Genomic DNA, 69,557 nt, shown 5'->3' on the forward strand with positions numbered 1-69,557 from the left:
CATTCATGTTTCCTTGTTTAAGTGTATAGGCTTGTATGATGAGGTCAATAATTTTGGCCTTGTCATTCCTTTTTGAATGACTCCGATGAACAGCTTCCCATAGTGTTTTTGCAGTTCCATATGATGAATATTTAACCAACTGTTCTGCAGCAATTGAATCCAACATCCACCCAAACACATACTCCTCTTCGACTACCCATCTTGGATAATTCGGATGAGTATCAGGTGGACACACCTCAGTAAGATGATGTACCAGCTTCCTGGGCTTTAAAGCAGATTGAATTGTCCTCTCTCAAAATAATATGTTTTTGTCATTGAAAATATTGCATTTTCTCATAACTAGAAGTGTGGTTATCCATCTATCGATAAGAATCATCTGATTCCCCGATGATGGCATTACTCTTTCAGACGAAATCTTGGCCATGTCCTCTGCCATGACTTTTGTAGATGATCAATAAGAAAAAATGGCTAACCTTTAGAATGAAATTAGTCCTCCCGTGGGATGACCTTGATGCAGAAAATCTTCAGAAATCACTTGCAAGGCTCTGATACCATGACAAGATGCTGAGGATCGTTGAAGTGCAGATTGAGAAAAGAAGGAAAATTTTTATTTCATTCAAAAAGGGTACATAAGAGAGCCTTTTCATCAGTATTTATAGTTTTAACTAGCCGTTAGCTTTTTGCGGTGGGCCCCACTGTCTCCTAGTGGGCCCGATCAGGTAGTATTTCGATTTGGGCCTTTTTCTCTGGGCTTGGGCTTATTTCTCTGGGCTTGTAACACATATTTCTCAACAGGAAGGATACTAGATAATGACATCTAAATATCCAATTAGAATAACACTATCTAGTTTCACTCATACCATGAGTATAGCCGATCCCTTGGCCATTAGTGTGGATACATTAATGATAGACAATGGGTGCTCTTTGGAGAAAGAGTTCACTGAACTAATCCTCATGAAGCCTTAAATTATATTACATATGTTGTCAATCAGGTGGATTCGTGTCACAACTACGTTGTGGTCCTTAGACCTAAGATATCAAAGATGTCTTGTGGATGGACAGTTGTGTTTTGATTGTGACTTATGAGTCTACTTAAATTGTCCTAGCTTGTTTGTAGCAAAAAGTCCACGAAGGTGATTATGTTGTCAAGATGGGATTGGTATTGAAGAAGATTGACTAATGGAAGATGATATTGTTAAATCCCTAGGTAGGTAGTGGAAATATCAGAGAATCCGTTCTCCAATGATTTTTTCAAGCATCAGTACTAACTAGGAATCATCTATTATCAAGGGGATGAAGAATTATACATACAAGGTAATTGATAATGATAAAGGTTTCATAAGAGAGTTGAAATATTCATTTGTGTCTTCTAGGGCATGAGGTATAGCTTGGCACCCCACTGACCAAAAATATGATCAATAGATTGGGTTAAGTCACCCCATGATTAATTAATCTACATGTGATATTTTTAATAAATAAGGTAATCCAAATAAAGATTATTAAGCCATTGAAGTTATTAACTCGACTAATGCAGTGGCCTAGAGGGTCACAAGCACAAGGTTCTTGGACATTGGTGGATGTATACAAGTTTGGGGACTTTTAATCACTATTCCTGAGGATAATGGCTTTTAAGAAATTATCTCTGAATAATATTAATCAAGGGGGCACCCTACTTTGATACCAATGGAACTTAGTTTGTGTGCCCCCCTCTTTTCTCTTCCTCTTCGCTGAATCTTGCTTCTAGTGGGGACTAGATGGAGAGTAAATTAGATTTACAAGAGTAGAATTCATGGAAAGTAGAAGAGATCCAACACTCTAAAGATTGTGTGGATATATCTAGAGGCCAAAAATATGAATGACTTGAAGATGCTCACTTGAGGAGCCAAGAAATTATGGATTGGATCCACACAAATGTGTTTTCTTATGTTCTTGGTTTTCAGATCCAATTTTGATTCGATATTCTATTACACAATAAATTTCAGATCCTTGTTGATCAAAGCCTCCTAATTTCCAACTCAGAGAACAAGAGGGAGAAAGGGAGTGAGTGAGAGGGGGAGAGATTGAGAGGGTGAGTGATAGTGAGATTGAGAGCGTGTGAGAGGGTGAGAGTGAGAGAGGAGAGAGCCAGAGAATGAGAGCGAGAGAGGGTGAGAGTGAGAGAGGGAGAGAATGAGAGCGAGAGAGGGTGAGAGTGAGAGAGGGAGAGAGGGAGATAATGAAATCGAGAGAGGGTGAGAGGGTGAGAGTGAGAGAGGGAGAGAGGGAGATAATGAAATCGAGAGAGGGTGAGAGTGAGAGAGGGAGAGAGGGAGAAGGGGAGAGAGTGAGATGGCGAGACCGAGAGGGAGGGATTGTGAGAGAGAGAAAATGAAATGAGAGACGGTGAGAGTGAGAGAGGGAGAGAGGGATAGAATGAGATTGACATAGGGAGAGAGTGAGAGAGTGAAATATTTAATTCTATTTAATATTATATATTTAATTTACGTGAACGGTCTTCAGACTGGTTAGATGTGCACACCAGAACCAGATTGAATATTTTGGTCAGCATGAAAAATACTGACCAATTTTCCAGTTTGGACTGGTCTGATCAAAGTTTGATCAGACCATGTCCTCCCCTACATGTGGGATGTGAAGGGAACTTTCATTGTGACATAACATACTTCTATCCTGGCAGGGAATTAAAAAAAGAAAAAACATTGATTTTTTAATATTAATTAACAATATAATATGGGATAGTTATTTGTCAGATGTCATTTAAATTTATTTTGAATAGTTTATATTTAATATTAGATATCTTTTTTCCACATTTTATTTTTTCCAAAATTTTAGATTATTTATCCTACTTGTATTCATATTAGATCTGTAAAATAATTAGTGACCCAAAGAGAAATGTTTTTTGCATTCCAAATCTAAATTTATGCAGAAAATTCATAAACATAAATATCAAAGAGAAATATTAAATTATCCAAAAAATATTAAGATGATGTTTACGTATCTGTGGAATTAGAAACTTATATGAGCAACAGAAAACATAAAGGTATTACCAATATTTTTTAATTAGAATTGTTTCACAATATTAAGATATAGTGTTTAAGGAATTAATATGATGTCTTAGAATTTACGGCAAAATTATTTTACTTTCAACTTGATATATATTATTCAAAGGAAAAACCTTGCGCACATTCACTAACCAATTTAAACCTTCCTAGATTTATTTGGTGTTGACGACGTTATTGATTTTTTTAGAAATATACTAAATTTACTATCATTTTATTAAGTCTGGTTTTCTCTTTATACACACTTTTGAATCCATCCATTAATCATAGTTATTAATAGATATTATGTGGTTGGCAAGCTAATCACACTTATATATCATATATACTTGTTTATTAAAAAAATGTTATTAATAGATATCATGTGGTCTGTAAGCTAATCATACTTATATATCATATTTAATATATCATCAGATTTCGTATACATGATTATTCTCATGTGATTTTTATAATCAAGCGCTTAAATATATACAATGATTTAGTGCTTTTTATTGGATCATAATATAATGATCACTAGTTTTGAAACATGTGTTCTAGATATTATTATTCGAAGGATACTCAAGATAGACATCAAACTATCTAGAAAGAGTAATAACACCAGTTCCAATTCGATAAGTATGGCTGATGTCATTGCCATTATTTTAGAGACACTATGGACCAATGGTAGATGCTATTGAGGGAAAAAGTTCACTAAATTGGTTCGTATGAAATCCTGAATAGTGATGACGCACGCCATCAAAGATCATCGACGACGTCGTCCACGTCGCCTGCCACCGTCGTCGCAGAATGGGTGAAATTGCTCACTTTATCATGTTTTGTCTCCTTTGTTATTTCTTGTGTTTTGTGCTTTCCTTGTCTCATCGTTGTGTTTTCGTTCATCCGCGATGCGCCCCTACGTCCTTCGTCGTCATCACAAGGAGGGATCCTTAGAAAATTTGTAACCCCTCCCTTTTTATCTCTTTATTTCCCCCTTTTATTTTGTAATGAGGGGGGCCATTATATAAGGGCCCCCTTAATGGACCCTTTCTTCTCTCCCCTTTGACCCACTAAGGGGGGGGGGGGGGCATTGTTTGACCTCTTCCCCCATTATAAGGGAAGAGGGGGATGCCCTAGCCCCTCAGACCAGGAAAAAGAAAAGAGAATATCGTGTTTGTTCTATCTTGGTCTCCCTTCCTCGCTCAAGAGAAGAACATAGAGGAAGGAGGAAGAGAGACGGAAGGGATAATGGGAAATTAAGGAGGCGAAGGGTCGATTTTCTCCTTTCTAGCTTCTATTCCGGCACCGTGAGTTGTCGCCCTTCTCTATTGGAGTGGTTGACCTTCACGACAGATTTTCCTTCCCTTCTGCCCCGCAATCCCTGCAGGTGAAGGTCCGTAGCGGACAATCCACCACGCTGCTCGATTTCTGACAGATCTGACCTCTCGGCGGTCACCAACTATCGAATCTCCTCCCAACTTCAGTAGCGGAGGCTGCCAATTCCGCCTCCGCTTGGCCAATTCCCGGTTCGCCAAATCTCCTGGTGATTCCCAACAGCCAACTTCCCACTAGGTTCAACTGCTGAGGCAGCCAATTCTGCCCCACGCAGTCACTCTCCGATGTGCCAAACCACCAGGTGGTCACCTTGGCTGAATCCCGCTCGATCCCAGATATGGGGGGGGGCACCCCCCGGCGCGATCGACCTCCCGATAGACGCCCATGCTGGGTCATCAACTTCTGCCACCGCGATCTATAGGGCCTGCGGATTTTGCTGCGGTCGTTGATCTGTTGGGCCTATTGGCTCCGTTGGGCCTGTGATCTGTTGGGCTGCCGACTTCTCGGAGGGATCTTGTGGGATCTGGTAGCCGTGGACCTCGACCGCTGCGATCGACACGAATGACCCTTCACCAATGGACGTAGCAAATAGACCTGGTCACAGAGCCATACCCCTCCATGATCGATTGATCGTGGTCACCTGCGCATTGTCGATGCCTCGTGATGCTTGCCTGACCGGCCATCACCTATCCACTATAGGGACGCCCAAGGCAATATTTGATGACACATAATTTTATGTATATTGATGAAAATATCACAAAAAATTCCAAAAATACTAAAAAATTATAAAAATAATCTATCATTCCATATTTTACAACTTATTCATTATTTTCTTTATGAAATTCTGCTACAAATAATAAATTTTAGAAATATGAGAAGTTTTATTTGTAAATTGTAATAAACCATTTTAAGCCTTACATTTATGATTCATTGTAATGAAAATAGAGACATAAAATATGGAATTTTTTTTTAAAAAATAACATGTTACTCGTGGTTAGGGTTTGATTGTTGAACATATCCTAAGTCAGTCTAGGAGTATCACTCAAATGAGGGATTATAGGTACACGTTATTGATGAGAGCAAGGTTTGATGAGAGAGCTGATATAGTCATGTATATCCTATATAGCACAAGGTGTAGCTTGGAGCTTGCCGACTAAAAACTCAACCTATTACGTGGATTAAATAGGTTATTGATAAATCAATCCATACATAGATATAGATAATTCATCAGACTGTTCAATAATGGGTATTGTCATGAACCCTCTAATATGTGGCCATCAAGCCAAATCACACTTCCACAATTTTCTTAAGTTCATTGAATAAAAGATTAGTTCATTATTATTCGAATGTGAAGTTTATAATGAAGTCCATGATTACATGCAATAACTAAGTGAATTTTGATGAGATTATAATAAAGTGATCATTACTTTTAAACGTGTATTCTAAATATTCATATTCAGTCGATAATTGATATGGGCATCAAGTTATCAAGATAGAATAACACCATATGATTCTATTTATACGATAAGTATGGTTGATCCTATGAGCCTTAGTGTCCAGATACTAAAACAGATGGTGGGTGCTCCTTGGACAAAGAGTTCACTGAATTGATCTGTATGAACCCCTGAATGGTATTATACCTAAATGTCAATTAGGTCGATTCATGTCATGGTTGTATAAGTGATCTGTTTATCAGAGATATCAAGGACATTTCATGGATAGACGACTATGTTTTGACTACAACTTACGAGTCTCTAATCATGAGATTCAAACAAGTTTTAGTTCAGATATAGAAAGAAGTCTATGGAAATGATTGTGTGATCAAGATGGGATCATTCACCCTCCGTTTAAGAGGAGACTGACTCAAGGAAGACCATGCATCCAAATCCCTGCCTAAGGTAGTAGGGATATTGGAGAAGATGTTCTCCAATGATCCTCATTCCGCATCGATACTAATAAAATGATGTATTAGGGTTTGACAATTAACCATACCTTAAATCATACGGGAATCCTGTGCGGATGAAGGATTAGCCACGTACGATAGATGATGACAGAAAAGGTTTCATACGATACTAAACATATTGGTCAATATCTTTTAGAGCATGAGGTGTAACTTCGCACCCCACGGGCTGGTTAGTGATAACATGAGGTGTAACTTAACCTATTGAATGAGTTAAATCATTCCTCTATTAATTAATCTATATGTGGATATAAGTCATTAACAAGGTTGGTTAGTGATAACATGTAATTTACAGTATTAGTTTCATACATATTGCATTGTTATTTGCACTAAAATGATTATAATTGCATGTTATCAAACTGAAAATGAAACAAATATGTATTTAGTATATTCTCATGAATTTTTCTGATTTATACTAATTTTTATAGATTTTTCTTTAATTTTTTTGGTGGAGAACATGAAGAAAAGGGCTCTAAAACTGCTCTCGATGGTTTTGGCAGGCATAAAACTCCTATTTTATTAAAGTTTTGGCATTTTAATTTATTTAGAATTATACAAGGGTTTCTTTTAATTTTCTAGGTGAAACAGGTACAGAGGGGTATGTATCCAAATATTTTTAGTCCGGGGTCCAAATAAAATTTCACAAAAGCAAAGGGGTTTTTCTGAAAATTTTGTAGAGAGAGAGAGAAGGCCTAAAGGATCAAACGCCTTAGATTGCTCCAAATTCAAACCTTAATATTTAAAGATCCAACCATCAAATTGAGTTCAAAATTTGAGGAATATTAATTCATTATATCATCTCCCCCCCCCCACAAATGGATGGATTAACGAGAGTAGCCCCAAAACTAAAGAAAATTAAGGTATACTTAGGGGAAAAAGTGGAATTGTCTCACTCCTCTACTCATTCTTAAATGCTTAATTTTCTCTCTTTTTTCAGTCTTAAATGCTTGATCTTAGTTTGTAACCAAAAGGGAGCATTCCTTGATCAACTTTTGGCCTGGTGTTTATTTGAGTTTTAGTCCTAATATTCATTGATATTGATTTGTGCTCACCTAAATCGCCTTGGCTAGGGCGAAATGTACAAACCCTTGTCTTGACTCAAGAAGGAAGTTAGCTAATGATCAAATTATATTATTAAAAAAACTATAAAAATTAGATGGATTATCTATTCTTTACTTTCATCTAAATCCCCACATTCTTCACCAATACTTTTAAAAACCCTATATTAAATACTCTCTTTATCTCATTACACTTATCATTCTAGATCTTCTTTTCTCTTAACATTCTTTCATCTCTCCCACCTCCATCTTCTCAATTTTCTTCCCTTATCATCTCTAAAGATTCATCCTTTATTTAAAATATAAATTAAAACAGATCATCCCTATTTAAACTTGGAAATATGATATTCATTGAAGATCATATATAATCAAAACTAAATCTACTAAAAAGTTCTAAATAGCTTGAATTAAATCCCTAAACTCTGCCTCCCTATGGACGACCCCTCTACTCATTATGTACATCTTTTTTGACTTTTGTTGACACAATGTATTTGTTAAAATGTATGTTTCATGCTCATTATTGAATTCTATGAATACATGCACTGACTAACTGAATTATGATAAAATCATAATAGGAATATCAATAGTCTTTAAACATATTTTCTAAATATTCATATTAAAAGATACTGGAGATATAAATTAAAATATATGAAAAGAATAACAATGTATAGTCCCAATCATACAATGAGTGTGGTCGATCCCATAGCCATTAGAGTAGATTCATTACAGATAGATAATGAGTGATCTTTAGTGAAAATAGTCTGTTGAATTAATGTTTATAAACCTTTACATGCAATTATATCAAATCAGTAATCAGGTTAGTTCATGTCACAATTGTGAGCGGTTCTTAGAGTTGAACCATCAAATGTGTCTTGTGGATGGACACTTGTACATTAAATATGAACAAAAAGTTATGAATTGTGGAATTCTAGCTCATTTTAACTGAGATGTACGAAGAAGTTCACAAAGGTGATTTGGTGGTCAATATGGGATGCATCTCCCTAGCAATAAGATGAGATTAACTAATGGAAGATGTATTTAAACCACTTTTTATGGTAATGGAAATATTGGTGAAAGTGTTATCTGATAACTTTTAAAATTCACCAAGACTAACTAGAATGATTTATTAGGATTTCATGATTAGCCATACATTACATCATTCAAGAGTATCATGTGAATGAAGGATTATACTGATGTAATACTGATGTTGATAAAGTTTCTATGAGAGAGTTGGCATACTTCATGTTTTTTAGAGCACAAGGTATAGCTTGTCACCCATGGGCTGACAACTCAACCAATCCATTAGATTGAATAGATCATTGATTAATATGTTGATTTAGATGATCAGTAAGGATGGCACATAGAGTTGAGCACCATCATGGGTGAGTGCCGAATCTGCAAATAAACTTTAAGTTGGTCCATGATCTATTTTCCAACTTCAATGTCAGTCAAACCCATCAACCACCAACTCCGAGGTCTGTCCATAGGTGCCCTAACAAACCAAGAACCATCTTACCAAGTAAATTAGTCATTTTGAGGGTTAGATCAGATTTGGTCATCATGTTTTGATATGATTGATCATGATCCAAACTAATAAGAGCCAAGGGATGCACTCAACAGCTGCAAGTGCAGAACTGGCAGATAGGTACTATGTGGACTTAAAGCCTATTGCACTTTTATATCATGTTTAAGTTCTCACGAGATATTTAAAAGGAAGTACTTTAAAACATGTATGACTAATGGAACTATAATGAGATCATAATACCATGATCAGTAGTCTTTAAACATATATTCTAACTATTCCAATTCAAAGGGTTATGAAGAGAAAAACATCAACATATATGGACACAATAACACAATTTGATATTGCTTAAATGCTAAGTGTATATGATCATGTGGCCATTAGTGTAGAGATACTAAAGATTGATTTTGGGTGCCTCTTTAGGGAACGAATTCACTAACTTTAATGTGTCTGAATTCCTGAATTATGTTATATGTAAACATCGATCTGGTTTATGTCATGATGGTGCAAGTGGTTTTGAGACCCGAGACACCAAACACATATTGTGCATGTCTTACAATTCCCTAATAAGGGGATTCTAATTTGCTCAGCTCAGATCTAGAATAAATACACTAAGGTGATTGAGTGTTCAGGTTGGGACTGTTGCCCCTTAGTATAAGAGGAGATTGAATCAAGGAAGAAGACAAAGTAAATTCTCTGGCTAGGGTAGTGAAGAGTATGGAGAAGATGTTCTCTAATGATTTTTGTTATGCATCAGTGTTAACTAAAATTCTGGATTATGGTTAGGCATATAATCGTACCCTTAGTCATTTGGTCTTGATTACATATTATTCCTTTTGACTAAGTTATTTTACTATGAATTAGAAGGCCCTTGTGAATGAATTCCAAGAAAAAAACAACAATAAATTTATGATGCTGAGGATATCAACGAGATCTTCGGGAAGGGTTGGAGAAGAAGGTGATGAGATCCAATTATACATTGATCACATTGATACATTTAGAGGTCGGGCACCTGAATGGCGTGAATACACTCTCTCAATGAGCAAGCCAATGTTGTGTCCTTCCCTTTTATTGTGAAGAATGTGGACCCTTTGTTTAGGACATTTTGCTTAACGATGGACATGACATGCACGTCATAGCTATATTAAGTTCTAAGGTGTCAAAAAATTAACCTATATCATGTTCTTCTTGTCCAGGTTGTGCTTCGTGCACAACTTGAAATTAGATATGTCCATGGGCAAAGTTGTGAACAACACAGAGAAGTAATTGTACCTTTGATATGTCAAGTTGTTTGTGTTGTCCACAACTCTACCCATGGACATATGTCTTAAGTAATAATAGTAAGATGGAAATCCTTGCGAAGATAGTATAGATCATCAACAAGAGAGTTACATCCAAGTGAGACATACCGCATGCTTCACACATCTTATTTCCAATAGCATTAGCAACATAAAGAGATTTGTTTTCTTGCCAGATATGACAGCTGTACACATACAAGAAGACAATGATTCCAATCCACAGTTTATGATAGTTACTTTAAGTAGGATGTTCAGGAGAGCAAGGTCTCATAGTAAAATCTTGTTTTGCCAGGCATAAGGGATGTTTTTTAGGTTTAAGGAATGAAAGTGTAGACTCTATATAAGGGATGTGCCATTCCATCCCAATTCCATCATCCATTAAGTGTAGCCCCACATACATAACAAAACAAAACTACATACATTGTCATATATGACTGACCAAAATGCTGTTTCGTCCTGTTTCATCGTTCTTTCTATGTAGATATAGTGCACAGACTTGGATGGGATGGCTTTTCTATCCTATTGACGAAAAACTTTCCTATCTAGGGCTTCGAACATTGGACAAGATGAAATTGTCCTCTGGATGAAAGATGGGATGACAAAAAAAATTTTGTGTCCTCTGTCCTTGGACAGGACACAAGATAAATGTCCCAAGTTTTCATTTTATGATTTTTAATGAATTTTTTAAACTTCTATGCATTGGAACGTCTATCATTTTCCATTCCAGATGTCAAACAACTTTTTTCAAAATTGGGACGTCATGGGTGTCCTGTTTACCGATTGGACAGTCCCTGGACAGGAAAGTTTGGGACAACTCCAAAAAAAATGGGAAATAGGATGGAACAAAAACTTTCCCAAACCGTCCAGCATCCCCATCCTCTACGATTATGCACTATATCTGTAGCCCCTCAAACAGAAACAGAACTAAACTACTCCTTAACATATGAGTAGCATAAATGCCGATCCTAACCATTTTGTCATCCACTCAGCTCAATCTCCCAAACAGAAACGGAACAAAACTCCAACCTCTGTCATAGATGACTGAGCAAAATACTGTTTCCATAGCCTCCATTAGGGATCGGCACGTGTCATCCGTCACGTTAACGAGTATCACCGTGACGGATAACGTGACGGTGACGGCGACATTTTTATGGGTCAGTGACGGTGACAGTGACAGTTTTAGGGGTCTGTGATGGTGACGGTGATGATGACAGATGATGAAGTGCTCACGACGGGGACATGATGGTGACGGGGTGCTCAGGACGTGTGACGTGATGGAACACCCCTCATGGTTGACAGCCATGACGGAATCTTTGAAAAGTTAAAACGGACAGAAATATATATAAAAGTCATTATTTTTAATCTCTCCGAATGCTGAAATTTCACCACATGACATGGCCATTTCGATTTCCTGGCATTTTGCACAGTAGTCCCTGTTTTTTTCTTGCGCGCACTAACCGACGCCGCCTATAAATAATCGGAGATACACCCCTTCGTTCAAGTAGGGTTTTATTCACGTCACCGGTGACGATGACGCCGTCACGGCGACGGGGACGTGACACCCTATGGAGGGACGGTGACGGAAACGCAAATTTTTTTTGCATATGCTGGGACACGTGACGGGACGATGATGTGACGAAAGTTTCGTCACGTCACCATCCATCATGTTTCGTCATCCGTTCAGTCACGTCCAAGGCGTCTCGTCCCGAACGTGGCGTTCCCTAGCCTCAACTGAGGGGAGACGAGATGATGTAATGTCGTCCCGTCCCGTCCCGTCGTCTAATATTGGAATACCGCGTCCCGTCCTCAGCGAAATGGGACGTCCCGTCTCGTCCGCGAATAGTCTGTTGGGAACGGAACCGGCGGTCTAAAATGCCCCAGCTGGGCAAACTCTTATCTTGGACTAAATCGAGATACTGGGCAAATGTCGCGAGCAGCAGTGTAGGGGAGTGGACTCCTCTAGAACTCTTCAAGCTCCGGGGCGATGGCGGTTCTTGAGGTCGCAATTGCAAATCCAGTGTGAGCTTCTCGCGTGATCGCTGTTCTTTTACTTGTGCAACTGTGATCCTTCTTTGTACAATTTTTTTCCGAAAAAAAATACCCCATTTAATCGTTTTAGTGGAAAGGAAAGAATTTTAGGAGAATATGACGTAATTGGTTCCTCGGGTAATCCTCTTTCTGATTCATCCGTGATTCTAGTAACTCAAACAAAATGAGGTTGTATTTATTGGAAATTTTTAGGTCACCCGTTTTTCCGCCCTCTAGTGACATGTATGTTCTGCACCAATTTTAGGATTCTGAATTACTTTTAAAGTTTAAATCTATGCCACATATCAGTTTGAGTTGGAAGGAAGATAATTTTCAAGAATGCATCGTAATCCTGGGCATGATTCATTCGAATATGTCAGCTTTCGTTTAAGCTATTTTTTCCTAAACTTTTGTGTTGTATTTATTCGAAAATTTTCGGATACCCGTTTTCCCTCCCTGTAATGACCTATATGTTCTTCACCAGTTTAAGGATTCAAAATTATTTAATATTTTGGATTAATCCCCGTACTAGTTTGAGTAGAAAGGAAAATATTTGCAAGAATGTATCATGAGGGTCGTGCGGATAGTCCCGTCCAAGATTATTCCGATTATGCCAGCTTTCTTTTAAAGCTTCTTTTCCCATGAATTTTTTGTTATATTGATTCATAAAATTTACGCACCAGTTTTAGGATTCACTCAGCAATCCGCTTTGAACTGACTGGAAGATATGTGGTACCTCCCAATCAGACTTTGAGATTAATGCCGGGTAAGTAGCGTAAACTATTTTTATCAATTTTTCATGCTGATCAATTTTATTTCCCAAAAACTCCGATTGCATATCCTTTTCTTTTGTATCAGAATCCGAGATAAGAAGATTTCTCCTCGCTTCTGTGCTTCACTATCTAATTTTTATGGTTATTCTTTTTCTCTCTTCTTGCAGTGCATAAGCCTGCTCGGATACATGATTTCAGTATAATGCATGCACTTTCGTGTTTATCGGTTGATTTAACATCTAAGATTAAATGGACATTCTTGAAACTGGTAGTACTGGAGTTTAACATTGGATGACGAAAGAATCATGTCATCCACTTAATATTAATCTTCATACTTATCGCTGACGAGTGACAATGAGGATGACGACTTCGTCATTATCACTGTCATCCCGTGCCAGATGAATGATGAGGACGATGATGACTCATAATTTTTCTCTCATCATCTTCATTAACGATGGTGACAGCATTATTTGTCATAGTTTGGCCAATTGAAGGTGGGCACAGAGATGCTGAAGCTTTTAGATAAGACAGCGGGTTGATGAGTGTGGGAGGAGGTGGAGGCCGGTGGAGAGAATCTTTTCTTTCATCATTACTGTCATCGCCGCTAACATTGTCTGCTGCTGGGATGACGATTTTGGACATCGTCATCCTTGGATGAGCACGGTGATGTCTATGTCATCCTCATCCTAATCCTCATCATCATCATCATCATTGTCAGGGATGACAAACCGCAGATATTACAGACATGGAATTTGCGGTTAAAGTATTATGTGTTGATGAATTGGTACAAAAAAAATTATTAATTGTTTTCTACCTTTTCAGGGAAAAGGACTTCTCGGATTTCTCCTCTAAGGGCTAATTTCTGGGATTCCATCAGATCTGGGTAACGGAAATGTATAGCACATTTGCATTTGTCTACTCAATCAAACTCAGCGGTTAATGTTGATTATCCAATGCAATAGTATGTTTTAAATATCAGAATGCACTGTTTAAGGCAGTGTGAAAATTTTCATTGGAGTATTCTATTAAAAAATGTCTACCTCATACAGTAGAAACAAACGGAATGAAAAGATGAGCCATTCATTAAGTCTGGGAAAATTGAAAAAATGACTAAATAGTGGATTAATGACTCTGAATTACAGATTTTTGAAGAACAACAACGGAACTGAAGTGGCTGAACCTCCTCCAACCCCTACGGAAGTTGAAGAGCCTCTGCCACAAGAATTCGTTCTCACAGAGTGGACCAAGCCTGATGGAACAGTTGAGCAGATCGTTTTCTCTTCAGGGGGTGATGTGGACGTTTATGATCTTGAAGCACTCTGTGACAAGGTCATTAATTTATCATTTAATTTTTGCGAAGATTCATTATTCTGTTTTTTTTCTTATTTATGAAGTTTACAGGTGGGCTGGCCTCGAAGGCCACCGGCTAAAGTGGTCGCTGCTCTGAAGAACAGCTACATGGTTGCCACCTTGCATGCTGTGAGCCGATCTTCGATCGCAGGTTTATTATCAGGTCTTTGTTTCTTTTTTTCAAGCTAGAAATACAAATTTACGGAAAGGTGATATGTTTATAACAACAGAGGATGATCGGAAACAGCTCATTGGCATGGCTCGGGCGACATCCGATCATGCATTCAATGCCACAATTTGGGATGTCCTCGTTGATCCTTCATATCAGGTATATAAATTACACTTCATGATTACACGCGTTGTAGAGAGATGGAGATAGAGGTTGAGGTAGAGATAGAGATTTGTAGGTATGCTCGCAGATAGATTCACGGTACAAGATTTTTTCCCTCCAATACTGTAGTTGAAAGCTGTCTTCAGTCGCCTGCGTAAATGAGAGAAGAAAATAAGTGGTGTGAATTATATACATAGCTACATAGAGAGAGATGAACTCTAGAGTTAGATATAGAGAGAGAGATAAGAAGAACAAAATAAAGGGTATGCGAGATATACACTAACATAGATATATTGAGAGAGATGAACTCTAGAATTTTGTGTGCAGACAGTGAGAGAAGAAAATAAGGCTTGTGAGAGGGTGACATAGATTAATTTAGAGAGATGGACTCTAGAATGTTATGTACAGAGGGAGAAGAAAAGGGTTGTGGAGATAGATATATAGATCTATTTATATATAGAGAGAGAGAGATGAATTGTGGATTTATGTGTACATAGAGAGATATGAGGAAAAAAGTGTTGTGAGCCATAGAGGTAGATATACAAATAGTTTCAGAGAGATGAATTGTGGATTTATATGTACATAGAGAGATGAAGAAAGAAGTGTTGTGAGCCATACAGATAGATATACATTAAGTTCTAGAGAGATGAACTGTAGATTTAAATATGATAAGAGATGCAAAGATCTTGCTTCATGGAGTTTTTTCATTTTATATTTCCTAATTTAGGGAAAAGGTTTGGGTAAAGCCCTCATCGAGCAGATGGTCAGGGCATTGCTGCAGAGAGACATTGGGAATATTACACTATTTGCTGACAATAAAGGTACTGTTTTTTGGTTTTTTCTTCATCTCTATTCATCAATTATGTGGGAACAGTTGTCAATTTTATTTTGTCATTTTTTGCCAAATGCAGTAGTTGACTTTTACAAAAATTTGGGCTTCGAACCGGATCCTCAGGGAATCAAGGGCATGTTCTGGTACCCAAGATTCTGAGAAATTTCGTTTGTGACCATCTGTAAATTCCTTCCAAATGTACTGGCACTCTAAACATTTACATATATTTAAATCTTTTTTGGTAGTATCAAGGGCACGGCTGGATCAATCTATGAGGACAACCAAGACAACCCTCAGTCTACTAAATTATCCACATTTTTATTAAACACTAAGCTTTTACATATGTTTATTTTGGGTAGTATCGAGGGCACAGCTGGATCAGTCTACGAGGACAACCCTCAGTCTACTAAATTATCTACATTTTTATTAAACACTAAGCTTTTACACATATTAAACCTTTCTGGGCAGTATCTAAAAGATTATTTACAGTTGTATTGAACCCTAAACTTTTATCTATATAAAATTATCTTGGGTGGTATCCAGGCCACTGCTAGATTAGTCAACCTACTCTTTGCATTTTTATGTGGACACCGCTACGCAGGCAACCGGTTGCCCCTTTGGAGTCTCGGGCAACCGGTACATGTGGAAACAAACCACGTGGCTTTCCCTCATTGGACGCTCTCTCTCTCTCTGTCTCTCTCTAAGAAAACAACCGGTTGCCTCATTTCTTTTGGCGCTCTTCTTTCGCGCTCTCTCGCCCATTTCAATTTTCTTTTTCCTCTCTCTCTTCCCGGCGATTCTCCGGCTTCCGGAAAGCCCCGCCACCAGTCACCGCTGCCGCCGCCATCAGCCTCCGCTCGTACGCGCGCCAGCCGAATCTCGCTTCTCGAAAACGAATCGCCTCGCCGGCTCCATTTCTGATCTTCGATCCGGCGACTGAAAGAAATCTGTATCTTTGTGACGGCAGGGACGATCAGATCGAGGCGATATCCACCAGGCTGCCGGTTGAACACGCCGATCTGGAGAGATTCTTCCCAAAGTAAGAAGAAGAGGAGAGATTGGAATCAAGGAACGAACCTCCATTGCTGGTTCTTACTGTTCTTGCCTTCTCTCCTCAGGGCGGGGTGCGATAGGTACGGCGGGGTGGTGCTCGACGTCGTCAAGAAGGAGTTCAAGGACCACGTTGGCGAGATGGAGACGAAGAGGAACGCGGCGGCGGAAGGGCGGCGCCGCCGGCGGAGCTCCGACGAGAATCGCTCTGTCGCGGGCCTCTGTCGCGGGATTCGCGGGCCGCCGCTGCCGGCGCCGACTGAGAGGGCGGCACGGCGGCCTTGGAGCAGCTGGACATCGAGCGCGGAGTCTGCGTTCCTTTCCGCAAATACTCGCCCGAGGCGGAATTGAATTCCTCCACAGGTCTGAGGAAACATGGCTGTTCATCATAATCTCCATTGCCGGATGTTTGCCGGTTATCTCCAGCTTCCCATTCCGGAGAATCCTCTGTTTTTTATCTCTCATATCCATCAAACATCCCAAAGAAATCCAAATTCCGACACCACTGATTCCCCCCAATCTCAGCAAAATCCTGTTCTTGGCGGTTCTCCAGCTGAAGAACATCATCAAACTGAACGAACAGTTCTTCTCGAGGCATCTTTTTCTCCCCAAAGATGTTCAAAACACCCATCAATTCTTCCTCCGGAGTAACGCTACATTCATTAATCTCTGGTAGAAAACTCGGAGATTCAAAGGGAACGGAGAAGACGGAGTGAGCTTCTTGAGATCGATGCCTCTCGTACGCGTAATTGTGATTTCTGTAGCTGAAACTCTCCGCTCGTTTCTCTCCGTAAGTCCTAAAATACGTGAAGAAATAAACCGCAACCCAGTTCAACGGATCAATCTCCTTCTCCTTGCATCTTCCCAGAATCTCTTCATCTAAAGGAACGGCAACAGGGCGATGATTGTTACCTGATTTTGCAAGAACTTGAGCTGATAAATTTGGGGAAGAACAGGGGATTGAAGGCGAGATCGGATAGCAGATCTCTGCGCTTGGAGGGAGAGGATGGCCGTAGGTTTCTTGAACATCGTATCCGCCTCGATAGGGATGGGAATTGTAGAGCTCAAAAAAGTTGTCGTCCATCGTTTCCAAGATCTGTAGAGAGAAGACCGCCACATCGCGGTGTTCTTAATCTCGACGATGATCTATAACGATGGAATTGGCCGCTGGTGGGTCACTCATCAAACAGCGCAAGTCGTCGCCTTTGTCTCTGTTGAGTTCCCCTACTCGTCTTTTCTAACTCACCCAGCATCAAATTACAAAGTTTTAGCGCGTAATATCTTGTGGGTTCTTTCCGTTTCCCTTGGATCTTCATTTTTTCAAGAAATTCTCTCATTGCCGCCAGAGGGAGGGACCGCCGGCGCCGACCGCGAGCCGCCTGGTCTGGGAACTCCATCCCGCCTCGCCCTCTGGCGGCAATGAGAAGACGCCTCGCCTCCCTCCCTCCCTCCCTCGCCCTCTGGTCGCCTCCCTCCCTCGAGAAAAAAATGGAGGTAGAATCCCCCGAGATTGCACGGTACACGTCAAATTTTTTTTCAAAATTGAGAAATGAGGGGCCGTTTTTTTTTAATCTGACGTGTACCGGTTGCCCGAGATTCCACGGGGGCAACCGGTTGCCCGCGTAGCAGGGTCGTTTCTATAATTCTAAGGTATCCTCCATGGCATATTCAAGAAAGGTCGCATCGATAAATTGTATTTAGAATCGTGTTTTAATCGATGTGACTATGTTTAAAACCTGCAGAAACTCAAAATTCGGATAAAATAATAAGTAACGAGACTGTATGTTATCCACAACCTTATCAACTATCAATAAATTAAAGGAGTTATTTAGGTAGGAAGACGGCCCAAAGATTAATCAAAGGCTCAATAAATATCCTGATGAATAATTAATTCAGACTTTAATAGTGGCCGAATTCCTGTTTATACCTACTCGGCGAGTCGACGTCTTCAAGAAATCCCCCCCTCTTCTTCAACGATCGCGCTGTTCTCTCTCTACCCGTGCTAGAATTTGTGTTGAGCGGATAAGGCGAATTGGCGGAAGCGGTTTGGCAGATCGAGGGTAAGCGGTTTTTTTGGCGATTTTTGACTGGTTTTTCGGGATATTCTTTCGTTCTGGCAAAACTATGTGCGGATGCTCATTAATCGAGTTATTTTGTGTTATTTTCTTGTATTGGATGGTGATTTGAACAGGGTGATTGCGATCGGAGTCCGTTGCGAGGTCGTATTGCTGGGAGATTAGGGCTCGTCCGGAGCCTTTTCCTCGGAGACGGCTCCGGGTGCCCTAAAATTTTCATTTTTCTGCTTTTTGGTTCGTGATCGGTGCCGGATCTGATTGAAGATGTTCGTAAATCAGGCTGAGATGATCAGCTATTCGCACCCCGCGGATCGAAAGGTAAATTGTTCGATTTCATTCTTGATCCTTCGAAACAAATATCTGATTTCGCTGGCCCATGTTCAACTTTGGGATAATGCTGAATACAACTGCCTATTCCTTCTTCACAATCCGTCATCTTCAGCTTCTCCACATTTGATTGAGGCGCTTGATTCCGAATCGCCTTCTTTTATCATTTCTGCCTTAATTACTTGGAATAAAAGACGAATTTCACGCTGATGCCTGCAATTTTGTGCTCCAGGCGTCGCTTTCTGACCGCTCTTTGAGCCGTTCTTCATGAAGTTGGAGACCTATTTCCGTCTATCAAAGCCGGACATAGTTCCTGTTCATCCCTCCAGCAATACATCAATTGAGACAAATCCGTCGGTTTCTTCTTGATAATCAAGATTTCATTACAATGATGGGTCTGCGCTGGGGAATCTTCTTTATCTTCTTGGTTCATGCAATTCTCTATACATCTGCTTCTGACCCATCAAGAAAAGATGTGCATAGAAGGGTGCAGACTGCTCCTGACAGGCATCTGGAGAACACTGTGATGGATGGAAGGGTGACGGAGGGCGGTTTTGGAGAACAACAAGAAGTTAAATTTCATGGGTTTGATCAAAGAAACAAGAGGGTGCCGGCTTCGACAGTGGGTTTATTTACTCTTGCTATGGCTGCGGCTACTGGGTTGGGGGCTTTGCCCTTCTTCTTTGTGGAGCTGGAACCGCAGTGGGCGGGGATTTGCAATGGTCTGGCTGCTGGGGTGATGCTGGCTGCCAGCTTTGATCTAGTGCAGGAAGGCCAGAGTTCAAGCGCCGGTAGCTGGGTCGTTGTTGGAATCTTGTCTGGTGGTATTTTCATCTGGCTGTGTAAAAAGGTAAGGTGTTCTAACGAGTGAAAAATCCCAGAATTTTTTATCATTGCCTCAGGAAAAGAGGAAACTTGAGAGAGTAGAGTTTATTGCTTTAAGAAATTTCTTCTAAAAAAATGTTTCAGAGATTTTCGCCTGTATTAAATACGAGTGGGGTTTAGCCTTCTGCTGATCAAACGACCAGATCGAGATAGCACTATCTCAGCTGACCTGATCAAGAGGGCTCTTTGATGGTTGATTGTGCTGATCCGATCGATTGATTGATGGATCCAATCGAGTGCTGTCAGGTGGTATGTCCGATGAATTCTCAGTTGTTTCTGAAATGCCAATTCATATAGAAAGTTTTGGCTCAAGGTCTATAGGGAAAAAATAGTGATGCATCATGATCAATAGTGAGATAGTGGATAAGTCAGTGAGATGGGGAGAGAGAGAGAGAGAATGAATAGTGTTTGAGAATGATCTTGCTTGATTGGTCTGATCAATCTTGCTGGATCGAACTTGATGCTGATTTCCATAGCAAGATTAATTTTGGTATATGATCGATTGATGTTCTTATTAGCAATGATTGTTTATGATGATCAATCTATTGCTTGATCGGTCCAACCGGATCGATCATGATGAGCATCATTGATCGATCATTGATAATAAGAGTACCATATAGCAAGATGATCATCATTGATCCGATTGATCAAGTTTGCCAGATCTGTCAGTATCGATCGAACTGATAGATCGTGTTCGATTAAAGAAAAGTCGGATCAATTAGGCCTGATCAATGATCAATCAAAAATTTTGATCTATCAAATATCAATCAACCAGTTGATCTGATTTGTCCGACCATAAAATCCCATTGCTGGGTCGTCCCCGTAGAGCGGGCCTTGACTCTTGTTTTGATTTACGTTTGGCTGCAGTATCTGGAGCAGTATGGGGAGATAAGCATGCTGGATATAAAGGGGGCGGATGCGAGTAAGGTGGTGCTGGTGGTGGGGATAATGACACTGCATTCATTTGGGGAGGGATCTGGGGTGGGAGTCTCCTTCGCAGGCCCCAAAGGGTTGAGTCAGGGCCTGCTCGTCACGCTCGCCATCGCCATCCATAACATCCCAGAAGGCTTAGCCGTCAGCATGCTCCTCGCGTCCAAGGGAGTTTCTCCTGGGAAAGCCATGATATGGAGTTTCATCACCTCTCTCCCCCAGGTAATATTTTCTGACATCTTGCTTTCTTTCTCTAATATTCAGTCATGTTACGATAGCATTATCAGTCACTGATGACAATGACGATGATGAGAGAATATGATGATGAGTCATCATTGTCCACCGCCATCCGCCATCGCCAGGATGACGATGCCATCATCTGTAGGCCGCACGCAGGATGAATATGATGATCGTCTCATCGTTGCATCGTGTCACTTGATAGGATCCTTATGAAGTTGACATAAGGCGCTGAGGACTGCTTGACGATTCAGTGATGATGCCGTAATGTCACTGACCGTCAGTGTCAATGTCGACGTTTAACTCTCCAGGAGTGTCTTTCATCGTAACTTTTAGAAGAAAGTGATAATGGTGGTTGACATCTGCTTGCGTGGTCAGCCTCCATGTAAACCGTCAATATCATCCTCAAAGTCAATATTCAACAGCAGTTGGTGATGTTGACAAGTGCTGAACCCTACCCTCCATTGACCTCATTCAGATGACTGACGAAGATGACAAAATTGTTATCATCGTTGTCATTCGTCTGTGACCTGGATGACGATTTTCATCATCAATCGAGTAACACTAATGTGTAGAAAGATGTGGATTTCATCATTCAATGCATTGGATCTTGAACAAAGCTCGTGTCGCTCAGAGTGCACTGTATAATCGGTTATTTGGACCATGATTTTGTCCTTGATTTTATGTTATGATGTTGGTTTTTTAGCCGATCGTCGCTGTCCCCGCATTCCTCTGTGCCGATGCGTTCAACAAGTTCCTTCCTTTCTGTACTGGCTTTGCTGCCGGCTGCATGATATGGATGGTGGTCGCAGAGGTCCTCCCCGATGCCTTCAAGGTCACATTCTCTATCTATCTCTGTCTCTCTATCTATCTATCTATCTATCTATCGGTCTGTCTATCTATCTATCTATCTATCTATCTATCTATCTTTCTATCTATCTATCTATCTATCTATCTATCTATCTATCTTTCTATCTTTCTATCTATCTATCTATCTATCTTTCTATCTTTCTATCTATCTATCTATCTGTCTGTCTATCTATCTATCTATCTATCTGTCTGTCTATCTATCTATCTATCTATCTATCTGTCTGTCTGTCTATCTATCTATCTATCTATCTATCTGTCTATCTATCTATCAAAACTGGATCATTAACTTGTCCAGAATCCTCTTTCCAGGAGGCTTCTCCGTCTCAAGTGGCGTCCTCTGCGACTCTCGCCGTCGCCTTCATGGAGGCCCTCAGCACCGTGCTTGGGAGCTTAAGCCACGGCTCTAGGTACCCTGATTATCTCATTCTCTCCTCTCCTCCTAGTTCTTAGTGGGACTCATAAACATAAGTTGATCGGCATTAGAAACTTAAGTATAATATGAGGTATGTATTTTATTGTGGATTTGGATGCAGTGGGGAGAATGCTTCGGGATTCATGGTGTCGCTGCTCTTCGGGCTTGGCCCACTCCTGGGGGGCTCCATCCTCGTGTCATGGGCCCTGGCCTTCTCGTCGCGCCAGGCCTTCCTCTCCGGCATCTCCGCCGGTGCCGCCCTCGTCCTCGCCACGTGGCGGCCCTTGCAGCTCCTCGCCGCCGGCAAAATGTGGGCCCCCACCGCCCTCGTCCTCCTCGTCGCGGGCGCCGCAGCCTTCCGTGCGGCCACCGTGTCCCTCCTCCAAAAGAGGCCTGCCGCCACCCCCGCCGACGGGCTCTCCACGGCGGCAGGGCTCTCTCTCAGCGCCGTCACCGTCCAGTCCCTGCTGGCATGCGCTGCTGTTTTCGTGCATGCCCTGGCGGAGGGCCTCGCTCTCGGGGTGGCCGCGCCGAGGGCCCACGGCCACGGCCGCCACATGGTTCTCCCTGTCTCCCTCCACGGCCTGCCACGCGGAGCGGCCGTGGCTAGTTGCTTGCTCGGCGCCATTGCCAGCTGGCAGGTGGCGCTCGGCGGCGCCGCCGTGACGGGCTTGGCGGGGCCAATGGCGGCGGCGGGGGCGATTATGGCGGGGATGGATAACTACCATGGCCTGGACCACGTCATGGTCTTCGCCTGTGGTCTGCTGCTGCCCGGGTTCGCTGGCGTGTTCCGCCGGGCCGGCCGGCTCGACCGAGCCTCGAGCCTGTATGGGCTCGTCCTTGGCCTGGCCCTGGCGGGCGCCTGCCTCAGCTCGACCCGGATGGTCTGCCTCCACACCCCTTACTGCAACTCCGCCCCCGAGGCCGTTAGATGACCCCGTGTTATCTAACTGTCATCCAACGTGGCTTTATAATGATAAAATTTCCATATATGGTTAAAGTTTATGAAACCAATTATCCCTTGCACATTTCTGACTTGAAATCACCTTCCGGCAAATTAAGAATATTTTTATTTCAAACTTATTAGTTCATCTAGGATTGTAGATAAATTTTCTATTACGTACTAGAGTTTTGATTTGTCTATTATGGTAAACTTATTAATACTGATTTGATAGTAGACATGGTTGGTCTGTTCTTTTTGTGCGAATTGTTCGTTCTGTTCTGTTTTGCAAATAGAACAAAAACAAATTCGATGTTCTAAAAGAACATTGCACAGACCCGTGTTTGTTCACTTTGTGTGAATTTTGTTCTAGTTTTGTGCAAACGTGCAAAAGAACAGAACAGAACAACCGTTTATTTGGAAGTCAGGGAAAGTATAAATAACGGAATTCCAAAGTCAGGCAATATCTAATTTTTGCCTGGGTGCAACGTGTGGGTACTGTTGGTTAGTTTTATTCGGAGCTCCGAGCGAGAGAGCGAGCAAAGGGGGAGAGGCGGAGGGTTGGAGGAGATGAAGATTCTTCATATCCCGTGCTTGGAGGACAATTACGCTTACTTGTGTGTGCGGATTGAGATTAATTCGATTTCGAGAGGGGTTTTGATCGGTTCTTCGATTTGCGCGTGCTTTTTTGTAGGATTTTGGATGAAAGGTCGGGGGAAGCGGCTGTCGTCGATCCCGTGGAGCCCGAGAAGGTCCTTCAAGTTGCAAAGGAGGTGGGCGCGGACGTTAAGCTCGTGCTTACCACTCATCATCATTGGTTCGACCCCGAAATCTTTCTTGTTGTCTATTTCGCGGATGTGCAACGATGTTCAATTCGTTGTCGAATAAATTTTTGTCTTGCGTTTCTCCTGACAAAATTGATGTCTCCGTTGGAGAATCCGTCTTTTTTATTGTTCGTTGCACGATGGCTAAAGGCTAATTAGGTTTTTCCTTGTGTTCTCCCGTGTTTCTATGTGGTAATTAGCCTGCAGAATTGCTGAGGGTGGGACGATAACCTTTGTTTCTTTGTGCTAGGCTGCGAATCGAAATAATTACTTGGATTAGGTATTTACATTGATTTCGGAGAAGACTTAACTGGATCTTTAATGGCAACTATCGACATAAAAAAGTTTAGTCGAGCTTAAGTTGTACTCTTTATCCAAATCATCGATCATAGAGCTTAAGTGGGACAAGGGTTTTTTTTCTCAAATCGTTCTCCTTCATAATTTTTTACTATCCTTCGGAATATTCTCTGAATTTCTAATTATCATCAGGGACCATGCTGGGGGAAATGATAAGATCAGGCAGATGGTTCCTGGGATCAAGGTTTTTGGAGGATCAATTGACAACGTTAGGGGCTGCACAAACAAGTTGGAGAATGGGGACAGACTATCACTCGGAGGAGGAGTTGAGATACTTGCTCTGCACACGCCGTGGTATGTTTATTTGGCGTTATAGTTTCTAAAGGTGTTATCGAGATTTATTTCAATGATACGGATGAATTACAGCGAAGAAGTCACTTCAGTTCTTTTGCATTCCTCAGATAATTGACAGTTCATTCGTGTTGTGAAAGATAAATATGCATCCTCAGTTCCTAACTTTGGGAAATTCATGGACTTTTCTGTCAGTGATCTGAATTGTATAGATTGAACGCCCATTATTTAGTTTTCCTCAATTTTGTTGTCCACTCATAGTTGTTATGCATTTTACACAATCTTCTAATAGTGTGGGGTCATTTTCCTGAATTTTGCGTTCTCAGCTCCTAAATATGGCTATCAGTTGGCTATGATATTGGGTTATTTTCTTGAATTCATCTAATGTCTATGTTTTCCTTTTGTCAGCCACACAAAAGGTCATATAAGTTATTTCGTGTCGAGTAAAGACGAAGAGCCGCCTGCAGTCTTTACAGGAGACACGCTTGTAAGTAATGCGATTCAATGAGATTCATCAGCCGATCAAAAAATAATATTTAATTTCAATACCTCTTTTATGAACTCCTCTTCCATTGCCTTTCATAGTTCATCGCTGGTTGTGGGAAGTTTTTCGAAGGCACTGCGGACCAGATGTACCAGTCCCTCTGCATAACCTTGGGCTCATTGCCAAAGCCGACCAGAGTTTACTGTGGCCATGAGGTGATACTGAATTCTCTTTCTCACTCGAAGAGTCGATTCTTTCACAAAGGGTTGGCCCGATCCGGATTGATCTATCCAACAATCTCTATGATTATTTCAGATCGATCAATTTTTTTAATCCACATGGATTTTAAAAGATCATTCATGATCGATCGGCATTCAAAATATTAATCCAGCAATAATTTAACAAATTCAAAAATGCAAAAACACATATACGGTCGATCATGATCATGATTGTTTGTGATCATGGTTGATTGAATTTGTCGGGCCTGCCAAGTGGCACCAACAGATTGGCCCTCATGGGCCCATTCTTCCTCTGGCCTATCAATTTGAACTAGACGTGGTCGTTCGGTTCTTTTTGTACAAATTTTTGCGAATTGTTTGTCCTGTTTGGTTTTCCGAACAGAACAAAAACGAATTCGAACAAAATATCGCGCAAACCCATGTGCGGTTCTTTCGTTCGCTTTGTGCAAATTTTGTTCTAATTTTGTTCGAATGTGTGAATTTGTTCGAATATGCAAATTTTGTTTGTTTTTGAAAATAAAAATAAAACAGAACAAAGAACAAGGCCCTGTGTGGTTCTTTTGTTCGAATTTTTTGTTTGTTTCAAACGAACAGAACAGAACAACCATGTCTAATTTGAACCGACCGATTGATCATAGAATACCTCTTGTGATCTTGTCGGCCGATTTGGTTTGATCATGACTTACATGATCATGATCAAAGCCGTTTGATTAGTTCGAATCTTTGGTCCAGATTTTGATATGGCTGATCAAATTCTATTGCCAAACCCAATTTCCCTATACCTGTGTGATGAATTCTATTTGTTCCTAGCTTTCAGAATGTCTATATGATTTTCTTGCCCTCTGGGAATGGAAAACAAGAAGTCCAATAAAACAATTTGTTTTCTCCAGTATACAGTAAAGAATCTTCAGTTTGCTGCAACCGTGGAACCAGAGAACGTGAAAATTAAGGAGAAGCTCTCCTGGGCAAGTAACCAGCGCCGAGCCAAACTCCCCACTATCCCATCAACCATTGGTGAAGAGCACGACATAAACCCATTCATGAGGGCAGATCTACCAGAAATACAGGTTTTCCCCGAGGCATATACAGATTTAAAATTAGTTTCTGGGCAATAAACAATGTCTTACAGAAGTACCCCTGCAGGCAAAAGTTGGGTGCAGTTCCCCCGCTGAAACAATGAAAGAGATACGGAGGCTGAAGGACACATGGAGAGGCTGACATTTCAGGCATGTTGTCCTAAGATGATATCTTGTTACAAAATCTAGGAATTTGTCTAAAGATGACCATGATCTGGCCATTTTCTTCATTTTCTGTGTTATTGTTTTTAATCAGCATAATAACAGCGCTTATCCGACCCGCTCAGCCATGCGCACAGTCGGTCCAGCAATGCCCTTGACCGCCGAGCAAGGGGATTTTTTTATTCATAATGAGATTATTGTTTCATAAGATGTTTTAGGCATGAACCCAGCAAAAGTATACCCCAATAAACACACAGGTCTTTTTTTATACCCTTTCAGTATTTAGAAAGAGGGAATGCCTTATTTTTCCTGATGGTCAACCTGATGAATCAATCCACTAGACATACAAACCGTTCCAATTAAGACAGAAAACCTCGGCATTATACAAGAAGCAAAAGATTAGACTGAAAGAATAAATAATAAATAAACAAAGGATCTTACCATCGACATCAGCACACACATCTTCTTGGGATGGTACGAACCAAGGCAGACCCCAGTCATGGATGAGGAGTCCAACGGGTAGTATGTTAACATAACGGCAAGCAACGGAAGAACCCCAGCTTGGAAGAAATCCAAAACCTGCCATGGTTGGTTTTCAAGGTGGAAAGTGATCAGCCAAGAGGTAACCCCGTTATCGGCCCGTCTTCGCCCGCTTCATTCCGCTGCTGCCAAATGGAGAGACGCTGCCGCTCAGGTGAGGGCTGTCCTCCCTGAGGCTTGAATTCAACATTGCGAGCTCCCTTAACTGCTGCTTCTTGTAGAAATCTTGGGATTCATCCTGTTCCAAGAGTCAACTAATTAGGGTTTTTGAACTAATGAAATTTCTTCATTTATGCTAGGTACTTGGGTTCGGCATGTCCATACCAACCGTCCATACGTAAAGAAAAACTTTGTCATTGTCATTGTCAACTTGGACGCTTGACATTGACGACGACGTTCATGCCAATGGGGGTGAATATTTTTCTAACTAGAATTCTAAAGTTGATGGCTCTGATATCCTGCCATCATCAACCACCCCGAAGATTGCCAATGTCATCGTCAATGCCAACGAGGGTCGAGACGATGGCGAACGTCGAAGCCTACCGGGTATATACGGATTTCTAGAGAGAGAAAATAGAGAGATGAAGAGAAGAGGTTCTTCTTGCCTTACATCAGAATCATGGATATCTGATCATACGATAATGAGAAAGATATCCTGCCATCATCGACCACCTCAAAAATTGCCAATGACATCGTCAACGAGGGTCAAGACGATGGCAAACGTCAAAGCCTACCGGGTATATACAGATTTCTAGAGAGAGAAAATAGAGAGATGAAGAGAAGAGGGTCTCATTGCCTTAGACCAGAATCATGGATATCTGATCATACGATATTGAGAAAGATATGGGAAAGAGATATATTTTCATACCACAGGTTTTAGCAGCTCCTCAAGGATCTCCTGGGCTTGTCTTAACCGTGTATCAATGATGTTAGCGGGCAGCTCTGCCTCGACCAGAACATGTAGGGGGTCGTTGAGATGTTCATACCCGGGCTTTCCTCGAAGCTTGTCCTCCTTGGAATGAATTAAGCAAAATAAAATCAAAACAATGGCATGGAAAAAAAGAGGAAACCTATCTCAGACTCTTTTATTGATGCAACTTCGATCCCGGGTATTTGTCCTAATTTTCAACTCACTCATGTTTAAAAAACTGATTCACCAATACCTTTATTGACCCTTCGGGTAAGATTAAGTCTAAAACTTTAAAATCACTTTCACATTTGGAATGTTGATTCTGGTTTCAATGACGGGAATTATAAAAAAATCTTAGAAGAAGGCTACCTTGCCAGGGTCTTTTATGGAGCCCTTTCCTCTGATGTACACGCGACAGCCTGTGGAGGCCTCCACCCGCTTCAGAGAATTTCCACGGGGGCCAAGAAGCCGCCCAACAAAATTATACTGCAAATTCATGAAATATAATTAAGAAACTTATATTTTCTGAGAGAAAAAAAGGAAGATCACCCAGAATCCGAGATCAACCCGATAACTTGGAAAGTTATTGAATGGGCATTATCAGAGGATAGAGATGAGACAAGTGTGGGGTAGAATTATACGTTGGGGTACGCGTCTACTGGGATTTCCAGGCGCAATATCTTCTTGACTATGTATGAACTTGGACTGGGCGGCGCGCTCTGCCAGTCCATCGTCATCCCTCTCGGCGCACCAAACCTCTGCTCCCACCAAAACAGAAATTAGAATTTTTTGGATGATCAAGAATAATTGCAAAAATACACCTTTACATGAGATGAGTTCTATCGGCTGGTCTCATAGAAATCACTGAAATAACATTGCGGGGAAAACTTTACAAGAGATGAATTCTGTCAAATAGATCTTATAGAAATTGCCAGAGTGATATTGCAAGCGTAACCTTCTTTTTTTTCAAGAGATAGAGGATATTTATGAGGGTAAAAGCTTTACATGAAATGAATTCTATTTACTATGATCTTTCAGAAATCATTAAAATGATGTTGCAGGGGTAACCTTCTACTCTTTAGGGTGATAGAGGGTGTTTGTGAGGGTAAAACTTTAATTAGATGAATTCTACAAAATAGATCTAGTAGAAATCACTAAAATGATATTGTATGTGTAATATATTGAGTCAGACTCACTTTGGCTGGCGCCAACTGCAAGGGACATACGCAAGGTTTATATAATATCCTCTTATACTTACACTTCAACATGAGAATATGCAAAAGAGGTTCATGTATTGTGCCAAGTGTCATCACCCAAGTGAAACTTGAAAAAACGAGATTGAAAAGCATTCAAAAAAGAATAATTTAGAAGCTTAAGTTAAGTTACGTGTTAAAAAAAAAAGCTTAAGTTAAGTTTACTAAATCAACTGTGCACTTCCAAACGTCACATAAAAGTAACCAGCTTATCATAAAATTTTACTTTTTAGTTTTTATCTTCTGTAAATCATGGACATCGGTATTTGGCATCCAGTGGGCGTCAAATTTATGAGAAAGGGCTAGTGAAATTCCAACCATAACTACTGAAAAAATTATAAACTTCTTTAATACAGAAACGGATACTATAAGGAAAGCTAAATAGGAACATGGAAAAGTTTACTAATATATTCACTCAATCCGCCCCAGAAGCCATCAACATTGACAAAATTTACCAAATTCCTTGCCCATAATCTTCTATTTCAAGCATCTTCAGAACTCTACCAAGCATTAAAAACGAGACAGAGTCATCTTCAACAGACTGAGAAGCATAGATGGATGCAGTTGTACAAGCAGTAGCAAGTTTTACCTCTGCGCAGTTTGAAGGATCATATTCATTTATCACATCGGGGCAGCCTCTTAGGTAGACATGGTTGTTCTGTTCTGTTCTTTTTAAACGAACAAAAAATTCACACAAAAGAACTGCACAGGGCCTTGCTCTTTGTTCTGTTCTTTTCTTTTTTCAAAAACGAACACAATTCACACAAAGCTAACAAAAGAACTGCACACGGGTCTCTGCGATGTTCTGTTCGTATTGTTTTTTTGTTCTGTTCGGAAAACTGAACAGAACAAACAATTCGCACAATTTCGCACAAAACAAACGGAACTACCAGGTCTACTCTTAGGTCACCGATTTTGTGTGATCTTCCCCATCTTTCTTCATCAAGAAAAAAACTTCAAAAACAAGAAAGAAAATCTACTGATACACAAAGAAGAACAAAGCAATGCAATTGAAAGAACACAACTACACAAGAACATAACTTCTCACCTCCGGAGGAACCCCACTCCAACGCCCCCCTCCAATATCAGAGTGGATATTAGAAGATGCCATGGGGCTCGGACTCCGATACTGTACTCTATCATAGTCGCTGAACCCAAGATTAGAACTCATGCCAGTCACCCTCATAATCTCTGCACAAGAACCAATCACAAAACCCAGATCAAAATCAAGAGATATTCAAACTACGGAGCCCTACGCACAGATTCCACAAGAAAAATCAAACCTTGGTTGAGTAATCGGCTGCATATCGGAAGAACTTGCACGAAAGGGCCCAGCTTTTGATGCTCTGTCAGTAGCTCGGTCAAGTACTGACTGTGAAAACTTGAAGAGATGAGCGAGAAAGGCAAGAAACTGAACGAAAAACTCAACCAAAAACTCTACCAAAAACCCAACAAAAAACGAAAAAAAAAGGAAAAAAGGAGAAGAAATACGGCCAGTACCTATCGATGTCCGATGCGCTTCTTACTTGTGGGGAGGCGGCTCTAGAAGGGGAGAAGTTTGGGGTGTAGATGCCGGACATAGCGCCCCCGCCGGCGATAGAGAAGGCGAAGAGAGTAGTGCGCAACGGAGAAATTAAGAAGGGTCCGAGCTTGGAATCAACCCTTTTAATTTTTATTAAAATACTCAAATCCAACTTTCTTACCCCCAGAAAAAGAAAGGCGCCAGATAGAGAGAGAGAGAGATAGCAGAGTTGTCAGTTGGAAATATTGCGAAGCTCGCCGACACCCATCGTTTACAGAATTACAAAGAACCCAGTTCAGGATACATGAAAGAGAGAATGAGCCGATGACGAGAGGGGTAAAAAAGACTGGAATTTTCAAGAAACCCAGATCAGGATATGCAGATTGCAGGAGAGGGAATGATGGGATGATACGGGGGGGTAAAAAAATAATAGAAATTTCAAGAACCCAGATCGGGATTTATGTATTTGGGAGTGGTAGGGTGTAGAAAAGGCTGGAATTTTAAGAACCCGGATCAATTATAGAATGGAAATGTGGGGGGGTAAACAATATGATAAAGTGTACGAATGATTTAAGGGGATGGGAGGTAAAAAAAAAGGGGAGAAGACGGGTCGGATGGGTCCGAGCGAGAAGTGGGGAGAGGACGAGGGAGTCGCTCCATGCTGATCCAGGAAGGCTGCAGGCTCGCCGTCTGCTCCATTAATGTCCTCACATGCCGGAAGCCAACTGAGCCTGATGGGCGACAGCTTGGCCCCTCCCTCTTCCTCTCTGTCTCTTTCTCCATCCTCTTCTCTCTCTCTACCACTCTGTCTCTCTATCTCTCTCTACCACTCTCTCTACTACTCTCTCTCTATCTCTCTCTACCACTCTCTCTCTATCACTCTCTCTGCCATTCTCTTTATCTCTCTCTACCACTCTCTCTCTATCACTCTCTCTGCCATTCTCTTTATCTCTCTCTACCACTCTCTCTCTATCACTCTCTCTGCCATTCTCTTTATCTCTCTACCACTCTCTCTATCTCTCTCTGCCACTCTGTCTCTCCATCTCTCTATACCACTCTCTCTATCTCCCTCAACCACTCTCTATCTCTCTCTACCATTCTGTCTCTCTATATCTCTACCACTGTCTCTCTATCTCTCTCTACCACGCTGTCTCTCTATCTCTCTCTACCACTCTCTATCTCTCTCTACCACACTGTCTCTCTATCTTGCTATACCTCTATCTCTCTCTATCTCTATCTCACTCTCTCTTCTCTTTTCTCCCTGTCTATCTCTCTCTTGCTGTATCTCTGTCTCTCTCTTTTGCTCTTTCTCTATCTCTCTCTCTTGCTCTGTCTCCATCTCTTTCTCTCTTCTCTCTTTTTCTCTGTCTGTCTCTCTCTCTCTCTTGCTATATCTCTATCTCTCTCTTGCTCTATCTCTATCTCTCTCTCTCTCTCTTGATACAACTCTATCTCTATCTCTCTCTCTTGCTATAACTATATCTCTATCTCTATCTTGCTATATCTCTATCTCTCTCTCTAGCTCTATCTCTATCTCTCTTTTTTTCTCTCTCAATCTACCTCTCTATCTTATTCTATCTGTGTCTCTCTCCTTTCTCTCTTCTCTCTTTTCTCTCTCTATCAGTCTCTCTATTGCTCTACCTCTATCTCTCTCTCCTCGCTCTCACTATCTCTATTCTCTCTCCATCTCTCTCTCGTTCTATGACTCTATAGTCTCTAAGAATGCATATTTTCTCCCTCTGCCCATCATACTATCATCTCTCTTGTATCTCTCTCTGTCTGAATTTATATTTTCCCCCTATTTATCACTATCGACCTCCCCAGTATCTATCTCTGTCTCTCGCTCTTTCTCTATCACCATCTGCCTCTCCAATATATATATCTCTATCTCCCACTATTTCTCTCCCTCTCCAAACTCTCTCTATCTCCCTCTCTTTCTCTACCTCTCCAATCTCTATCTCTATCTCCCACTCTTTCTCTACCTTTCCAGTCTCTATATCTGTCTCTATTTATCACTCTTTCTCCGTATCTATTTCTATTTCTCACTTTACATCTCTCCCTCTGTTTGTCTCGTCCTCTCTCCACGTCAGTCTATCTCCATTTCTACCTCTCACTCTATCTCTCTCTAAATCTCTGTTTCTCTCTCTACATTTGTCTAGCTCTATTTCTACCTCTCACTATATATCACTCTGTTTGTATCTTCCTCTCTTTACATCTGTCTATCTCTATTTCTACCTCTCACTATATATATCAATCTGTTTGTCTCTACCTCTCTCTACATCTGTCCATCTCTATTTCTGCCTCTCACTATTTCTCTCTCTGTTTGTCTCTTCCTCTCTCTACATCTTTCTATCTCTATCTCTACCTATCCCTACATATCTCTCTCTAAATCTCTGTTCCTCTCTCTACATCTATCTATCTCTATTTCTACCTCTTACTATATATCTCTCTGTTTGTCTCTACCTCTCTTTACATCTGTCTATCTCTACTTCTACTTCTCACTACCTCTCTCTATCTGTTGGTCTCTTCCTCTCTCTTCATCTGTCTATCTCTACTTCTACTTCTCACTACATCTCTCTCTATCTCTCTATCTGTTAGTCTCTTCCTCTCTCTACATCTGTCTATCGCTGCTTTTACTTCTCACTATACCTCTCTCTCTGTGTTTGTCTCTTCCTCTCTCTTCATCTGTCTATCTCTACTTCTACTTCTCATTACATCTCTCTCTATCTCTCTATCTGTTTGTCTCTTCCTCTCTCTACATCTATCTCTATTTCTACTTCTCACTGTACCTCTCTCTCCATCTGTCTGTCTATCTCTAATTCCACTTCTCACTATATACATATATATATCTATCTATCTGTTTGTCTCTTTCTCCCTCTACATCTGTACATCTCTACTTCTACCTCTCACTTCATCTCTCTCTCTAAATCTGTGTTCCTCTCTCTATATCTGTCCATATCTGTAGCCATCTCGTCCTCTTCAAATCTACTAAGCGCGTGGCAACGTCCCTGCTACCCAAGTCCTGTAAAGGTGAGACACTGGTCTTTGTTGTGGGCCCCACCTGTTTGATGACTATATTTTACCTTTTTTGGGTCAGAAAATTGAATATTTTTCAGCTTATTTTCACTCTTCCTCTTTGAAAAACGGGTCATTTTTTATTTTTTATTCCCTTTTTTACTGAATATTCTGGCAATCTGTGGGGCCCGTTCCAGCTCGTCAGTGCCACGTGCACAGATTAGCTGGCAAAACGATTAAATAGTTATAAGGCCGGCCCAATAGTTATTCTCCTTAATGGGCCGAAATAATGGAGGCCTATTATTAAATAGCCCAATTTAGGAGTAATTTAATATAAATATGAGAAATGTCGTTCCTCAAGAACTCTTACTACCAGCGCGAGAGAGGGCAGAGCTCGTTGTTGCCAATCGAAATGGGGAAATTCCAGTGGTTGGAAGCCGTTCTTCCTCTGGGGATCATCGCTGGGATGCTCTGCGTGATGGGGAATGCTCAGTATTTCATCCACAAATCGGCTCATGGACGGGTGAGGGCCTGTCTTGTTGTCATTAATGATCCTTAATCGAATTCTGCATTTCGGATTGTGCAAAAGTTTGTAGTTTTCAATTTCGGTATTTTTTGCAGCCGAAGCACATTGGGAATGATGTTTGGGATGTGGCCATGGAGAGGCGGGACAAGAAGCTCATGGAAACCGGAAACTAGGTTAGTTGGTTCGTCCGAGGTTGTCATTTATTCATGCAGTGATTCATTTGGTGGGTTTCTTCATCAATGGAAGAGGTATTTGAGTGACCTTTATCCCTAGCCTTATAAATTTCTAATGCTCTTCAATTTTGTTTAGGCAGTCGTCGACTCGTAACTAGATTTGTCTTGCGTGAAGCTCGTGCGCTCTTTATTTCTTATTTCTTCGATTTTATGAATTTGAAAATGCTATTTTTTTCTAAATTCTACGTCAATACGCGTGCTCTTCGCTGTTCTTTTGAAAATCATTGTAAGTATCCTCAAATTTGATCTCTCATTCCCGAAAAATTGTCCGCGTAAAAGGCTGCATATTAACCGTCCCACCGTGACGTATTTGTGTTGTAATGGTATTGTAATTAAAGAGACGAAGCAACGATCGTGTTTATTTCCTCGTATTCGGATTATATTTTGTGCCGAATGATCTAGTTCTGGAACACTTGTGTGATCCTTTTGAATTTTTTCCTCCAAAAACTGTAAGAGCGACGAGAATCGTGTGAATTGGAGGCCTTTGTTGCATGTTTTTTCTATGAGCACCTCTCATTCTTAAGACTTGGACATAGGTTGTGGCTTAACTATTTACTGTTACTGAATTTTTTAATTAATTATTAGTTTTTAAACCCATTATGCTATCAAAGTTGACAAATTGGGATAATATGTTCGAGCATTTGCAACGGAGCATCAATTTTCTTAGCTGTGAACATCCAAACTGAGCGTGATGCTGCCCATTAGGGTTTGCCATCATCTGTGACCTGATCCCCGTCCTCATCATTCGTCCTCGGAAAGATTGACAGAGATGAAAGATGGACAAAGTCGCCTTTGTCCTCATCATCCTGATGGCAGAAAAATGACGAAGACAAGACAATGACAACGGGAGTATATAGCTATAAATTTCTTCCCTCTGTGCCCTTTCAGATAATAGAGGTCAATGATGACATCCTGGTCATTCGTCTGTCACCGGATGATGTCGACAATGGCAATTTCATCCTCATCAATCATCATTCATGCATAGGTAGGATGACAGTGACAATATTGTCATCCATATTCTACATTGGACAACAACAATGACGGCGACGTTGGGTAGCAGATGACATTGACGAATTCGACAGTATCATCCAGCACTACTTCCCAATGTCTGACACCAAATGATTTAAACTGTATTTTTTTCAAAACTTCTTTGCTCCGCACATTGCTAACTTATTGTTCTCCTTAAACTGTCCGTATTGTGATCTGAATTTGTTCAATTCTTTTTGTATTTCTATCAGTGAAATTCCTTCGAACCCTTTGTGTACCATCATATTTTTTCTTTATCAATCTTGATAGAAAATATTTTTTTTCCTGTTTCAGGAGTCTCCTGCATTGCTTCCTCTTCAATAAGATGACTAGTTCGTGTCAAATTGTTCGAGGAGTGAACCTTGAAGCCGTTTACTGGTTCTTTTCACATCACATTCTATATAGTTTTTGCATGCATGGGAAAAAATGTGGTATGAAAATACGTATTTATTGTTCATTCGTTGGGTCCAAAAGCAGCCATAGTTTAGAGGCTTATAGAGATTACATTGTCCATGGAAGTTCCTCTCACTGATCCTGGGTTTTGAGGTTTAGGAAGTGGTGGTCTTCTTGGGTTTATTCCATGGGACATATTCTGAAGGAGGAATGAAAGTAGAAAGCACACTTAAACCAGGAGAATGGTCACGAAACCTCATCGTTGATGCAGTAGAGTGTGAGTACAGCTAGGTAGGTAACCATTTTGAAAACGAGCAAGGTCATCGACTGTCCAGAGAAAAGTGTTGTCTTATTTCTTTGAATAACATATATTTTTATATAGGGCAATCTTGGATCCACTACCCAATTTTCAGTCAACGCATAATGGATATAAATGCAAATATACAACTTTTAAGGCTATAACAAGGATAACAACAGGTTCTTCTCCGCCAACATATTCCATGTGTTCTTTCTTAAGAAACTAGTCTGCCTTTCGCTTCTTGTGCACAGAAGCTTGTCATCAGTCTTCTGTTGTCTATACTCTCCATCCGTCTTCTTCAGCACCTGAAGATTGAGCTTCCTAAATGGTTGATATGGTAATTAGCTTCTTAGGAACATTTTGTAATCATGCAGATTCTATCGGTCCAATTAGATTGTCCAGCTGAAATATTCAGAAGCAGAATTCCTCATGGGACAAAATTTTTGACATGTTTCAGCCCATAATAAATCTTGAAATATGGTCCTTTGAAGCCTTCCACATTTTCTCCTGAGAAGAAAATGGCTCAGTGTACTTAGCAGAATCTCTGTACTTGTTGCCTCTCTTTATTAATCTGTTGAACAAGGCTGGTTTTCCTGGTTTAGGAAAACTCTACATCGCCTGAGGTAAGATTGATGGGCTATTTTGTGTTTGAGGAAGAAAAAGAAAAGAAAAATGACAGGTGCAAACAAGTTTTACAGTCAACGGATCAGACCTTACAGCGTGGGCCTGAAAATTTTGAATTATGAAGATCATTGTATTATCTATCAGTGGTCAAATTTTTAGATCTATTGGACATCTTTTCATGTAAAAAATCTCAAGGTCAATACTCATATGTTTTACTTGGTCTTTAATTACAACATTGTTAAAATATTTGAATTATGATACCAGGAATATCTCTTCGTTATGTGAACTCCTGTATTTCAAACCTTCTAGACTGGTTGAAGACATGAAGCATTATTGAAATTTCTTTAATGGGAACCAGTTTCTGAGCATTGTCTAATTTCCTGACACTACCTCCACCCCTCCAAATGAGAGAGGAGATCAAGCTGCATCCTCCCTCCTAATAACATGAGTTATATCCTTTTCGTATATATAAGAAGAGATATCATTCGTAAACTCGCGCCTTGGATAAGGGGTGGGGCGCGCTAGCGCGTACTCTTCTGCTATCAATGATACTAAAAAAAAATGAAGTGTGTTTCGAAGAGATCGAGACGCTGTACTGTTTTCTTTACAAATTCCATACATGCTAAGATTCAGCACAAATTCCATAATTTGTGCTGTACTGTTTTATCCATGTCCTGTCCCATCTGAAATACTGTCCCATCCCAGACATTTTCGTATTGTCCCACGTCCGAGACAAAGCAGTGAGCATGCCAATCGTGTGTCATCATTAGGCCACTAAGAATTTGACATGTAGCACAGCATGTATTAACCAGCTGGAGCTCTCAGGCGGATACTTGACTCCTACAAGACACAGGAACCGTCCCATCCACTGTCCAATGCCCTGGAGGGGACGGTAGTTTTGTCCGTGGACGAAAAATTTGTCCCATCCAGAAACTGGCAGACATTTGAATGTCCCGTCGTTTGTCCGAAGTCTCGAACGGCACAAATTTTTTGTCCACCTACAAAATTACTGCCCTGTCTTCATCCGTGCACTATATGCGGCTGCATAGTTCCGGGCCTACATAGTTCTGGGCCTTATTTTGAGAAATATCCGCAAATGTCACATAACCTCGAGGCATTTATTTAAAGGTTAAATTGGACAGCGATCAGACATCCTCTATGTAGAACCTTCAGAGATTGCTCTTCTACTCGGGCTGTATTACTACAATGAACTGCCAAATCTTCTGATATACTCTCTCTGTTCATGAATCACATCAATCTGCTACAGCATTTGCCCTATGAAAGGGGACAGTTTCTCATGTACAAATGTGGCCCCCAAAAATATCAACTATTTGGCATTTTGGGGCTCTTTTTGTCTAGACTCTTGTTGCACGTTGGTGAGAAGGCATTTCCAACTTTGCCAAAGATCAAGGAAAACAAAGATAATTAGATGTTTTTATAAGCCATTAGAAGAAGACTGCCTCTTGCCCAGAATCGAATAAAGGTCACAGACAGATTGATTGGACTTGATTGAATCCAAAAAGGGTTACAAATTACTGTTAGAAACATTGTATATTACAGTGTAGTAACTTCTTATGGTGTTATCTAATTAGGTATCAACAAATTTAATGAACTCGAAGTTAACTAACAAGTTACAATCTCTGGCGTGGGCCAGCTAGTTCAGGATCAAACTAGGAAATTCAGCTGCGTGCAGTGGAAAGATGCATGGAAATAGGTAGGTTTAAGTTTTTAATCGAGATGGAAGGATGAAGAATCAGAGAAAGGCAGATGAAATTGGGGAAAAATAATGACGGCGTAAATTCTAAAATCCTAGATTAATATTTTATTATATTTTGATTAATATTTTATTGAAGCTACTACGGTTGATTGAGGTTGAGAGAGGAACATCACACTTTCTTATATTATCTCAGGAATTACTCGATCTGCGCCATATCGATGGTTTTGTCTAAAGTTTTGAATATGATGACAGCTTTGGTTTAAGCTAGGATTTCTCCTCAATTTCTCAACCAATGTGTAATTTGTTATAAGTGTGGTCGTCAAAGTTTACTTTACTAGGCTTTCCAATGACACAAAATTCATGCTTAGGAAGCTTAAGTTCTCTCAAGACTTGTTTTCACATAAAAAATGAGCAAGAACAAATAAAGGGTTTTTAAAGTTGCTTACTGTTTGACTTACATGACTCTGTTGAGTTCACTTAAGTTCTTCATCTGCACTCCAATCTCAAGACCTTTTGTGTTTTACCCTCTATGCTCATATATCAGTCTTGTTAATGACTCTAATGGCCAATTATTATCAGAATGAAAGCCTCATCATCCACTTACTATGTGTTCATTTTTCTTTCCTTGTATCTTTTTTCCTTTTATTTTTTTATTGTACATCAGGCCCAATTTGTAACCCCATAAGATATAAGGCCAATGGTAAGTATTTGATTGATTCCTTTTCCAACAAACCCTAGCGATAGAGATTGACTGAAAGATTCAATTGGGAGCAAGAAGGTTCGTGACATGATACCAGAGCAGCAGGCATTGGACGATCGGTGTGTTCCTCCCCTCCTATCTCCTTTCATATTTGATTGACAACAAAAGTGTCCCTATTACGGCGACGGGTTTCTTGTCTAGAGATATCTTTGGACTACAATTTGCTTGTTACTAATCCAAGGACAACACTGATCCTTTGACTTGTATTGCGATCAAAGTACCGAGGCAAAGAAAGTATTCGTGCACGGCGAAGGCCAACAAGAGTATTGTTGAGCACCAATATTGAATATATGTTGACATCTGAATGGTTTAAGGTTTTCATAAGCTTCAGGAGTAGATGAACAAGCCCATGACTTGGTTTGTTACAAAATATTATCATCGTAGGAGCCTGACTCTTCAGGATATGACATGGCAGTGGAAGCCGACCAACAGATCATCGTTTCGATTAACAAAGATGCACAAGGGACGTTGAACCCCCTATTGTACCTAAGATTGCCAAATTTAACAACTTTAATCTTCTCAATTGGAGGACTTATATTTAGATGGTTCTTGAGAGGAAGGACTTTATTATCATCTTACACATGAGGTGGACTGAAACAACTCCAAATATAAAGCATTGAAGCAAGATGATGCTAATGTTCTTCAGGGTTTTTGGGCAGTATGGTTGGAGATTAATTCCATAAATAATATAACTCTAATCTGCAGTGCTCCTATTGTAAGAAGGGAAACCATAAGAAGGGAAACCATACGAGGGAGAATTTCTGGATTTTGAATCCATGTCTCAAACTGGGTTATTCTCACGCAACTAATGCTAAAGAAACGAAATCTGGAGCTGGGGAAGGGCAAGCAGATGGTAGAATGACTATTCATATTGAAGATTATGATAAGTTGACGGAGGAATTTGAGAAGTTGAAGACTATGATAAGCTCCACATCTATCGCCCAAGCTGGTGAGGCAACATCCTATTCTCCTCATCTTTCTTCCTACTGGATTATTGATACCGGTGCCAGAGATCACATGTCTCCCTACTATTTGAAGTTCCATAGTTATGCTCCTTATGAAGGGGCCAGATGAGTGTTTAGTATAAGAGGAGAAATGTTGATCAAGGTATAATTAAACATGTTCTTCTTATTTGAGGCCTTTGGGCACAACTCATATTGCCCTAGAAACTCGTTAAATTTTTGCACTTCATTTTTTACGATGACATCTAATGGGTGTCTTACCTATATCAAGGCCAAGAACATGAATACGTTTCCTTTTAAAGAGGACTGAGCTTCTGTGCATGAGCAACCTTGTGGGGGAAGCTCATATATCTAATTTTTCTGATAGTAGCAAGAGTGTAGGAAACATTTGGATCAACTCAACCTGATGGACTGTCCTCTTGGGCACTCATCTTTTGAACTCCTGAAACTCTACATTCTAAGTCTTTTAGAAGAGTGAAACTTTCTCAGGGTGAATGTGATACTTGCCAGTATGCTAAACATTAATGGGTATCCTTCACTGAGAGAGAAGAACAAAGTACACATCCATTCTCTCTTTCTCACTGTGATGTATGGGGCCATCATCAACTAAAACTTTAACAGGAGCAAAATGGTGTCTTATATTGGTTGAAGATTGTACCAGACTAAGAAAAGAAATCACCAATTACAGTTGTAGTCTGATGCTGCAACCATAATTGGAAACTTCTTTTGAATGGTGAATAATTAGTTTGGGATTACTCAAATGCGGTCGTATAACACTCAATATTTCTTCAACAAGACTTTGTCATCTCTATTTGACCAGGGTATGGTATCTGAATTTTCATGCATGTATACCCCAGAACATAATGGAGGTAACAGAGAGGAGGATAGGTCATGTAACTAGAATGGTTCGATGATTACTCTTACATTATGAAGTGCCCAATTGAATCTAGGAGGAGGCAATCTTGACAGCAATGCATATAACTAATCGACTAAAGTCGAATATATTGGCCTATGAAAGTCTTATAGATCTGATTATGAAATTTTATCTTCAGGTTTGGTTGAAGACTGATTTAACCCCTATGATATTTGGTTGTATTGCATTTGTGAATGTCCTTACTCCAAGGGATAAATTCAGTCTTTGAGCCATGAGATGTGTGACTCTGGGTTATTCACATACCAAAATAAGGTATTAGTGTTATCATCCCCTTTTGAGGAGGATGTTTGTATTAGCTGATGTTACATTTCATCAAAATATAAGTTTCTTAAAACCTTATGAAAAAACAAGTAAAAAGGCGTCTGAGTTGTCAATGTCTGATGTTCAGGATATAGTTAGGAGTCATGTTTTTCTTATTACTCGGGACAATTCTAGAATTATGTCTGATTCTCATCATGAAGGAGCCTCAAGGATTGAATATGATTGAGCTGAATCATCAAGTGATGTGGGTGAAAATTAAAGTGATGAGGTTGTAGAACCAATAGAGAAAGGAGCAAGCGAGATCCTTGATCGACCAAATAAGATGGAGGAAGACGACAATGGATGACCAATTGCCATAATAAAAGGGAAAATGCAATGTACTCAGTGGACCTAGTATCAACTCTTTAATGTGGTAAGCTATCAAAAACTGGTACATGCTTATTAGTCCTTTATTACAACCCTCAACTTAGCGTCTAACCTGAGAACATATGAGAAAGCACTCAAAGAGCTGAATTGGAAGAAGGCTATGGATGTTGAGATGGAAGCACTAATTAAAAATAACACATGGGAGATGTGGAAGCTCTGTTGAGTAAAAACCCAGTGGGACGTAGATGGGTATTTTTCATGAAATATCAAGCTGATCACACTCGAGAAAGGTACAAGGCAAGACTAGTAGCAAAATGATACACACACGCCTATCAAATAGGCTATGGACAGACCTTCTCCCCAGTTATTAAACTCAACATAGTGCACTCTAATTGCTCTAGAAGCTAATTATGATTGGGCATTACTTAAATATTACGTGAAGAATGCATTTATATATGATGTTTTAAATGAAGAGATTTATATGCAACTACCTCTTGGATACTATCAAGCAGAGTCTGACTGAAAAGTCTATAATTGAAGAGGACATTATATGGAACCTAATAAATACGGGTATAAGCAAAGTAATGACCACCACACATTTGTGTAAAACACCAACTCAGGAAAAATCTCTATCTAGTTGGTATATGTGGACAACATTATCCTCACAAGAGACGATGAAGTCAATAATCACACTTTAGGTGCCAAACTGTCAGAGCTATTTGAAATCAATGCACTTGGAAGACTGTTAAGTTTTGGGAATTGAGGTGGCCTTCTCTCAACAAAGAATATTTATATCGTAGCATGAGTACATCTTTGATCTCCTAAGTGAGACGAGAATGGGTGGATGTAATCCCTCTCATGGCCAATTGATCCTAATATGAAATTGGGCATTTTGGAAGAAGAGTCTCCTACGGACAAAGGTTTATCAAAGGTTGATTGGGAAAGTTCTCCATCTCAATCATACATTACCTGATATTGCAGTCATAGTAGGATTGTTAAGCAGATTAACAGACATCCCCAAGAAGTTTCACTTAGAAGCTGCCTACAAAGTAGTGGCTTATTTGAAGGATTTGGTAGATCATGGAATATTATATCACGTTCATGGGAGAGCAGAAGTTGAAATGTATACAAATGCTGATTGGGGAGGGTCACTGATAAATAGAAGGTCCATATCAAGATTTTTATCATTTCTTGGAGGGAACTTGAGACCCTGGAGTAAGAAACAACCTTAGATTTCATTGTCCATTGTTGAGGAAGATGCCGTGGAACAAAATATTCTCACAGAACTTGGACGAGAGCAAAGTAAGCTCACAATTCTATACTGTGATAGTAAAGCAGCAATTGATATTTCTCACAATTGTGTTCTGCATCCCATAATAAATCACATGAACTAAACACACATTGGAGTAGGGATAAGATTGACCGGGAACAGGTTTTGTTTACACACATCAAGTCAGCTTGCCAAATTGTTGATATTTTTACCAAAGGATTAACAATGACTTTATTCCATCTTATTTTGAGCTAGCTTTTAATCAAGCATCTGTCACCATCTTGAGAGGGGTTGTAAGCAAGAAAGCCTCGTTATCCACTTAGTGTTTCTATTTCTTTTCTGTATCTCTTTCCTTTTATTTCTTTCTTGTATTTCCATTTATGTACACGACCCATTTTATCCCAGGCCCACTTTACAACCCCATAAGACTATGAGGCCAATGGTAAGTATTGATTGAGTCATTTTCCAACAAACCCTTGTGGCAGAGACCACGAAAAGATTGAATTAGGAAAGGGTATTGAATTCTAGGGATATAGTTTTAATGTATGAAAACTTATTTTCACTAGAGGAAGCATTATATCATTTCATAAATGATCTGTACAATATGTAATAGAATGAGTACCTTGTGGTGAACTTTTTCCGTCCTTGACTTGCTTCTAGGAAAAGTTTCTTCAAGCCGATCAATGGCTTGGCCAGTGGTACCCACACGACTAGAGGGTTGCTGGATCTGCTCGCCTTGTTTGCCACTCCATGAAGATCTTGTGATTCTACTCACCATAAAAAATGATTGATGAATGAGTGGAGAAACCAGGGAAAGAAGAAAAAGGAGGGGGGTTAGATCTGGCTTGCCTGGGCGTAAAAAATGTGTGCCCTCCTTTCTTTATTCTTATTTTAAAATTTGTTTATAAAAACCTTTTAGAATAAAGTATATCCTCCAAGATCCTTTTAGTCTTATGCATGTGACCCTCTATGCTCATATATTGTTCTACTTAACAACTTTAAGGCCCAATAACATTTATACTCTAATAAGCAGAATTTTATTGTAATTAACTAGGAATGTGTGATTGGCCAAGATGCCTCTGATATTTTCAATTTGCTTTATGTTTATAGATTTCATTTTTCTTTGAGAATTGATTTGTGGTCTCAAAGACATTTGTGTTGGGTCTTTTGGATATATCAATTACATGTTCATTCACTCAATTTGCATATGATGCTTTATGATTTTCAAGTTATTCATCTTCAATAAAAGTTCATAGATTTGTAACTCATAATGGGCATCAAAAATTTTATCCACTCTCATAGCATTCCCTCAACCAATTAGAAAGCAGAAAATAATTAATCGGAGAAAAACATTAGAGAAGATAGAGCATTAGGAAGTCATCAAATCAAATGCAATATGCAAGTAGACAAATGGAATATCACATACAAGTGTAATGGGTACATAAAATAATTTAAGAATCGAGAATTTTTTCTCAAAATGACCCACAAGATTAGGTCATATTTATCCCAAAAATAGTCCGCTAACAAATCCTGGCTCGTACAATATCCACTGACCATATAGAAACATGTAATGGGAATCAATATCTTATCACAGTATAAATATTCATTCAAAATGTGATCATATTTGTTTCTTTCATAATAATATATAATCACAATATATGCTTACTGAATCACATATGTTCATGAATCTCGATGATGAATCACTAAGACTTTAGCTTGATCTATCAATATTTTTACAATGAAAGCAACTATAAAGGCCCATATGAGTTTTGTATTGGTAGAAAGCCCAGCGTAAAACATTTTCCTAATGAAATAAAATTTGAAGCTAAGACAGTTAGTTGGTACTTTGTAGGATATTGGATGAGATTTGGGGTTTCATATTGTATTACACACCAAAGCCACTTTAGATATTTGAAATGAATTTTTTTAAAGATATTAGACTAATTGTCTTGGAGAAAGAATTAATCAAAACCTTTTATTCATGGCTTACACCAACTAGTTTGAGTTAATCTTCTCCTTTTCTGTATAAGAATAACTCCAGTTCAAGCCAGTTACCTACTGTCCTTATTCAGATGAACAAACTCAACAACCTCATTAGAAGTACCATTAAGAAGATAATATAGAGAAAGCAAAAATTCATTCATAGATGACTGTAATGTATCTACCAATGGACATAAGGCTGATTTTGAATTAGAGGAAGATGTTATTTTAAAATTATGACATGCCCTAAAGAATTCCAATCTTGGAAAGGGGATAGAGGTCTTGAACACATATATTAAATCCATGCCATGTGAAGACTTATCTGATCTTTCTCCATTGACAGAGGTGCATTATTCATGGGTTTAAATAAATATTTGAACCCAACATGGATTCAAAGGGTAATCTGTAAAAGATAAAAAAACTCATATTGTAACAAAATGATTTACTCAAGAAGAAGGCATTGATGACTAAGAGACGTTCTCCAATGTTTCATTCATTGGAAGGCTTGTTTAGAATTATAATTGCAATTGTAGCACATTTTTTCCTTGAGATATAGTAGATGGATACAAAGGCTATATTTCTAAACAGACATTGAAGAGGCCATCTGTATGGTGTAAACATAAAACCCGGAGAATTAAAGGGTATAAAAATATACAAATACATCTAACGGCTTTAAAAATTGTAACGCTAATGGTTTCACCAATTTCATCAAATTATTATCTCATTTGAGTTAGGGATGAACATTCCTAATTAATGTGTTTATTAGTGGGAGTAACCATATAAAACACATTTCTTGTGTTCCATAAGGATGCCATATTTCTTGCTACTAATGACATAAGCCCACCTTGCAACACAACAAATCTATTTACAATTGATAATGAGAACAAAGATTGCATGAAAGCCTCTAATGTATTATGAATTTAGATATATCATGTTCATTCTCTAGATATTTAATGTTTTTTTATTAAATGACCTCCTTTTTTTTTGCCTTGTTACAGAATGAGACAAGTTTTGACAAACAGTGCCCTAGAAGCAATTTGGAGACTTACTAGTCACAAATATCCCTTATGGATTTGTGTCTTTCGATCAAATACAGAGCTAAGAACAATGCTCTGATCGAACACGTGCCAGCCTCAATGCTTGGGCAAGAACGTTGAACAGCCTTCACATGTGCAATAGAAGTCTCATTGGACAACTTTAGATTGCTTGGAGGTTAAGGAGAGAGGGTAGGTCTAGGCCCTTGGCATCAAAGGGACATTGCATTATAATTAACTGATTACATCACAGGCCGTAGCCATTGCAAGGGGGAAGACCAGAGATGATACAAAAATAACAAGATGGGGCGCAAGACGCGCTGTTCGGTAGTGGCACTCCTATGCCTTGAGGCCCGCAGCCCTATGTGCACGCCTTGGGGCATTATTGCTACAAGCGTGCCCCCCGTTCAGGCGCTGGGTGCCTTCAGGTCATGGTCCTCAATGCATCTGCCAGTCGATCGTACCACATACCCTAACATCCATCTGTTGCACCCATGTGCATGGACCTTGATGCTCCATGTGCCACAATCTCCTGTGTTGACACCTCTACCGCTTTGGTCCACCTCGGCCTTGTCGTTTTTGACGTTCCAAGCATTGACTCTAGAGCGCCTTAGCACTAACTAAGGACACCCTGCACCTTGGAGCTGACTCAGTGCTTTGCGTGCAATGACGTAGTCTCCTATTAGGATACTTCTTTCCCCGCACCCCATGTACACAGCGTGCACTGTGCTTAGCTCTCACCCCCGTGCCGATGTCCGCATGCTTGCATCAGCCTGCGTACACAACTTGTGCAGACTACACATGCACAATGCTTAGTGAATGCACCTGCACCCGTGTGCCTTTGGCAGCCTATGCGTGCAATGCCCATGGCCCGCCCTGACCCGTCGCTCTAATGCTCTGGCGAGCACAAGTGCCATGTGGGCCTTAGATTTAAAGTTAGGGTCGGACATCACCACCTGTGATGCGTGTGGTGTCCACGCTACAAGCTCATTCTCTAGTACTGAGTCTAATTATGCATGCATATCCTTGACAGTTAGCACACATGCCTCTACGTAGGAAAGCCGCCTACTTTGGGCCCTCACAATTTGTTGTAGTAAGCCTAATGTATTGCACAAGTGTGCACATATTGGGTGTGTTCTGTCGATACACAAATAACACATATATGGATCACTAGAAAGCATCACATAGAGTCACAGTATATGTGCAAAAAATAAAGGATACATGCTCAGATACATGAAATTGAATGACTCGGAGATATTTGGATGCATTGATTCTGATTTTTATACATGCTCTGGTAAACAGAAAACCACTCTATATAGTGTTTATTTCAAGTAGGAGCTATAATATCATGGAGGGGTGTTAAATAATCTCTTATAACGTCTTCCTCAATGTGGCAGCATTAATTTGCATGATATGATACATCAAATCATGACAATGAGATTAGGAATTATATTAATGTTTATAAAATTACTAAGCCGGGCTTACTATTTAGGCCGATTAGTAGACTGGGCCCGTGAAAAGCCCACATGTGGTCGTTATAACAAGCACGATCGATTTTTTGTGAAACGCGAAGAGATTTCTACGCCAGGCCGCTGGAGAAGATGATCGCGAAATTCTTGAGCCGTCGTCTGAGGTTCGAAAATCGTTGAAGAACTTAATCTCAATTGAACGGGAGGTGCGGCTTCTTCGTTTGATCCCCAAATTTTCTTTTTCTTTCGTGGTTTTGGTGGCGGTGAGGGCGGAAAACGTCGGATAACGAGGAATTCGCGATGTCGGCGGGGTTGAGGATTTGTCCTGATCCTTTGCTGCATTTGCGGTTCTGAATATGTGAAATTTGGTGATGTTTGATTGTGTGTCTCCGAATTCTCGCTTACTCCCGGGAGAATTATTTGGCGGGAGCAATCGAGAAGGTCGGGGTTTGGAATCTCGTTTCGTTCGATTGGAAATCGCGCTTTAAAAAGCTTTGGATTATCGGGCGCGTTTCTCTTCATCAAGCGTAGTCTCCTCCGAACCGAGAACTGATAGCAGCGCCGGTCTGTTTCACAATTTCACGATTCGCTGCTCGTTTTCGCAGTTAATCTACAAAGACAGCTTTGAGAAATCAAAATAAAGGAGATCTATACATCCGATTAGTCGATTACATTTTTTTGCATTTTCAATTTTCTCTACCCGATTAGTCAATTTCAATCTCAGGCGATTCCAATTTTAATTTTTTGACACGATTAATCAATTTCAATTTCCTCTACCCTTCTTTGTACCACTTATGGTTTATTTTAAGAGGATCAAGTGCTTTGGAAAACAGCAAGTAGCCTTAGTAATTTATGGGGTAAGACAATGGTAATCGTGTTTTTTTCTTTCAGGAATATTTTGCATACTTATTCGAGGCAATATGGATGTTCCTTTCCTTATCATACAAATTTAATTTCCTTTTTTTAACGTCCAGGTTTCTGTGGTTTCGTCTTTCAAGTTTTGATGGGAAATTGCAATTTTTGCCTGGTCAGTCTTCCTTTTTTCTTTTCTGCAAAAAAATATTCTCACACCTTGCATTTCTGCAAAAAAATCGAATTATAACAAGCACTGGAGAGATAATTATTTCAAGCTTGACTTCATTTTTTATTCTCTCCTGTCACCTTGACGTCAAACCGGTGATTGCAGAGAAGTGATAACGAATATGAGTCTGATCAGAAGGTAGATTTCAAAAGTGGAAATGTGGAAGTGATAACATCCAAGGAAGTCTGGGATGAGAGAATATCACAAGCCGCTAGAGATGGCAAGATGGTAAGACTTTTCCAAAGTCTGATTTTCTTTTGAAATTTCTTTGTTTGCACGTCTTAGGATAATGCGAAAACTTCTTGCTAATATTTTCTTTCTCGTAGGTTCTCTGATCAAATGACTTTCCGAGGCATGCTTCTTAATTTTTCATTTCACGTGTATAACGTCCAGTAAAATATTTTTATTACTAACCTATTAATGGAAAATGCATCCGCCGTTCCTGTTCAGAACTATTAAGCTGAAAGTTCCAGATGAAATTTCATTCATAAAAAAATAGAACCCTTTCCAAGAGGGAGTAGATAACCAAACTCTGTGGGTATTTCCATCATTTTATTGCTAGGGAGGTATTCTGGTCATTTTAAAGAGTACCCTAGAATTGTTGAATTAAGGTTGAAGTCATGCGTGTTATCTCTCTATCATCAAATCTTCAACTGGTTCGTTCCCATCTGATCTTCTCAGAAATTCTGCCCTTGTCTTCATAGGAGCTCCGAGCTTTTATCAAACACCAGTTATATCTCTTCATATTTAGTTATCTAAATGGGTTTTTGAACACATTTTCCTATTTAACATAACCTATTGTATCGTTTAATCAAGCATCTGATCTAATAATTTTCTTTTTTGAAGGTCGTTGCCAATTTCAGCGCAAGCTGGTGTGGACCATGCAAATTGGTTGCTCCCCTGTACGGCGAGCTCTCTCTCAAGTACCCCTCTCTGATTTTCATCACCGTGGACATTGACCAATTAACAGTGAGTTATTTCCCCCTCAATTCTTTCCTTCACTGTAAGGAACATTTCAAATGTTTTCTTTAATATGTTGGGTTTCCCCTCAATTCTTCCGACGAGGATTATTTTCATATTTTGTGTTTAAAACGTTGGATTTTGCCACTTTCCTATATTCTTCTATGGAAATATTTTCCAATTTATACTAAAAATGTTGGGTTTTAGTTCTCCCTCAATTTTCCCATCCCATGCAGAACATTTCGAATTTTGTATTCAATATTTTGGGTTTTATATCCCCTCAACTCTTCGCATAAGGAGCATTTTGAAATTCTATTTTATATTGAAATGTTGAGTTTTATCTCCCCCACCAATTAAAGGAGCATTTGTCAGTTTTCCAATTATAAATCTGGGTTTTCATTTCCCCCTTAATTCTTACCATACAATTGTTTATGAAAATGTTTCCTTTTATTTCCTTCTAAATTCTTCCATAATGGAACTTTCTTAATTTGTTTTTTATTACTGATGGGATTTATATCAACTTTTTTCTGTAAGGAACGGTTCTCAAAACTTGAATTAAATTGTCAGTTTTTTTATTTCCCCTCAAAATTTTTGGTTTCAAAATTTTCTATTAATATGTTCATAATAAATTTAAAGCAGGAGTTTAGCGCTACTTTGGACATAAGAGCAACACCAACCTTCTTCTTCCTGACTAACGGGCAGCAGGTGGACAGGCTCGTCGGTGCCAACAAGCCTGAGCTTGAAAAACGAGTACTGGCGTTTGCCGAGTCAGCTTCATTTTGAACAACTGGGACCGGACATAATGACACCCTTTCTCTCCCTCTCTCCTGGGAGGTCAAATTATATGGTTACGTGGCCCTGCTTTCGATTGAGGCCCATTAGTGACCTGGGTCTATGAGAAAGCTGGTTTCCTCTTCACATGTTTATAGGGATTTTCATGGCATCATCAAATGACACAAGTCTTGGATACGAATCTAATACTCAAACACCCAGTACACGTTCGACTCCATGGCCTGACCTTTAACATTGTATGCTTGAATGATGAAATACAGAGTCTGCAGTTTTGTTCTGAGGGCCTGGGCGGTATCGACGACGAAATGGACGAGGGACGGTTGTAAACATACAGCTAAACACCTGCGCCTGATGGGGGGTAGATGACCAATGAGGTTGGTTCTTTGGGTAAGGTTTGGGAACTGACGATGAATCGGACAGAACCGATACTCGGTCAATCATACATCTCAGAGTCTGCAGTTTCGCTCCGAGGAGTTGGACAGAACATATGATGGAATGGATCAGGCTGTTGTAAACCTTTGCAGTTAATCACTTATGGCCGTTGGCGCGACAGAATGGTAATAATGACTAGGGTTGGACTTTTAAGACCAATGACCAGTTTGAACGGACAAAACCGTAATCGTAGGTCCTCCATCTGAGGGTGGACTGGTTTGTCAAACAGGTTTAGGTCCAAGGGACAAACTAGACCGGAACTGGAAGTAAATTATTAAATATTTTTTTTATAAAATTCTAAAAATATCAAATCCAACTCGACGGAGAAGTTTCTATCGATCTCAGCGTAGTTGCCATAAATTTGACTATCTGTGGGTACCCTCTTGATGTAGAGGATATTTAACATAACTGCCAAGATATAAGAAGAAGGATGCAGTCATAAAGGGCTATCGAGAAGTACTCTTAGGGCAGCGAGAAAGAATGAACCAAAAAGATTGTTATAATTTTTCGATTTAGGTGAATACATACAAGTGCCTACAACGGCTAGTTTGATATTTCAGTTGGCCTATCACGTGCACATCACGTGATACACTATAACACCTCCCCGCAAGCTGGATAATGGATATTCTTTATGCCTAGCTTGTATACAAGATAATCATGTTGTAACTTGGTTAAGCCCTTAGTTAGCAAATCCGCTCGTTGGTGCTTTGTAGGAAGATATTGTATTTGAAGTGTCTGTTGATCCAGATGTTGCTTGATGAAGAGACAATGAAGACCTACATGCTTAGTTCGTTCATATTGAAAATGGTCATGGGCGAGAATAATAATAGACCTATTATCACATTAGAGTGTAGCAGGTTGTTCAAGTGACAGCTTCAATTCTTGAAGGAGATTCTGAAATCCATAATATCTCACGGATGCCCTTAACTAAGGCACAAAATTCAGCTTCAGTGCTAGAGAGAGACAGCTTTTTGCATAGTACTGCGCCAAGTGACGAGGATGCCACATAGAAAAGAACAATATCCATTAGTAGATTTACAATCAACTTGTGAGCCAACAAAGTCAGCATCAATATATACATTAATCAGTGGTGGCTTACGTCACTAGAAGGTCAGCCCAAGCCCAAAGGTACCTTGAGATAATGTGGCACCTGATGTGTAGCCTCCAAGTGAGAGAGGTTAGGACATCCATAAATTGACTGAGCACATTAACAGTGTATGAGATATCCGGTCTAGTGTGAGCTAAATATATAAGTTTCCCCACAAGTCTTTGATAAGCAAGAATATCAGTGTCAGGTTCTTCAGTCTTATAGGTGAGCTTTAGATTTATCTCCATAGGAGTCAACACCGGTCTCATTTAGCAGATAATATTGTTGGAATGAAATGATGCTGTAAGGAGTATAGCCTACCTTGATACCTAAGAATTAAGGAGTCCTAAATTCTTTATATCAAAGTTTACTTTAAGGTGTTGACTTAGAGTAGCAATGCCATTAGAGTCATTGCCAATTATAATGATGTCATCCACATAGACAATAAGGAGGACAATCTAACTAGAGAAACTATGGCGGTAAAATAGGATATGATCATCATCACATTGATTATAGTTGAGATCATTCATACCCTTGGTGAATTTGGCAACAAACACGGGGAAATTGTTTCAAACCATAGTTGCGGAGGTGACAAAATTGTCCGAAGAGTTGATCATATCTTGGAGGTGGTTTCATATATACTTCTTCTTGTAGTTCACCCTGCAGAAACACATTTTTGATGTCATTTGGGTAAGTTCCAAGTCCTAACATGACGCTAATGAGTTTATAATACATAAAGTATTCATTTTTGCAACGTGGGAAAATGTTTCCTTGTAATCAATACCATATTTTTGTGCATATCCTTGGGCAACTAGCCTTGCTTTGTACCGTTCAAGTTTACCATCTGCTTTGTACTTTATTGTGTACACCCATCTACAGCCTATAACCCGTTTCCCGGTTGGTAAAGAAGTGACTCCCCAAGTTTGATTTGCATAAAGAGCCTCCATTTCAGCATCCATAGGGGTACACCATTGTGGATGAGCCAAAGCGTCAGAATGTGACTTGGGAATAGTAAAGTTGGAGATCCATTAGAAATGTCATATGATTTGGGGTGACATTCTGGTAACGGGAGGGGTGTGATAAGACAGAGTTTTGTATCATCTTGAATTGACACATGCATCTAAGGCAATAGCTGTTTCATTTGACGTAGATATAGAACTTTGGAGGCGCTATGGGTGATCTACATGGGTAGATGTAATCCACTGGCAGCTACTATGGACAGGGTATAATGTTACCAGAGTAAGTTGAGGAAAACGCTCAACTGGGGTTGGTTTTGTATGATTCATGGGAAGAAAATCCTCAAGATTATCATTTACTAGGTCAAAGTGCTTGTTGGGTTCTATAGGCCTAGATTTGGATGAACACGAGGATTCCATGCAACGGAAGGCTCATAACGGAATCAAACATCATCTAAAATCATGAAACGAATTACCTCAACATAGATCGCATCCATGATTCCTTGATCCTCGAACATGTTGTGTCAAGCTGCTCATGTGTGCAACCTCTAGACGTATCCACACGATTCTTGGCACGTTGAATCTCCTCCTCGTTGATGAGCCTCATTCTATCTCCGTTGTTGTCGGTACGCTGCCTCGGATCACAGAAGGAATAGAGAGGAGTCATGGGAGAAGAAGGGGAAGGCCCCTGAACAATTCTGGCCTAGGTGAATTTCATTTAGGGCCATCCCCTATTTATAATAAGTGGGTATTTTTCACAAAACCCCCCAAGCTTAAGTACATCTTCTGACGTCTAAAGATCATTTGTGTGTGACTCTCTAGGCTGATGTATCAGTCTAGTTAACGACTCCAATAGCCCAATAATCTTTATTGGCCTTATACATTAATTAACTATATCATGATATAAATTAATTAATGCCGGATCAATTAATCCAATCCATAGGTTGAGTCTCCAACACGTGGGGTGCCAAGCCACACCTCATGCTCTAGAAGATACAAAGGAGCGTGTATCAACTCCCTCATAGAAGTTGTTTATCATCTGTTATGTGTACGTATAGTCATTCATCGACTTGAGATTCCTAGGACGACTTAGGGTATGCTCAACAGTTAAACCCTAATTGGTCATCCAATTTAATATTGATGCATTCAAAAATCATCAGAGAACTCTTCTGTGGTATTTTTTGCATTGACCAAGGACTTCATCACAACTTCTTCCTTGAGCTGTCACCTTGTGTACCAAGGGTGGACGATCCCATCTTGAAAACTCAATCATCTTCGTGAACTTATTAATGCACCCGAATTAAGACTATTTAGAATTCCATCTTAGGGACACATAGGTCATAGTCAAAGTAGAATTGTCCCTCCCTAAGACGTCTTTGGTGCCTCAAGTCTGAGGACCACTTAAACAACCGTAACTTGAATCAACCTGATTGATAGTTTAATATAATACAATTTAGGGACTCGTACGGATCAATTCAGTGAACTCTTTCCACTAAAGAGAACCTACTATCTATTCTTATTGTCTCACACTAATGTCTAAGTGAATGAACGTACTCATCATATGAGTGCGGTTAGATAGTGCTATTCTATCTGAACACTTCACTATCTTTCTTGCATATCATTTGAATAGGAATATTTAAACACATGCTTAAAGACTAGTGATATTTGTATTATGATCTCATCATAATTCACTAAGTAAGATCAGATATTCATAGACTTCATTATAAGGATCACACATGCACTATAATGAATATGTTCTACTAATGAACATAGAACGAGATGTGGAATATGTGATTGGCTTGCCGGCCAATATATTTTCATCAATGTTGGGGTTCATTATTTAGTTGGTCACGAGGGGAGAAATAAATAGGCGAGGATGACGTTGTTCTTGGATTATCATCATCTTCCCCGCTTGGTTGAGAATAATAAAATGTCAATTCATTAAATATAACGTCTTTGGATACAAGTATATGTCTTGTAGGAGGATGGTAGCATTTACATCTTTTTTACATATTGGAGTATGATAAGCCTAAAAATGTGCGTAAATATGTCGTTGATTTTGGATTTAGACATATACAATAAAATTTATAATTTCCCTTAATCACTAAATACGAATATAGAGCAAGTAAGGGGTCGAACCACAGGGAGGCAAAAAATGAGAATTTTTATCCAATTTTAGTGAATTAATTCAAAAATGAATTAATTTTGCAATTAATAAATCTCAATTATCCTTGATAATATTCTTTAATTAATCAAAATTAAGTAAAACTTAATTTTGATTTTAATATTTCGGTCAAAAAATTCAGGATAAGAATAGTTTAATTTTAAGCTCAGATTAATTCAGATTATAAATTTCCCAATTATTATAAATTTTAAAAAAAATTTATGAATTAAAATTGGGAATTAAATAATCAAGAAAGGGATTTTTAAATTGGACTTCAAGATAGATGAATTTTCGATTCAAATTTTATTTTTAAGTTTTTTATATATTAAATTAAATTCCTAAACAATAAAAATCGAAATCTAGAGAGAGAAACTAGAAAAATTAACCTAGAGAGAGAAAGTGAAGAAATTAGGGAAAAGACTAAATCTGACCCTAAATTGAAAATCTAATGAAGTAGAAATGTTTTAAATTGATGTACAATTAAGGATCAAAAATCAGATCTTGAATCACAATCAAAACAAAGTGCTAATTTCATTCAAAACAAACTTCTAGGGCATGTACATTTTGCCCATGCCTCGGCGTTTTAGAATCGTTCAAGAAGATGATTGAAATACAAATCAGAAACTTAGAATTTTGAGTGAAGAAGCAAGATCTGTCGACTTCAAGAACCCCTCCTGTGTCCTTCCTGGCCAATTGCTTGGGGAGAGAATCCAAAAAGTATTTTTCGCCCTTTTCCAGACCTCCCTTTAAAGATCCAACCGTCTGAATTGTAGAGGGAGAAAAGACAATCCTACCCTCAAAATTTCAGCCCAATCTGACATCTAGATATCAAGATATCAAGGTTTTAGTGATGATAAATCTAGGCCGTTGGATCGTTGTATCTCTCCTCCAAGAAGCTTGGAAATGGCATTTTCTAATTGGTTGCCATATTCTTTCTCGTTTTCTGCTTCCTCGGATCGCATTCTGAGGTGAATAAATGGATATATTTATTTAAATCGTATAGCCGCAATGTTTGACTATTCTTCTCTCTCTTTATTCTTATTTAAATAAATATATCCATTTATTCGCCCGATTTTTGGGCGAATGATGTGGATACCCCTTAATAAATATTTAAATATATTATAAATGCCAAATAAATTAAATATGTGTTATTTAAATATGTAAAAATCATTTCTTGGCTATATAATGGTCAAAAAATTATATAAAAATATGGAAAAATTCCATAAAAATCATGAAAACACTTACCAACCTTTAGCTAAGTATTTAAAGCCCTGTAAAAAATATTTCTTCACAGAAATGAGGTTAAATTCCATGTAAAAAATGATAAAAAATCAGAAATAATACTAAAATGAAAGGGTAATTGATTTATCTTTATTTTAATATGATAACCTGCAAATATACTCATTAAAATACATAAATATAATATAAAATTCATTAATTAATCATGTTAATTTGAAAGTTATCATACCCCCCCACTTAAATCATTGCTAGTCCCTTGGCAATATATCGTTATTTCTTTAGATGACTTCTTCATCCATCAATACTCATTCATATGCATGAAGTGTTAGAATTATCAATAACATGCTCAAACGAAACTCTCCTCAACAATTTGGATTTCACCTTGTCAGGAATATGGGTGCCGTCCTCTTGGTTTTGGGTAGAGCTAATGAAATGAATAGAAAGATGTACTTCTCTCCAGATATTACACTATGATCCAGAATGCTGCTCACTGCACTCTTCGAGTGGTGGACCTCTCTCCTCTCATATCAAGATCACTCTCTTCCGGGTAGCTGCTACTTGTGTTAAAATTCTCCACTAAGTTTCCTCCAACTATAAGATGAAATCTAGACATTCTCCGCCTCCCAGTTTAGCACAGAATATCAAATAGTGTGATGGCATGGGTCATAGAATAAAAATGAACGAAAGATAGCATGCTCAAAGGGGAAGAGATGGATTTCGAATGAAAGGTTTATCAAAGATATATCATTTCAGGGTGCCTTCTCCTAAGACTTAGACGAATGAGAAAGAAATAGAACAAAGAAATCATGAGTAATGCCTTACTAGATTCAATAACTTGAAACAAAATTAATGAACGAACAATGCCTATCACAAAAATGCCCTTTTTTAAAAAATTTCCTCATATTTTACGTGAACTTGAGGACTTCCTTTTTTTTTGTAAGGGGTAAAGAAAATACTAAACATTTTGAAAAAGAAAAACAGAATAGAGTTATCATTGACTCTAATAAGGGCATTATTTAAAATCATTGAAGAGAAGAAGAGGTAATAAGAATTTGAAGAGCGAAATTAGATAGAATTGGTAATAGAGATGGGATAAAGGTGATCCCATGGAAAGGGAGATAGAATAGCTTGGGAGATGGCTACCATCCATGAAAGGCTGTTTGGTTAGAGAAAAGTTCGAGAAAGTGGATAGGTAAATGGCTCATGGTTGAACAAATGGATGACAAAGTGGACTGGCATGGCAAGTGGAATGACAAGGTAGATCAAGAAAAGGAAATTCTGTGCTTAAAGACTTGGAGAAATGCCTACCTTCCACCCTAAGGTAAGATTGACTCAATGAAAGAATAAAAACATTCAAGTAGGATCGGCTCAGTGAATGGTGGCGCGGTGGGGGTCCTCAATTCACTCAACTCTCGAGCATTTTGAATCATAGTGCTTCATTCCTTTGATTTTTCTATCCCCTACACACCCACTAGATATCCTAGCCATTTGGAAATTGACTCCCATATTATCCAAAATCAAGGTTTGTTTAATTTTTTGCATGATCATGATCCGCTATAAAAAGCCAAACTTCCCTACACATGTAATTCGAATTCATGGTTGAAGAAGGTCTCCTAAAGGTGGGTTTTCAATTATACATGGAATTTATATGACACAAAGAAAAAATAAAGGTTTGCACTCCTAAACACATGAAATGTTATCCCCCCCACTAAATTATGCAATGTCCTCAATGCATGAGAACGGATCATAAATATAATTCAGAATTGAAAACCTGCTTAGGCGTGATCTTTGAATTTCTTTGAAGAACTTACTAATGATGAGTCGACATCTCGTTATCATGTGTGCGATATGTGCTTCTTCTTCTCTTTATTCCTAGAAAACTAAAACAAAGAGCAAAACAAAATAGCAATCTAGAGAAATAGATTAGTTCCCATTATTTATGAACGTAAAGTGAAACCAAAGAAAAATAAAAATAAAGAAATAAAGAAAAATGGCAAGCTAGAAAAATGTTAATATTTAAAGTCATACAAATGGCTCTATAATGAACTTTGGAATCCATAATTCCTTATGCGACATTGTATTAAATGGTTCTAAGATGGATTTGGGAATCCACACTCTTTGCCCCTTATTTTGGGTTGAAATACCTTTTGTGCTTGTCGACATATATCGCATAGGAATCCATCTTTGGTGCTCATACATCCATTGATTCCCTAGATACTCACTCCTATGATCCTCATATCTCCTTCTTATGTCAAAATCTGCAATCTTCCTTTCATTTATGCATCTATTTTCCTTCTTTAGTAAGGCAGCAAACTTTTTAGTCAATGATTCATTCTCCATTTTTAACTTTTCTAACCTTTCATGCATCTCACTCTTTTGATCAGTTAATTTCTTCATATCATTTCTCAAGTGGAGATTAACTATTTTTAAAGCAAAAAATCCCACTTGAGATGATATGCATGATGGTTTACAGAAATTTTGAGAAGGTGGACTAATGGATGATGATGATGAATCAGCTGTTTTAGGAAAAGAACTAGGTTGAGAAGATAAATCATCTACCACTGTTTCTTCCTTAGGAATGTAATCCTCAAAGTGTATACTTTTGCTATTAGAAATATCTAAACTAAGGGACACAATATTATCTTCTTTTCTAAGGATTACTTCTCCCTCCTCAATATCAATCATAGCTCTAGCTGTTTTCAAAAGAAGGGTACCTTGTCTAGCTTCTTTTGACACATATTTGGAACATGAAGAATAGAATTAAGAATCCCTATAGGTGCAACCTCGATGCTACTAATGCCAACTATAGGGTGCAGGGTACCATCAACGGTCTGAACCTTTCGACCACTAGTGCAAGGTTCATAGGTTAAAAAAATCTCTAGAGGGAGTCATATGATCAGTGGCTCCTAAGTCAAGAATCCATACATAAGACTGATCAGACAATGCTCTAGTAAGAGGGTAGCATAAAGAGTTACCTAAGTGAGCAAGGGATGTCGATCCAATAATGTTAGTTGTAGACTTCAAGAGGTTCTTGAGTTGAAGAAGTTTCTATCTACTGGGATTAAAGCTTTGTTCCTAAGGTCCAGTATCATTCGGCTCAATCACTTTAAGTCCGTCACTTGTCGAGATAACATTATAGCTTTTGCTCACTTGATTTGTTGCCCAGGCAGGACGACCATGTATCTTCCAACATGTCTCCTTAATGTGGCATGAATGACCACAATGGCTGCACCGTAGATGATCCTTGTTATCTCCTCATGGTGGTTTTGGCTGACATCCGCCTTGATTACCAGAACTAGACTGTGTTTGTTTTCTTTGAGGTTGGAGACTTTGATGTTGTGTCTTAGATCAAATGTGGGGTGGTTGAATATCACACGTAATTCTCTCTCCATACCCATGACTATCTCCTGTGGAAATACCTAGTCGATCTTATTCTTTGCATAATTGAATCACAATATCTTCAAAATTTTAGCTTATTTTATTGGTTTAACACTTGTGCACGAATGGATTCAAACTCTGGTCATAGACCCTTAAGATAACGATAGATCCGATCGCGTCGGATATAGCCACTATCCACTGAGTTGCTAGTAGGATGCCAATAGAAATCAATCTCCTTCCACAATACCTCAAGTTCATTAGCATAGGTTAAAGCAGTCCAATGTTCTTGCATAAGTCACATAGAACGGTCAACTAAATCCATAATACAGGATTCATCTTCACGCATTGAGTAGTGTTTTTGAACATGATCCCACAAATCTTTGATAGTATCAAAGTCAATATAATGATGACTCAAATAAGGGGACATAGAGTCTAATATACAGGTAAACAAGACATCTTCCTCGCAATGCCACTTCTAATAGGATTTATCAAGTGTGAGTTCTGTAAGATGATAGAGTTGCCCACAAGGTCTGAAGATGACCTTAATGTATTTAGTCCATTGCTATAAGTTTAGTCCCGTAAATATGTTATGGGGCGCACTGGCAGGGAGATGGGTGTACCATCTTTCCCCTTGATGAATCTGTCCAACACTAGGACCATCATTCTTCTCATACTTGGCTTCATCTTTGGCCATATAGATCAAGTGCTATGAACTGAGATAAGCAAAAATAATAACGTAATGCAACATATAGATATTGGGTGAGAGGGATTGTAACTTCACACCCGAAGTCGAAATGATTCTTGTTGCCACTCTACCAGTTAGTCGATAGAGAGATGATGTGCCACTTTCATTGTCTATAACTTCTTAGAATCAAAATCCTTCCTCCTTCCCATCAGCGATAAATCAGGAGGTCAGTGCAGAAGATTGAGGCGGAATCTGGACGGGGTTGCGGTCGACACCTGCATGCCTCTCATGAAAGTTTATCTGGAGCAGTCCGATTTTGTGGGCATATAAGGTCGGCCAACAGCTCAGATCTTCACACTTGATGTTCATCACATGATTGAAGCTCATATGAGAAAGCAAGCTCCCTATTTGGCGCTCTATGTCCCGACATATAAGGTCTGTGCAAATAAGTTTAACAAGAAGGTCAGCTTATCGTGCGCAGCTTGTCTTAGCTCAGCTCGTCGTAGTGCTCGTCTGTCGCCAGTAGCTCATCAGGCAGTCATCCGATAGTAAGTTGTTGGTCGTCTGTAGATAAGCCTTCCAATAGCCGTTCGTCATGCTTGTGCTCAGCTTTCTCTGACACCATGCCAAGATATAGGAAGAAGGATGTAGTCATAGAGGGCGATCGAGAAGGAGTCTTAGGGCAGAGAGAAAGAGTGAATATATACAAGTGTCGTTATGATGGCTAATTTGATATTTCACTTGGTGTATCACGTGCACATAAGCTATAACAATAACCATGAATATAAATTTTATAATTTGACTTTGATACTGACTAGTCAACCGGACCATACCGGGACCGGTCCGGACTGGACTGGGGTCGAATAAGTACGGATTGGAACCAGACAGAAGTTTAGGTAAGGTTTAGGTCTTTATTAAAAACCCAGACTTGGACTGTCAAACCCTAAGAATGACCGATGAAGGTAAGGAACGGAACAGATTAGGATGGAACCATCCTGTCCACCAGAGAGAGAGAGAGAGAGAGAGAGAGAGAGAGAGAGAGATAAAGAGAGAAGGTAGAGAGAGAGAGAGAGAGAGAGAAAAGGGTAGAGAAATTCGTCATCGGATGACGGATAACACGTCCCGTCCAGACGCCGGACATAGTCTTCTAGAAAGGTGAGGTAGAGATTTCTTCGCCAGACTGCCGAACAAGATGAGTTGAATGTGCAGTTCTTCAGCCACTGTTGAAGAATCGACGATCGCCGACGAACTTAATCTCAATCCGGCGAGAGGTCTTATTTCTTTTCTTGATCTCTGTTGTGTTTCTCGTCTCACGTTTCATCTATTTTTTCGTAATTTTGGCGACAGCGAGTGGAATTTCGGTGATGTGTGATTGCGTGTCTCCGAGTTCTCGGCTGCTCCATCGCGAATTGCTTGGCCGGAGTATTTATCGACGGAGTTCAATAGTTGCGGAGTTCGGAATTTCGCTCGTTAGGGTTGGACAACCCTCTTTCTTCAGCTTTCGAGGATCACGTGCTCGTAGAGTGATCCGAGCTGAGAATTATGCCCCGCTTCGGGAAGACGAAGATCGGAAATTCGACGTTCTTCAATTGAAGAGGGAGCTGGAGAAGGAGGAGACAGGAGAGGAAATTACAGATGGCGGTGTGGAGGAGAAGAAGCTTGTTCCTTTGGAAGATGAGGGATCTGCGAAGGATGACGTTGAGGATCGCCAATTGCGATCGAGGCGTGGGCGGCAGATGCTGAGACGATCGAGCTTGCTCGCCAAACAAGTCATCAGCATTCGATCTGCTCGTAATCTTGGCTTCGTTTCCCAACTCTGGATTGATTCCATTTCGGTAAATTTCTCCACAAAGTTCTCATTTTCGATCCTCAATCGTGGGATTTTGGGGGAAATCTGTTTCATCTTGAAGATTTTTACACTGTTTTGTTCTTTAAAACGGTTTCTTTACGATCAGCAGGAAGTTGAATGCCTAGAAATTTTGTTTTTCCTGAAATTTTGTTAAATTGGTTAACATTTAGCTTACAAGAATTGGTTCCAAATTTCTGAACTAGCCGTGAACTTTTAGTAAATTTATTTTTCTTACATATTTGAAGATCTTGGTAGATTTTCTTGTTCTCTTTTTCTTTCTCTTATTAGTAAAAAATTCTGTCTCGGATTACACCTTCCTTTCTGTTTATGATATTGTTGCAGTGGACTGTTATGGCAGTAGAAGTGAGACCCCACTTGCTTTCCGGAGAAATAGAGAGGATTCTTCTCGAGGACTTGTACCAGGTGCTCAGATAAATCTTTGACTTCTATTCTTTTTATTTTATTTCCTGAGTTCTTGTTCAAAGAATGAAATTTTCTCAATTTTCTTCAAACAATTCATTTCTCTCTGAAAAATGATTGCAGGTGGGAGATGTTGTCCTTGTTCAGGATGAAAGCATCATGGAAAATGAGATAAAATTGAATGGCCTCGACTCTCTGGTTTTCAACTAAACCCCTCCTGACCCAATCCGACCTAAAGTCAACTCCGTTGACCAAGGCTGTCTTCTCTCTACCAGGTTGGATACAATGTCGTCACTCCGACGCGCCGCAAAATCGGAAAGGTAATAATTCGACATAAATAAATAAAAAAAGGTCATATTGCATGATTTTATTTTTATGTATCTTTTTTATGCTGATCTTAGGTAAGGGGGTTCAGCTTTGACATTAACTCGGGGGCAGTGGAATCACTGGAACTGGACTCCCTGGGCATGTCGTTGATTCCGGCAAGCCTGGTCTGAGTCAGCCCTATTGTTGAAAAGATCATTTTGCACTCGGTCAACGCCTCTGAAAGGGTCTTCTCATTCCAGGTTAGCACTTACTCCCTGATGGTGGAGGATGTGGTCCAGGTGGTTGCGGACACGGTGGTGGTTGACCCGGATGCAGAGTCTCGGTTGCAAAGGTTGACCAAGGTGGGTCAACTTCTAAATAGGACAATTTTTGTAAATTTGATTAAGAGGGGAGATTAAATTTGGTCCTTTGTCTTGCTCAGGGATTGTTGGATAACAGTAACATTGAGGCCCGAGGATTGTGGGACGACGACGAGGATTTGATTGACCGAGCTGGCCGATCAAATCGACGCCGAAGATCCCGGCCTGAAGATTATTGGGACCTTCCAGTCGACTTTTAACCTATGGTCTCCCCATGGGAATTCTTTCAAAAGGTGAGTTTTTCCGTGATATCATTGATGTGTTTAGAATTGAATAAGTCTGGATTGTGAATTTGTGATATATCCTATCAGAAATCGATACGATCAGATCTGATCAAAGACTTGTTGAATCATCCTGATAGTTTGTATTATCATCAGTTTTTTCGTGTAGGATTAATAATTAGTTGATAAAAAATTGCTTATATGTTGATAATTTTAAGACACAATGTTATTTAGCACATCTAATACCTGACAAATGTTTTATAAAATAGTATATGACGAAATAGTCTTGAATACCCAATGTCCTAAATAGGCTTAATCCGCTCATTGGCTTAATCTAATCTGTTGATTTGTTAAGGAGGAAGGTCTAATCTCAGTCCAGCCTAGTTGATCCATCAATTTTGCCGATCAGAAAATAGATCTGCAAAGCCTAGTTTAGAAATGAGATGAACGTTAAAAACCCTATTCCGAACTAATAAATTAACTAAATAGCAATATTTCATCCATCTTCTCTTTTTCGGTGATGGACTACTGGTATCACATTTGTTGTGATCTGGGAAGTTGAAGCATTCTAATGGTAAGCCTTAGTGGTAAGATATTTGGCCTCGGAAGTTTTGAACCTGATCTTTCTTAGGAATAAGTATTAGATATCAGGAGCCTGTTTATCCCAGACCTGTTATTTCCCGATTGTGATAGTTTTTTCTTAAACTTACTTATTTTTCGGATCATTAAATGGCCAGTAACTCTTGAACTGTTACTGGGAGGATCACTGATCTTGGGCGATCTTCCTCTCTTTTTTCCGATTAAATAAAATAAACTCCTGAAGTGTTTCCACACCAGAGGTGGATTATCTGCATTTGTTTTATTTTTTGTGTTTATGTGCATTATAACAAAATATGTGAAACCCTGGTGATTTTGCGATCTCCAACTCCCAGATCTATACAGGATCGCTCCATATCACAAATTTTAAAAGTGAAACTTATATGTTTATCTAAGTATATAATCTAATCATGCTGTCATCAAACTGTCTTAACGTTTTTTGGTCTCACAGGACAATCATTGCTAGTGACCTCAGGTGTATTGGAACAAGTTGAGGTAGAGATCGTACTAGTTTTCCTTTGGATATGTCAAACTTTGCCTACTTGTTATGGGTTGTTCAAGGTCAACATATCTTCATACTTATGAAGATTATTATAATTAAATTCATTTATCCCACTTAGTTTTTTCTTCTTTCATCAAAATGTGTATACCTACATACACACTCATTTATGATGATTGGGTACATGTGTATACTCTAGTCACTCCAGGTCTATTCCCTTGGCAGACCACGTGTTGACCTAGGTCTTAATGCGTCGAATAAGTTCGACGAGTATCATATACCTGGGCAATGAAACCTAACCTTAATATGTATCGAAATCATTAATTTATATCACTAGCTTGGCATAAATTCTTTACGTTCATCATTATAGTCCCCCAAACTTTACATAAAACTTCAAACAGTCAGACTCATTAATAAAGTCAGAAGGGCATTGATTGGGTTACATGATTAACTCTTTTATGAAATATCATCATTTTTTTCAAAATAGGAAGAGAAGGGTGGATATTTAATTACTTGTAATAAAGTAGGTGATGCAATCAAGACAATGTGTGACTGGATATGGCTCCTAAAAATTTAAAGCAATGATATATTTAATAAATGTACATTAAAATAAATGAACGCAACAAAATTTTAAGGGCAAATAGACCACTTTGTTGTGGTTTATTTCAGCTACAAGGTGATTCATTTAAAATCAAGCTAAATAACATTTATCTCCCTTCTGGAACATTTTTAAGTTTCTCCTCACCATTGTGTATACCTACATACATTGCTGGAATTGTAATCCATCCTAGGCCTTGTGATTTATTGTAGTGAACTGATCTCAAGATGACATAAAATTAATTTACTTCCCACAAATATAGTAATGATAACAACTAAACAGATTCATTTCAATTTATTATATGATTGTGAAAATTAAAGTTTCACAAATCTGCATCCTTTTAAAAGATGTGCTCATACATATGAGACAAGGTTGGAGGCATCTTCATGAAACTGACCATATTGTGGATTTTTTAAGCATGAAATCTAGCTTAACTAATTTTTATCAATCGATTGTTATAACCCAAAGCTATCACACTTTCCAATAAAGCATAATAGTTTGAAAATACACTTATAAAATTTCAACTTGCAGGTAATATCAGTTCTAAGGAAAAATCACGATTATCTCTAAAAGTTTTGATACCCTAAGTTTCGATAGATTTTGGTTTATGACTTAGATTTAGGACTTATTCTTTTACTTGATGCACAAAGTCTTAATATTTTTTTCCAGTAAATTAGTTCCCATCTCATGGAAAGCATTTCAATCCAACATGTTTAGAACAAACTTATCCGTGAAGTGTGTACATTTGTATGAAATGTTTATTATTTATAATAATTATATAATTCTTTCATCCATAAGTACATACATATGTATTAAATGTTTCATATAAATATAAGAGAATCTCATTATTTTAAGGATAATTCAATTATTAAAATCATTTGAAATTTACTTTTCTAACGATAATTATATAATTAAAATTCTTGAAATAAATTGGTGTGGTCATTAAAGTTAATGGATGATGTTTTTAAAATTAATTTATTTCTTGTGGATAAGATTAAACCATTAGTGTAGAATTCAAAGTTTTTCAGTATTGGTGAGTCCAAGGTCTTTTGCTGGGAATTCATTTTTATGCATCTTTGGAAAAAATGATCATGAGTGATATGAAGATAAAATAATAAAGTTATATCCAAAGAGGCATTGAAAGATATTATAACTGGCAGAAATATTTAAATGATATGATGATTGCACTTCCAAATTAATCAGTTCAATACAGAAATTGAAGTTGTTTAAATCTACCCTCATATTTGAAAATTGACATTTACTTAGGCCAGAAAAATTAACCTGGTTGCAGCTGAAAGCTCAATTGATCGACTTTGGATCTCAACCTCTCATTGATTCCTCTCTATAGGAGGGTGTTTGATTCAAAATTTATTTTTCCCCTCTCTTGAGTCTTGAGAATCAATTCACATGAAATTTCATTCAGTAGAAAGATATTAATATCAGATTATAGAATTTTCACACGTTATGCAGAAATTAGAGTCTATCACCATGCATATGATCAACTAGAAATTAGAGAGATGATCTAGGAAAGAAATTAAAAAACTAACCAGATAGCTCTAACATACTCGACATAATGTTGAGATCTCAAAGACCATTCTTCATCATGGAAGGGGTAGGATATGACCCTTTGATAAGCCTAAATATGATGTATAAATACATCGTTGATTGGGCTTTAGACTTATGCAATAAAATTTATAAATACCGTTATCACTAAATACAGTGTATAGAGAGAGCAAGGGGTCGAACCACAGGGAGGCAACAAGCAAGAATTTTTATCCAATTTTTAATAAATTAATTCAAGAATAAATTAATTTTGCAATTAATAAACCTTAATTGTACTTAATTATGTTTTTAATTAATCAAAATTAAGTAAAAACTTATTTTTGATTTTAAATATTTTCGGTCAAAACACTCAAGATAAAATAATTTCAAATATAAGATCAGATTAATTCGAATTACTAATTTTCTAATTATTATAAAATTTTAAGAAAATTTTTATGAATTAAAATTGGGAATTAATAATCAACAAGGGGTTTTTGAAATTGGACAAGATGGACAAATTTGTGGATGAAATTTTATATTTAGGTTTTTTTATATTGAATTAAATTTCCAAAAAATCAATTTTGAAATATAGAGAAAGAAAATAGACGAATTAACCTCGAGAGAGAAAGTGAAGAATTTGGGGAAAAAGTGAAATCCGACCCTAATTTAAAAATCTAAAAATGCAGAATTGTACCAAATCTATGGGCTTAAGCAAGCACCTTTAGGCTGATAGCAGAAGTTGAGTACAAATTTAAATCCCCATGGCTACAAGAAAGGTATCATAGATACTATCTTAATTAAGAGAGAGAGAAAGGAGTTAATATTAGTCCAAATCTACACTGATGATATTATCTTTGGATCTACAAGTCTAAAGTTATATGAAGAATTTCACAGATCATCCAAAATGAATTTGAAATGAGTATAATGAGGGAGCTGAGATATTTCCTCAGACTTCATATTCTACATAAGCAAAATGGTGTATTTATATGCCAACAAAAGTACACTAAGGGACTTTTAAAAAACTCAAAGTACAAAACTACCAAGCAAAATGTACTTCCATGAGTCCAATATTGATTGGTCAAAGTATTATTTAACACGTGTATAGAAGATTGATCTGATCCCTACTATACTTGACAGCTAGCTGACCAGACATACTTTTCAGTGTGTCTTTGTGCCAGGTTTCAGAGTGATATAAGGAATCACATATGAAGGCAATGAAGAGAATAGTAGGGTATCTCAATGGACAATAATTTAGGGATTTGGAACCCTAAGAACCAAGAGTTGACACATAGCTTTCTGTGATTTAGAATTTGCAGGATGCAAAATTGATAGGAAAAGTACCAGCATCACATGTGCATTTCTTGGGGGATGCATGATATCATGGACATTAAAGAAAAACTCGATTACTTTATCCATAATTAAGGCTGAATATGTAGCAGGAAGACTATATATCACTTAAATTCTGTGTGTGATAGTATATGACAAGCATCACCTAAAAGACTATGGGGTTACACTGAATAGAATACCCATCATATTTGATGATATAAGTGTCATTAATTTGGCCAAAAACCTCATCATGCATTCACGCACGACTCACATTGAAATGAAGCATCAATTCATTATAGATCATATCACTAGAGCTTAACATAGATCTTTGTTTCATAGCAATTGAAAATCAAGTTACAGACATCTTCACTAAACCTTTAGTTAAGATTGGTGTAGCACTCCACGACAGAGCAAGGCATGACCCATGCTAGATATTTATGATGATTGTCTATCCAAATTTTTTCTATCGACGTGTTTTTAGATCCATCAATAATAAGTCATCAAATATGGTGCTCCCATTTCCTCGTAAGGATCATATTAAACTAAGACTCTGGGGGAATTTACACATAATATACACAAATTTTCATTTTTTAAACGTATTTGTATAAGATCTTTTGACTGCTTGGGCTTACAGAGAACATATTATCCACACTGATTCTTGCACTAAACGAAAATTTATTTTTGTATTTTTTTGTGGATTCAATCAGATCTGCATCTCAAACATTCCCATTACTGAGTTGGATTTATCCATGTCTATAGAGGTCCGATGAGTAATTTGACTTGTACACGTTCACATGAACCGCTAATGTACGCAAAGATATTTGCCAGGGAGAGCCAAAGAGTAGGGGGAGCCATCTTAATCTTTTCGATCATTTTCAAAAAAAAGGGATATACTATGAGTACCATGGCAATTGAGAGGTATTTTTAACTTGTGTCAGCATAATAAATATAAAAATTCAAAATAAAAAGGATTAATGCATCTGCCACATACAGCTCGGGCCAAAGGCTGGGGGAAGTTTGCATCTTCATCAGAAATTCTTTCTCCTACTCATAAATTGCTCCTAAAGATTATTTATGTTCTTTCTGGCCACTCAATTTCAAGGTGTTCCTGAGTAGACTCATGAAAATAATGGAAATCAGTCTAGATTTTGAGGAAAAAGGATCTATCCTCTTCATTCACTTTGGGAATGGAGGTCTGGCGTTACGTACCAGTAGTTACACACAAACAAAGTGAAGAGGACCAGCGTGAATCTGAAGATGAAGGAAGATACACAACA

At 39.0% G+C, this 69,557-nt stretch overlaps 7 protein-coding genes and 1 long non-coding RNA gene across 13 annotated transcripts; 6 read left to right on the forward strand and 2 right to left on the reverse strand.

Moving 5' to 3' along the window:
- The first annotated feature begins 12,074 nt into the window (after nucleotides 1-12,074).
- NSI (nuclear shuttle interacting) lies at nucleotides 12,075-15,763 on the forward strand. 2 transcript variants are annotated; one of them, XM_078579190.1, is made up of 8 exons: nucleotides 12,075-12,221; nucleotides 12,914-12,996; nucleotides 13,826-13,886; nucleotides 14,146-14,332; nucleotides 14,405-14,516; nucleotides 14,584-14,681; nucleotides 15,412-15,505; nucleotides 15,596-15,763. In XM_078579190.1, exons 1-8 carry the CDS (start codon nucleotides 12,187-12,189, stop codon nucleotides 15,673-15,675), a joined length of 750 nt encoding a protein of 249 aa, XP_078435316.1. In that variant the 5' UTR covers nucleotides 12,075-12,186; the 3' UTR covers nucleotides 15,676-15,763. The 2 variants fall into 2 exon arrangements, with proteins under 2 accessions (XP_078435316.1, XP_078435317.1); XM_078579191.1 differs by having other exon boundaries at nucleotides 14,405-14,504.
- A 454-nt stretch (nucleotides 15,764-16,217) lies between these two features.
- Nucleotides 16,218-18,405, reverse strand: LOC144706307 (uncharacterized). The gene is made up of 2 exons (XR_013582227.1): nucleotides 16,613-18,405; nucleotides 16,218-16,535 (listed from the first exon to the last, which is right to left on the reverse strand). It is a non-coding gene; the product is annotated as an uncharacterized LOC144706307 (long non-coding RNA).
- Nucleotides 18,406-18,478: 73 nt separating this feature from the next.
- LOC144706302 (ZIP metal ion transporter family) lies at nucleotides 18,479-23,383 on the forward strand. The gene is made up of 7 exons (XM_078579186.1): nucleotides 18,479-18,626; nucleotides 18,758-18,959; nucleotides 19,201-19,818; nucleotides 20,721-21,005; nucleotides 21,727-21,855; nucleotides 22,200-22,297; nucleotides 22,424-23,383. Exons 3-7 carry the CDS (start codon nucleotides 19,357-19,359, stop codon nucleotides 23,235-23,237), a joined length of 1,788 nt encoding a protein of 595 aa, XP_078435312.1. The 5' UTR covers nucleotides 18,479-18,626; nucleotides 18,758-18,959; nucleotides 19,201-19,356; the 3' UTR covers nucleotides 23,238-23,383.
- Nucleotides 23,384-23,701: 318 nt separating this feature from the next.
- Nucleotides 23,702-26,791, forward strand: GLY2 (Metallo-hydrolase/oxidoreductase superfamily protein). The gene is made up of 7 exons (XM_078579189.1): nucleotides 23,702-23,859; nucleotides 23,937-24,059; nucleotides 24,556-24,717; nucleotides 25,123-25,201; nucleotides 25,300-25,413; nucleotides 26,328-26,504; nucleotides 26,581-26,791. The coding sequence occupies exons 1-7, from the start codon at nucleotides 23,813-23,815 to the stop codon at nucleotides 26,653-26,655; spliced, it is 777 nt and encodes a 258-aa protein (XP_078435315.1). The 5' UTR covers nucleotides 23,702-23,812; the 3' UTR covers nucleotides 26,656-26,791.
- A 184-nt stretch (nucleotides 26,792-26,975) lies between these two features.
- On the reverse strand, nucleotides 26,976-31,528 carry LOC144706303 (RNA-binding KH domain-containing protein). Its single transcript, XM_078579187.1, has 7 exons — nucleotides 30,879-31,528; nucleotides 30,662-30,750; nucleotides 30,427-30,569; nucleotides 28,767-28,883; nucleotides 28,495-28,611; nucleotides 28,084-28,227; nucleotides 26,976-27,453 (listed from the first exon to the last, which is right to left on the reverse strand). The coding sequence occupies exons 1-7, from the start codon at nucleotides 30,956-30,958 to the stop codon at nucleotides 27,307-27,309; spliced, it is 837 nt and encodes a 278-aa protein (XP_078435313.1). The 5' UTR covers nucleotides 30,959-31,528; the 3' UTR covers nucleotides 26,976-27,306.
- A 2,718-nt stretch (nucleotides 31,529-34,246) lies between these two features.
- LOC144706306 (NADH dehydrogenase ubiquinone 1 alpha subcomplex subunit) lies at nucleotides 34,247-36,157 on the forward strand. The gene is made up of 3 exons (XM_078579192.1): nucleotides 34,247-34,438; nucleotides 34,537-34,614; nucleotides 35,995-36,157. The coding sequence occupies exons 1-2, from the start codon at nucleotides 34,262-34,264 to the stop codon at nucleotides 34,612-34,614; spliced, it is 255 nt and encodes an 84-aa protein (XP_078435318.1). The 5' UTR covers nucleotides 34,247-34,261; the 3' UTR covers nucleotides 35,995-36,157.
- An 11,668-nt stretch (nucleotides 36,158-47,825) lies between these two features.
- Nucleotides 47,826-50,782, forward strand: TH9 (thioredoxin H-type 9). Of its 3 annotated transcripts, none has more exons than XM_078580099.1 (5): nucleotides 47,826-47,974; nucleotides 48,743-48,795; nucleotides 48,955-49,077; nucleotides 49,696-49,818; nucleotides 50,446-50,782. In XM_078580099.1, the coding sequence occupies exons 2-5, from the start codon at nucleotides 48,772-48,774 to the stop codon at nucleotides 50,590-50,592; spliced, it is 417 nt and encodes a 138-aa protein (XP_078436225.1). In that variant the 5' UTR covers nucleotides 47,826-47,974; nucleotides 48,743-48,771; the 3' UTR covers nucleotides 50,593-50,782. The 3 variants fall into 3 exon arrangements, with proteins under 3 accessions (XP_078436225.1, XP_078436227.1, XP_078436226.1); XM_078580101.1 differs by having other exon boundaries at nucleotides 50,449-50,782; XM_078580100.1 differs by lacking the exon at nucleotides 47,826-47,974 and adding an exon at nucleotides 47,987-48,625.
- Nucleotides 50,783-61,659: 10,877 nt separating this feature from the next.
- Nucleotides 61,660-64,930, forward strand: LOC144706892 (uncharacterized). 3 transcript variants are annotated; one of them, XM_078579974.1, is made up of 9 exons: nucleotides 61,660-61,813; nucleotides 61,890-62,377; nucleotides 62,734-62,814; nucleotides 62,935-63,009; nucleotides 63,087-63,131; nucleotides 63,213-63,302; nucleotides 63,378-63,479; nucleotides 63,560-63,730; nucleotides 64,767-64,930. In XM_078579974.1, exons 1-8 carry the CDS (start codon nucleotides 61,744-61,746, stop codon nucleotides 63,695-63,697), a joined length of 1,089 nt encoding a protein of 362 aa, XP_078436100.1. In that variant the 5' UTR covers nucleotides 61,660-61,743; the 3' UTR covers nucleotides 63,698-63,730; nucleotides 64,767-64,930. The 3 variants fall into 3 exon arrangements, with proteins under 3 accessions (XP_078436100.1, XP_078436099.1, XP_078436101.1); XM_078579973.1 differs by lacking the exon at nucleotides 64,767-64,930 and having other exon boundaries at nucleotides 63,560-63,823; XM_078579975.1 differs by lacking the exons at nucleotides 63,213-63,302; nucleotides 64,767-64,930 and having other exon boundaries at nucleotides 63,560-63,823.
- Nucleotides 64,931-69,557: the final 4,627 nt, after the last annotated feature.

The sequence above is a fragment of the Wolffia australiana genome, chromosome 8, assembly GCF_029677425.1.
Source record: "Wolffia australiana isolate 7733 chromosome 8, ASM2967742v1".
NCBI classification, from domain to species: Eukaryota; Viridiplantae; Streptophyta; class Magnoliopsida; order Alismatales; family Araceae; genus Wolffia; species Wolffia australiana.

Excerpts from the sequence above, each read along its gene's own strand:
- LOC144706302 (XM_078579186.1), top strand. The coding sequence starts at position 19,357 with ATGATGGGTCTGCGCTGGGGAATCTTCTTTATCTTCTTGGTTCATGCA. Across the intron at positions 19,819-20,720 it reads TCATCTGGCTGTGTAAAAAG|TATCTGGAGCAGTATGGGGA; the intron begins GTAAGGTGTTCT and ends GTTTGGCTGCAG. Across the intron at positions 21,856-22,199 it reads TCCTCCCCGATGCCTTCAAG|GAGGCTTCTCCGTCTCAAGT; the intron begins GTCACATTCTCT and ends TCCTCTTTCCAG.
- LOC144706306 (XM_078579192.1), top strand. The coding sequence starts at position 34,262 with ATGTCGTTCCTCAAGAACTCTTACTACCAGCGCGAGAGAGGGCAGAGC. Across the intron at positions 34,439-34,536 it reads ACAAATCGGCTCATGGACGG|CCGAAGCACATTGGGAATGA; the intron begins GTGAGGGCCTGT and ends TATTTTTTGCAG.
- LOC144706303 (XM_078579187.1), bottom strand. The coding sequence starts at position 30,958 with ATGTCCGGCATCTACACCCCAAACTTCTCCCCTTCTAGAGCCGCCTCC. Across the intron at positions 30,570-30,661 it reads CAGCCGATTACTCAACCAAG|AGATTATGAGGGTGACTGGC; the intron begins GTTTGATTTTTC and ends GTTCTTGTGCAG. Across the intron at positions 28,884-30,426 it reads GGAGTGGGGTTCCTCCGGAG|AGGTTTGGTGCGCCGAGAGG; the intron begins GTGAGAAGTTAT and ends TGGTGGGAGCAG.
- TH9 (XM_078580099.1), top strand. The coding sequence starts at position 48,772 with ATGGGAAATTGCAATTTTTGCCTG. Across the intron at positions 49,078-49,695 it reads CCGCTAGAGATGGCAAGATG|GTCGTTGCCAATTTCAGCGC; the intron begins GTAAGACTTTTC and ends TCTTTTTTGAAG. Across the intron at positions 49,819-50,445 it reads TGGACATTGACCAATTAACA|CAGGAGTTTAGCGCTACTTT; the intron begins GTGAGTTATTTC and ends ATAAATTTAAAG.
- NSI (XM_078579190.1), top strand. The coding sequence starts at position 12,187 with ATGGCGGTTCTTGAGGTCGCAATTGCAAATCCAGT. Across the intron at positions 14,333-14,404 it reads TTGAAGCACTCTGTGACAAG|GTGGGCTGGCCTCGAAGGCC; the intron begins GTCATTAATTTA and ends TGAAGTTTACAG. Across the intron at positions 15,506-15,595 it reads ACTATTTGCTGACAATAAAG|TAGTTGACTTTTACAAAAAT; the intron begins GTACTGTTTTTT and ends TGCCAAATGCAG.
- GLY2 (XM_078579189.1), top strand. The coding sequence starts at position 23,813 with ATGAAGATTCTTCATATCCCGTGCTTGGAGGACAATTACGCTTACTT. Across the intron at positions 23,860-23,936 it reads GAGGACAATTACGCTTACTT|GATTTTGGATGAAAGGTCGG; the intron begins GTGTGTGCGGAT and ends GCTTTTTTGTAG. Across the intron at positions 25,202-25,299 it reads TCTTTACAGGAGACACGCTT|TTCATCGCTGGTTGTGGGAA; the intron begins GTAAGTAATGCG and ends TGCCTTTCATAG.
- LOC144706892 (XM_078579974.1), top strand. The coding sequence starts at position 61,744 with ATGTGCAGTTCTTCAGCCACTGTTGAAGAATCGACGATCGCCGACGAA. Across the intron at positions 61,814-61,889 it reads TAATCTCAATCCGGCGAGAG|CGAGTGGAATTTCGGTGATG; the intron begins GTCTTATTTCTT and ends TTTTGGCGACAG. Across the intron at positions 62,815-62,934 it reads TTCTCGAGGACTTGTACCAG|GTGGGAGATGTTGTCCTTGT; the intron begins GTGCTCAGATAA and ends AAATGATTGCAG.